General features: G+C 52.6%; 2 protein-coding genes, 2 long non-coding RNA genes and 1 other non-coding gene across 7 annotated transcripts; 3 read left to right on the top strand and 2 right to left on the bottom strand.

Annotated features, from left to right (window-relative positions):
• The first annotated feature begins 8,429 nt into the window (after positions 1-8,429).
• LOC137485118 (uncharacterized) lies at positions 8,430-13,979 on the top strand. 2 transcript variants are annotated; one of them, XR_011005189.1, is made up of 4 exons: positions 8,430-11,260; positions 12,271-12,354; positions 12,465-12,612; positions 13,250-13,979. It is a non-coding gene; the product is annotated as an uncharacterized lncRNA (long non-coding RNA). The 2 variants fall into 2 exon arrangements; XR_011005188.1 differs by lacking the exon at positions 8,430-11,260 and having other exon boundaries at positions 11,920-12,354.
• Positions 13,980-30,106: 16,127 nt separating this feature from the next.
• LOC137485142 (uncharacterized) lies at positions 30,107-33,305 on the top strand. 2 transcript variants are annotated; one of them, XR_011005196.1, is made up of 5 exons: positions 30,107-30,155; positions 30,785-30,864; positions 31,899-31,986; positions 32,933-33,059; positions 33,223-33,305. It is a non-coding gene; the product is annotated as an uncharacterized lncRNA (long non-coding RNA). The 2 variants fall into 2 exon arrangements; XR_011005197.1 differs by lacking the exon at positions 30,107-30,155 and adding an exon at positions 30,223-30,246.
• Positions 30,640-30,715, top strand: LOC137485486 (small nucleolar RNA R38). The gene has a single exon (XR_011005330.1). It is a non-coding gene; the product is annotated as a small nucleolar RNA R38 (small nucleolar RNA).
• A 1,052-nt stretch (positions 33,306-34,357) lies between the features above and the next one.
• Positions 34,358-44,623, bottom strand: ST6GALNAC2 (ST6 N-acetylgalactosaminide alpha-2,6-sialyltransferase 2). The gene is made up of 10 exons (XM_068209444.1): positions 44,149-44,623; positions 38,967-39,059; positions 38,790-38,847; positions 38,011-38,185; positions 37,114-37,279; positions 36,892-37,030; positions 36,624-36,727; positions 36,398-36,481; positions 35,734-35,833; positions 34,358-35,546 (listed from the first exon to the last, which is right to left on the bottom strand). The coding sequence occupies exons 1-10, from the start codon at positions 44,271-44,273 to the stop codon at positions 35,379-35,381; spliced, it is 1,212 nt and encodes a 403-aa protein (XP_068065545.1). The 5' UTR covers positions 44,274-44,623; the 3' UTR covers positions 34,358-35,378.
• Positions 44,624-52,843: 8,220 nt separating this feature from the next.
• Positions 52,844-62,608, bottom strand: ST6GALNAC1 (ST6 N-acetylgalactosaminide alpha-2,6-sialyltransferase 1). Its single transcript, XM_068209404.1, has 9 exons — positions 62,448-62,608; positions 58,887-59,520; positions 57,146-57,314; positions 56,781-56,952; positions 56,278-56,416; positions 55,810-55,913; positions 55,158-55,247; positions 53,908-54,007; positions 52,844-53,516 (listed from the first exon to the last, which is right to left on the bottom strand). Exons 1-9 carry the CDS (start codon positions 62,576-62,578, stop codon positions 53,346-53,348), a joined length of 1,710 nt encoding a protein of 569 aa, XP_068065505.1. The 5' UTR covers positions 62,579-62,608; the 3' UTR covers positions 52,844-53,345.
• Between the last annotated feature and the right edge of the window lie 6,074 nt (positions 62,609-68,682).

Raw genomic sequence — 68,682 nt, 5'->3', positions numbered from 1 at the left:
TCTTGCAGAGCCAACGAGAGCTGGTGGAGAACATGCTGCCCACTGATCCCCCACTGTGGGTCCCTCAGGGAACGCGTGCTGGGACAGACCGGGAGCCCACGCAGCCGCGAGCCCCTTGGCTCGAGAGCAAAACTCAGCTGTGAGCTGCTGAACCCACCAGGGTGACAACAGAAGAGCAGTGTGGCCAACTCGACCCTGCCAGAGGTCAGGAATCATTCAATAACACCGCCAGCAGCTGCTGAATCATCAGATTTTCACCAAGTTTGCATTTGCCGTCTGCCCGTTAGCCACTGGGATGAACAGCCATGAGCCCTGGCTCAAACATTAACTACAGTGTCCCCAAGGTGGTCACCAGGCAGCAGAGAGACCCCTCTGGACTGGGGAGGCACAGCCGAGCTTATCACCTTCCCTTGAGGTGCAGAGGAAGAGGTGCAGAGGGAAGAGGTGCAGAGAAGAGACTCAGCTTAAACCCAGAGCAAAATTGCAATGTAGTGCAAGTGCTTTCAAAAAGGGGAAAAATCCAATACTGACCAGTGTGAACACTGGGGGGATAATCTGGGTCGAGCGTTGGTTATCACTTGCTTGTGTGTTTAAAGAAAAGAAATCTTTGAGCTTTTGTACCTGGTGTTTTAGTCCACCCCAGGCTCACAGCCTGGCACGTGGTGCCTGGGTGCAGCAGGTGCTTTTCCTCACTCCCTGGCACCAGGAGTCAAAATGTCTGGGCTCAAAAGTCTCAATTTAGAAATATTAAAATATTAGAAAATATTAGAAAAGTAAGTGAGAAATCCCCCGGCCTTTTCCAGGTTTCTGCCTCCTTCTCACGTCTGGCCCTGGCAGGAGCCCAGCCCTGCTCCCGTGTGCCATCCTGCTCCCCAAAGGGAGGTGGGGAGTAAAGCAGGGCTGATTCTCCGCTGCCTCAAAATCCCAAACGATCCCAACAGCTCTGCATTTCTGCGTCTGGTCCCAGACGTGGGACATAAATCAAGGGCAGGAGTGCAGGCACACGCTGTCACGTGCCCACCACCCGTTTCCATGGTTTCCCATGACTGTTGCTCTCAAGGGCTTGGGGTTAGGAGGCGACTTGTTCCAGAAGGAGAAAGATGCTGCCTTGACACCACTGCTGCCTGCTGGCCCCGAGGGGAGCTCAGCACGGTGCCTGCTGCTCAGACAGGGCAGTCCAGGCCCGTGGGGCTCAGGGAGGGGGACAGAGAACTCGGCCCCCATGGCCAGTGCAGACACTGAGATGGGGTCAGCCTGCATAATCCATACTGAAGAAATCAATCCATCTTTCTCAGATCCTGATTCAACACCCTGATCCCTCTCCCCTCACCAGCTGAGCATCACAGCCCTCCTGCTTTCCAGCTCCTTCCTGTGGACCTGACTCCATGATGGGGTGGCACTGTGGTGCCTTGTCCCCGCTGAGCCTGAGCCTGCTTCTCCCAGAGCTTCTGCACAGCAAGAAGAGATCAATTGCTTGTTCAAGCCATCCTCCATCCCAGCTGCAGAGGGTGAGGATGGGTTTCCAGGCCCTCCAAACCTCTGCTTGTGGCATGCCACGTTCCTGGGGGGTCTGTACCCACCTGCCGATGGCTTCTCCCATGCCTCCCGTGCCCTCCCACGTTGCCTCTCCTCCTCTCATGTGCTGGGTGCAATGAGAAATGTACTTGGCTCCTAATCCTTGAGTGGGAGGTAAAGGCAAAAAACCCAAGACTTCAGCTCCACAGCGTGTGGGATGTGGATGATGGCAGATCCCCACCTTTGACTTCTCCACTGTCTCTGGGGTGAAGGCAGACACCAAATCCAGACCTTTGGGTCTGAGTCCACCCTTCCTGGTGCATGGGGACAGCCTTGTCATTTGGTTCCTGGAAAATAAAAGGCCACTTCTTGTGTCCCTTGCTCCCTGGGACCTTCTGACAGACATCTTACTTGGTGTGGTCCTGGGAAGACATCACATGAGATCCGTCAGGGAGTGCTTTGGGAAGGAGCTGCAGGAGCTGCCCCAAGGTCTTGATGCTGGTGGGATTCCAGGGGTGCAGTGAGGATCCCTTCTCTAGACCCTCAAGACACCAACCAGGCCAGAACAGGAGCAGTCCTGGGATTCTGAGTGGAATAAAGCTGAAGGCACCAGTTCCTCCTTCATTCTCCTCCCAGAGCCATTCTGGGTTACTGACCTGGAGATACTGGATTGTCACCCTGACCTTTGCTGAAGCAAAGCCTCTGGTTGCCAGCCCAGCTCACCCAGCAATGCCCTCAGCAGGCCAGGCCTCTCTCTCCCCTTTCCTAATCCAGCCCTGCTGCCAACTGCAGTGTCCCAGCCTGAAAAGGAATAACAAGGCTTCAGGAAACAGCTTTGCAGCACTGCTACCCAGGGAGGGAAGGATTTAGCCGAAAGCCTGTACAAATGCTCTGTGCTTATTGCAGGTTTCCTTCCCCCAGCTTCTCTGATCCCAGGAGACCCGTGTGCAATCCTGATGCTCCAGCTCTGTGCTGGCAGCACCTGTGGCCTGAGCCACCTCTGCAGGGTCAGGCTGGAGGACAAGAGGGGCTGCAGGCACAAGACCCCCCAGACCCAGCTGGGGTTGGATTGCTGCCTGAATCTTCATCCCAAGGTGGGGGTGATCCCAGTTTAATCCCGCAGTCATTGTCCACATTGCTGGAAGGCTTCGTCACCAATTTCCTCAGAAAGACCTGATGTACTGAGAAACTGGGATTTCCCCAGTTCCATGTCTTCAGCTTGGCTGGGAAGAGATGTGCCAGGAAAGTGACAATGACAGGAGCTGCTGTCCCCTCCCAGCTCTGGGATACCTGGGCTGTGGCGAGGGGCAAAGCCCGGAGCAGACATTCCTAACTGATGGAATCCAGACTGCAGGCGGTGCTGCTGGAGCTGTGGGGAATGTTCTCAAACCAAACCAGCCCAGACGCTCCTTCTTACATGGCAACAGGGTTCCTCTGCTCTGGGCTCCCAGTCCAGCAAATGTGGCTTTATGCAGACTGAGGAGCCACCAGAGCAAACCTTCCAGGGGGACCCTGCCCCAGGACCCAGCTCCCAGAGGGCACCACAGACCCTGTGGCCACTCCAGCCTCAGTTCACCACCCCCGTGTGTGGGAGCAGGAAGGAGTGGGGTGCTGGGGACTGGGACAGCAGCAGCACTGAGGTGATGCCTGGGAAGGGAGTATGGGCTGAAGACCTTGGCAGCAGCAGGCAGGGTGGAGGCTCTGGGTGTGATGAGCACAGCACAACCTCCCCGTGACCTTAAACCTTGTGACAGTTTTTCTGGTTTCCTCCCCCAAAAATCCCTACCAACCCACATAGTCTAAAACCCCCAAGGATTAGGAAATCCAGGGCCATAGGAAGAAAGGAGCCCTGGGAGAGGGGCTTGTGCTGCCCAGGGCTCTCTGTCAGGACAGGGCAGGGCAGGGCAGGGCAGGGCAGGGTGAGACACTGCCAAGACAACCTTGAAGAACACTTCCAACCCAGATTAACCTGTTCCTGGACTGGGAATGTTGCAAAAACTCCCAGTTCCACACTGGGATTTGAAGAAACTGAAACCTTGTGATGCTACCGGGAGAGATGAAGCAAGAGACACTCAGGAAGCAGATGACAGATCCAGCACCACAGGGCTTCATGAACAAGGCATTAGCCAGCTGGTAAATTTCCCCAGATCCTGAACAGACTCCAGTGTCACCATCCTCCCCTTCACCCCCAGTGCCCAGCTCTCCCCCCTGGAGCACAGCCCCTGTCACAGCCAGATGCTTCAGTGGTGAGCAAGAGTGACAGGGTTATTGGGAAACAAGTTGGCATTTCCAAACTGATTGTCTTTGCTGCTCTTTTCCTTCCTGAAGCTGGTCTGAGCATGGCAGGGGTTGCTCAGGAAAGCCAGTAAGCTAATATATTCATATCATCTCCCATTTGGTGCCAGGACATGAAGTAAACACCATCAGGGACTTCGCTCTGGTTCAAAGACAAGCCGTGATTCTTATTCCGATCACATTATCCATGCTCCTCATACAGCTTCATTGATTCATATCTTAAAAAGAAAAGCCTTCAAAACCCATTGTCTGCCCCGTCATTCCAGCCCTGCTCTCAAGGGCCAGGGCAAGAAGCATTAACTAATCTGCTCACATTACCTTACCTTTGAACCAAGCACCTCTCAGCATCAATCAAGAGTGTCTGGAGGTGATACGTTCCCGCACGGGGGGCGAGTTTTGGCTGCCAAGGTCACCCAATGACCTCAGTGCCAGAGTCAATCAATTCCAGAAGATGTGTTTTGCGTTGCAGAGGTCACCCAAGTGAATGCAGGGGCCAGCACTCAGGCAGTGCCCCCCGCACCGGGCTGCCTTTCGCACTCGGGGGGCACCCAGGGCTCGTGCCCACAGGGGGATGCTCGAGCAGCCCAGTGAGGAGGGCTGTGTGCTTTTAAACAAGTCCATGAAGGAGAAAGCTCAGGGCCTCAGGCAACATCTGGGGTGCAAGAATATGGACTTTGCTGGTGTCAGCCTGGCTGGGTCTCGGCGAGGGGAGAAGACTTTACAAGCAGCGATGTCCTCCCATGGATTACAAAAGCCAAGCTGCCGATTCCAGGGAAAAGAAGGTCCTTCCAGCCTCTTGGGCTTCGGCTCAGCCAGAAGCTGCTGTTTATTTGGCTCCAGTGACTTCCCAGCATACCGGACCGTGCTCCTGGGGGCTCAGCGTGCTCCGGGGCAGCTGGCTGGGACACGGGGCTTGGCCACCCCGCGCACTCCCCGGTGCCTTGCGTAAGGCAGCTCCGCACCCTCCGTCCGGCCTGACTTGCACTCAGGAAGGAATTAGTCACTCTTGTCTCCATCTGGCTGCAGGACACACTTGGGATGTTTCTTCCACCACCCTCATAAAGGTTTCCCATCCTCCTGGTGCCAGTAACGAGGCCAGATCCATTCCCTTTGCTCCCGGCTGACCCCAGGTTCAGGAATGGGGACTGTTTACCGGATAGCCTTAAGAGGAATTTGGTTTTACTGACATTTCAAGTGCAGCTTGAGACTGTTGATTTCAGGGCTTGGAGTACTTTGAGAGGACATGTCCACCGGGAGAGAATTCATCACAGCTGTCCCAGGCCCCTGCCATGGCTGGACTCAGGGGGCATCTCTGGCCCTGGCTGGATGGGGTGGAAAGCCAGGCTTCTTGGAAAGCTCAGTTTTGCTTTCTTTCAGACTCAAGCACTCAGTGAACCCGGACCCACCTAGGTTGCTTGGATTTGGTTCTGGTTGCAAAACCCTTTTGCAGGAGGAAGCTGTTTTCTGTCTGAGTTATGGGAATGCCCAGACTGGGGCTTTTCTCAGCTGCCCTGCTGAGGCCAATGTCCATCCCATGTCAGCCCCTGTCTCATGCCCTGGGGCCAAAATGGAACTGGGCATGGGGAGAGCCCTCAGGGTTGTGTGCACAGCCCCAAAGGGAGAAACATCCCAGCTTTGGTGAGCACCACTGTTAGACTCCATGGATCAGAGCCCATGCCACAGTGTCCATGTGGGACAGGCAGTGCTGGGGGTGGGGACAGAGAGCATTCACTGCAGGACCCTCATGGCAAAACCCACCTGGGGGCAAAACCCACCTGGGGGCAAAACCCCACTGCCAGTGTCTGCAGCTCCCTACCTGCTCCGGGGCTCTTCTCCCGGTCAGCACAATTGCCACCATCAAGTTCCATGTGAGTGTCCACAGATCTGCGTGGCACACACAGCTGTCTTCCCCCTGCCCCTCCTGCAGAGGTGCTCACCTGTTGTTCTCTTTAACCTGAACCCACAAAGTCACTCCAGAACCCGTTCTGCTTTGCAAAGGGCTGTGCTGGGACAAGATATGTGAAGGTGATTCACTACCCATGGAGCTTCGGTGGAGGGAAAGGCTTCCCTGGCAGGAGAATGGGATGGACAAGGAGATCTGGGGGAGAGCACAGGGCCAGAGCAGCTGTGTGAAGAAAGGTGTGTGTGCTGTTGAGCCATGGGAGAGCGGGGAGGAGGAGGCAAACCCAGGCCGGGTGAGGGAAGGATGCAGACAAGGTCTTGGGATCAGCTGGCTGAGACAAGTCCACAGGGAATTACAGGCAGGTCTGAGCCTGTCAGATTACTGGAGCCAGGAAGGGGGGGAGCGGGTTGAGGCAGGTCTGGCAGGAGGAGGGATGGAGGAGCTGGAGGGAAAGAGAGGAGCAGGGCAAGGTGGGCAATGAGGGGAGGGAGGCACACGGGAAAGGGGGGAGAAGAGGGGAGTACCCAGCCCTGGTGGTGTGGGGCTGGTGGGGGCAGGAAGACAGACTGGGGATGCCATGGGGTGGATGAGGTGGGAACTGGCCTGGTCCATGACACGTCACCCCCAGCACCCACCTGGCCAAGGTGCAGGGCTGGGACCAACCAGGACAGGAGCACCACACACCAAAACCAATTAAATGCTCAAAGCGTCACAGACCAGGTCCAGGGCTCCCTCCCATCCAGAGGTCAGAGGAGAGTGTCCTCATTTGCTGCCTCTTAAATACATCTGATCCTGCCTTAATTCCTCCTAAAACCTTCCCTGAGAGCTTTCAGGTGGCTTCTGGGGAGAGGTGCCCATGAGCTGGGGTGGCAAGCCAGCCAGGCACGGGTGACAGCCCTGGGCTGAGCAGTGCCTTCAGAGGGATGTGAAGGTCTGTGGGCGCTGGTGGTGATGGAGGAAGCGCCATGTGCACCACCATCCTGATCCTGGGTCCACTGGTCCTCCTGCTGCGGCGCCGCTTCTGCAACAAAGTCGAACCGTACGTCCTCTTCTGTCCCCCTCCCGTCCCCTCAGGGCTCTGGGGCTGGGGATAGAAGGGTGAGCGGGGGGCCTGGGGTAGAGGATCTCACTCCTCAACCTATAGAGATTCATGGAGATATTTGGGTTCCTTCTGGTTTTGGTTCTCTGGATGACACCAGGAGACATTTGCTTGAGCTGGGTGGAGAGGAGCCTTCTTGATGTGCTGTCACCTCCTCTCCAATGCAGAAGGAAATGCAGGACTGGTCCTCCCTTTTGTCTGGTGCAAAGGGCCATGGATAAACCACTGGGATGCTTTTACATGCACTGATCAGGGTGTTTCCCAAATGGAGCAGTCCTGCAGCCTGGCTGCCTGTCTTCATGCCTCGGCTTGGGAGGAGATTGAGCAGTGACTTCAGCTATGGGGACATCACCAGGCTGCCATTGACACTCACCAGGTGTTAAACAGTCCTGGGGAGGTCCCACTCCATCCTTGTGGGTCTGGGAGGTTGGATGAGTGTCTGGCTGTGTGGAACGCTTGAGAGCACCAGCTAAATGTCGGCTCTGAGGAAAGCCAGCAGCCACCACCCCGCACCCTGTTGCACTGTGCTCCGTGTTCACACACGCTCACACTCATCCTGGCTCCAAGGCGAAGGCAGGGAGCAGATGGGAAGGGACTTGCTGCAGTCCCACACCAAGGCAATGACAAAGCTGCGACAGGAGGGCAGGGTCACCTCCTGCTCGGTGCATCCCCGCTGCGCCACGGGCACGGTGCCGGCGGCTGCGGCTTCCACTACCTGCAGCTCCCCGTGTCTTTTGGGAGGGCGTCTTGTTCCTGTTCAGCGCTCGCTTGGCTTCAGCTCGGTGGCAGCAGGGCCGTGCTCATGGCGAGCCCGAGCATTGCCCTCTCTCCCTGTGCCTGCTCCAAAGCCAGGCTCGGCTCGGGAGGTTTCTGCTGGAGACACACAAATCTATTTACCAGGGGAGACAGGAGACATCTGAAAGAGGGGAGGTCAAATTGGCACTTAATGAGCCGATTAAGTCAGGGGAGAGAGAAACAAGCCTCAAAGCAGGGAAGGCATCTCCTGGCCTCTGTGCCCCTGGGTTTCCCTGTGCTACCTGCAGCACTGGCTGAATTAAACACTCATTAAGAATCTGAGCAAATGAGCTGCAGAGGTGGGGGCTGTCGCTGGGCAGAGGGTACAGGGATGACTGGCAAGGCTGGCAGGTTGCAGGTCCATCCCTTGGGAAGCTGCAGGAGGAATGGGCAGGTACATGGCTGGGGGACAAGTCGCCTGGAATGATGGCACCAGAGCTGGCAGTATGCAGACAGCCCAGTGCCCCAGCCCTGGACAGGCAGATCCAGCTGCAGCACAAGCCCTGCCCTGGGGAGCAGTGTGCAGGGTCAGCTTCTTAGGAGCAAGTAGTGAATAAAGCACAAATCTGTGCATGAGGAGATAGGAAAGAGCCTGGAGCTGAAAAGGCTGGGGCTGGGACAGGCATGGTCCTGCCCTGGCTACTTCCACTCAAGGCAGGATCAGCACTCCTTCCACCACATTTAAACTGTGGGCCTGTAGCCTGGTTTGTCCTTTCACCCATCTGGCTTCATCACCACCACTGCCATCAGCAGCAGCAGCAGCACAGGGAGAGAATGTGCCTGGTGCCAGCAACAGCAGCAAAAAGCTGGGATGAGCACAAGGGCTCCCATCACGGCATGGACCTGGGAGCATGAGGGAGACTCAGAGCTGGATGGCCAGGAAAAATTTCCTCCAAGCCCTGCTGCAGTCTTCAGACAGGCACCTGGTCTGGGTGCAGCCCACAGAAAAGCCGTACCCTCCTAGATTAGTTCTTTTGGTGATTAATTGCTCTCACCATTAAAGGCCAGTGGCTATTAACAGCTTTTCTACTTGATCTATTTTGGACATTCATCTACTCGCCTTGCTTGGTGTTGGCATAAATCAGAGCTGTTCCACTGACAGCTTTACACCAAGAGAGATTCTGTTTCCAGACTTTCATGTCCTGGAAAAGAAAAGCAGCAGAAGCAAGAGAAAAATGTGCTGCTGGGCAGGGCCTGGGGAGAAGTGGTGCAGGAGACCAAGGCACAGTGGACCTCATGAAGGGCAGGCAGCATCCTCAAGACCAGGAGCAGACCTGAGGGACCAGAGCCCCAGTACTGTGTTGATCCACCTGGATTTTGGCCAGCTAGATGACCGGACTTAGGCTGCACAGGCGCCAGGACCCCATACAGCAACAAAGACCAGGATTTTCCATATGTGCACTGTTCTGGATGACTGCTGCATTAAAGATATCTCTGAGAAACAGCACATGTGAAGAAGAAGTCAGGAGCCCACATGTTCCACGGGATAAACCTGGCTCGGTGAAGGATCAACCCTCTGCCTCTGACGTCCCCGTGTGCGAAGCAGGGCGTGCACCCTGAGCAAAGGACACAAATGAACAGCACAGGCAAGATCAGATTATATGAAATCCCCTGCTCACTTGACCTCCTTCACGTCCCTGTCTTCTATTTATATACCTTGGGGCAGCCAGGAATGGCACAGGTTGTCCTTGGCCCACCCTCACAGAGCTGGGGGGCTCAGCCATGGGATTAGTGCTGGCCACTGGAGCTGGCTGCCACCATCTGAAATGGAGAGGTTGGAAGGGATTCCTCCCAGCATCCCAGCTCTGGGGTCTGCTGTCCCCACCCCTTGCTGGAGTTGAAAAGCAAACTGGAACACTATCCTGGACTAACCTGCTGTCAAGAGACAGGAAGGTCAAGAGGGACTCCTTGTGCTTGGATTTCCTCACAAGCAGTGATTTATTCTTTGTTTTGTGTGATATTTAAGGAGAAGATCCTGGCTGGGGGCCAGGGCTGGCTATGGATGTCTGCTCTGTTTGCCTTTCTCATGTTCTTCCCCTCCAGTCTCTTGCTGGCAGGAGATGTTCACCGCCTGCTCCTGGGTTTGGGGAGGTAGAGATGCTGCTGGTGTGGAACATGGGGTTTGGTCTTGGTGCCGGTGCAGCGTGAGGCAATGCAGGGGACTGAGCACCCAAGGGAGAACAGGAGCACCCAAAGGGACACAGGTCACACAAAGGAGCCAGCTGGAAAGAGCCAGGTCTGTGACATATCCTCCATGGAGAGCTCTTGGAGAGGTCTCAGGCTTGGTGGGGCAGTGCTGGACTATGGCAAAGCAAAGGAGGTGCTTTGGGAAGTGAAACATGGGTTTGCCTTACTGCTGTTTTTTGAGACCCCTCCCAAAAGGCTGGACATGAATCACCTGGGCCCTAGAGGGGTTGTTTTCCTGGGACTGGGAACCAGGGCCATGGAGAGAGGGAGTGTTTAGCCCCGGTGCTGATCTGCCCCCAGAACACCTTCATCGTATCCCACACACTGTGCTGCAAGACAAGAACAGACCCTGTGTGCTTCAGGCTGGGGAAAGCAGAGCCGGTAGCCTGGCATCATCGAGATTGACCTTCCAGCTTATTTCCCTCTGGGAAGCAGGACATGACCTCCTCATTTCCACTGGCCAGGCACGGCTGGCAGCCAACAGTGGTGGCACACAGCTCTGCTTCTCCAGGCTGGAGCAATCAGAGCGCAGCAGGCAGGCACAGACAAGTGTCAGCCAAATTTCTGTACACTTTAAATACATTAGCAAGGCCACAAACACAGCCCCAAAGTGCTGCAGGCACAGGCGAGCCAATAAATAACCCCCAAACCCACCAGCAAGGGAACACCCCTCTTCTTTCCACAGGAGATAGGGCTCAGCATTGCTTTCCCCCAGATCTGCACAGCAGCTGAGCAGATCCACTCTCTCCCTGGCTGTTTTCAATCCAGTACCAGAAGGGTCGATTCTGTGCCACTTCTGCGGAGTCATTATCCTGTCGGTTATATAAATGTCTGGGCATGCACAAAAGGCAGTGCTGATACAGTGGCTCTGACACCAACTCTCTCCAACACCTGCTTTTCAGCTGGGGAGAGAGCTGAGCACAAGAACATCTCGAGAGCTGTCACACAGAAGGCTGCTGTCTTTCAAGCTGAATGGAGGTCTAAATAGCTCTCACTTCTGCTTTAGAATCTCATTTCTAAATGCAATTAATACTGGCACATGCATAATGAGAGACTGACGAGTGAATACAGACTCCAGCAATAAAGAAGCCAGCCCCAAGTGCTATGTAAATATTACAAATCCTCACAGGGAGCTGACCTGGGGAAGACAGCTCTCTGATGATTAAACCCCAGTGACAATACGACTGCATTCCTACATCTGTCACAATACTACCTGCTGATACATAATGAGCCACGCTAAAAGAACTTGCTCTTGCTGCTCTTCAGTGCAGATAAAATGTCTATTTGTAGAATGTAATTAATCTCTTCTTCAAAATCAGGAACCTTAGTGTCCTTGGTAACAACATGCCAGTGACTCAGAGAGCGTCTCTGGCTTTTCCTTCTGATTTTGGAGCGAGTTACTGAAAGTGACCCCAAATTCTAGCACTGCAAAGGAGCACAAGTGGAAAAGCCAACAGTGTCTGGAGGTAGGGATAGGTTTTACCCACCTTTCTGGTCTCTGCAGGGTTGCTTTGGGAGCTTAAGGAGGTCCCTGAACTTGTTTCAGCCATGTTGCCTATGATGAGACAAGGTCTATCCCAAGATCTGGTCCCCAACCCATTGAGAACAAATTCCCTTTTACCACGGGGTATAACAGGGCAGAGAATAAACTGTCCGAAGAGCAGGGGCACAATCACAGGATGAAGCTGCTCCCTCTTTTGCCTGGTTTCCCCAGCAGGAAATGCTGTGTGCTCTGTCTGTGTGTCCATGCCTGCTCCCCCTGATGGCTTTCGAGCGTGCTGGCTTATTTCAGCCAAGTTTGGCAGGGGATGGAAGTTCAAAAACATCCATTCCCCACCAGGTAGCAAACATGCAAAGCCATGAGCACCAGCGTGGCAGAGGGATGCAGGGGAGTGCTGCTGGCAGATTCCCTGGTCCCTCTGAGGGTTGTGCTTGGGCATGGCCTGCTCCTCCAGCCCACCCCAGGCTGGATGAGATTTGTGCTAAAAAGGCAAAGTTGCTCCAAAGCAGCCAGGGGCCATATCTGCTTTCTATGAATTTCAGTGGGAAGAACCAGTGCTGGATGTTGCTCACTGACCCAGTTCCAAAGCCCAGGGGAAGCACGGGCCGTGATACAGGGACAGCTGCGTGGAGAGTGGGTGATGGAAGACTTGCATGATTTATTTATTTCCTGGGAAATAAAAAGGAAGAAGAAAAGAATTGTTGGATAAAATCAGCATATTCCAGGCTAAACTGTGCTGCAGCAATTCCATGCGGGACTGGAGCTGAGCTGCTTGGTCCCCTGTAAGGGAGATTCATCCCTGCTGCTGCACGATGCTCTGCAGAGCCAGGGGGACGTGGGGAAAAGGAGGGTTTGCTGTTACTCAGTTACTTCAGTGCAAAAATGCCCTTTACTGGAGCAAGTTATCACTTCCCTTTAGACAGGGCCTTCAATCAGCACCACTGCCCACAGCTCACCCCATCTCTCTGTCCCCAGGCACTCCGAGGGAGAGGAGGAGATCAGGAGAGAGGCCGGCTCTGACCCTCATGGCTCATAACAGCGCTTCGGAGCAAAGGCCAGGTGGGATGCAGCAGTTATCTGGGATGATGCAGCTCTGAGGGAAGGACATGCAAGGTTTTCACCTTCAAGTATTTTAATGGTGATTTTTTGTTTTTTTTATGTTTCACCAGGATTTATTGATTTTCCTGCCTATTGGTGAGGCTGTGAAGTCTCAAGAAAAGTGTCTTGCTCTGGAGAAAGGAAATTAAACCTGGAATGGCTGGATTGGAAGGGAAAACCCCATCTTTCCATTACTTTCAATAGCATTTCAGTTCCCAGGTGAGGGCACACACAGACATTTCTCTCTGGCTGCCTGAATGCCAGGGGCATCTCGTAGGGACAGAAAAAGCAGGGGAGCCAGGGTGATGGGGAAAAAAAAGCAGGGGAGCTAGATGGGGTGCAAGGGGTGGGTGCAGGTTGCCCAGAGAGGATGTGGATGCCACAGCCCTGCAAGTGTTGATGGATTGGTTGGATGGGGCTTTGAGGAATATGGTCTAGTAGAAGAGGGTTGGAACAAGATGGTCTTTAAGGTCCCTTCCAACCTCAGCCACACAGTGATTCTGTGTGGGATTTGGGACTGATGTGGCTTTGTGTCCTGCTCAATGACCCCAGGGCTCGAGGGCTGGCTCTGGGGTGTCCATGTGAAGCTCCCAGCAAAGGCTGGATCACTCACACACCACTGCCTTGGCTGTGGGAGGGAATCTTTGCATCAAGGGTGAGGGAACACTGGACTGGGCTATGGGGAGAAACTGGGGCCACAGCTGTCTTTTTTAATCCCCCCCGGGCACTGCTGAATGCCCAGGGCAGCTCAGGGACTCACTATGCCCTGCAGGCAGCTCCCCCAAGGCTTCTAACCTGAGCTCTCAACAATTAACCACAATTCACCAATTAACCATGACTCCTTCTTGCCCTGCAGCTCCCCTGCGCTCTGCAGCCAGCACCGAGCACATCCCAGCCTCGGCACCGGCTGAAACCCTCAGAAAACAACCCGTGACAGCAACAAACCCACATCACCCAGCTGTCTTCCCACAGCTCAGGGAGGGCCAGGCTCTGGGCTAAATGCTGGGCCAGGAAGGAAATTTGCCTGTCTGAGGCTGAGCCCTGGGCCGTGGCCAGCAGCCCCAGCTGTGGGCACAGAGCGATTGGGGATCCTGCTCCCGGCCATGGGGCTCTCATGTGCTCTGCAGCTTTCCCATGGATATAAATCCATTAATAAAAGATCAGTGTGCACACAGCTCACTGTAGATGACAGCATTAGAGGCACATTGGCTTCTCCTAAGCACCAGTCTCGTGCTGGGTTTATTTGGTCCATTTGTGGCAGGGGAAGAGTTGCTTTCGGCATTCAGAGATGACTTGTGTCTGGGAGAAGTAGCAGGGTGAGTTATATTTTTGGCTCTATTTAGCCACAAAAATTTGGGTTTAGAATAAAGAGAAATATTCCTGTTTGCTGCCAAACTGAGGCAGACGATTTCTTGTGCAAGCCTTCGTTTGTTTGAGGACTTGGTGTCCTGCTGTAAAAATAAATGCTCTGATGGGAAAAGTCTATCAGGGTGTGCTGATCAGTCATTGGGAGCAGTGGGCTCGCAAACATCAGCTTCAACCTAGCTGGAAAAGCAGCTCCCAAAGCTTTTGCAAATAGATATTAGACAGAAGGAGACAGGTGTTTGGTTTTTTGGTGAGTGAAGTAGTCACAAGCCGAATCATGGGCACAGCTGTGCTGGCCTCGCCATGGCTGGCATGAATTTTCAGTGCCAAATACACCCAGTGTGCACCCAAACCAGGTTGGTTACTCCTTCTGAGAGCCAACCACCTCTGACAGCCACAGCAATGGGGGAAGGAGAGAGGCTGATGGTGGGGAAGAAACCTGGGATGTGTCTCCTGCCCAGGGTGTTCTGGTTGATGTCAGCACCCTCTCCCCATTCTGCAGCTGTGGGGTCCCCTCCCTGTCTCAGAGGTAAGGCCAGACACACGGACAAGAGCTCCCAGCAGCTTGGTTCTCCATACTGAGAATTTCACAAATGTCTACAGAGTTTTCCTAATAGATTTTTTCCCCTGTAAGATTATAAATTAAGCTTCTTCGACCTCAACTCCTGTTAAACGTTTTTCTTTCTTCTTTTTGGCAAAATAAGTATTATGATCAGGAGGAATAAAACTGGTTTTACCTGGAGCTACCTTCATTTTACAGCAGATTAAAAGCAAGATACAGAGTCAATAATGCCAGGAAGGGGGGTCAGGGAATGAATACAATGCTGTGCTGAAGGCAGCACAGAAAAGATTGGAATCTGAAAAGACAAAAGCTTACCAGGATTGAACCTCAAAAGCAGAATCAGCTCTTCTGGTGATATGAATCACCTGGATTCCCCTGACATGCTGGTATTGCTGTAGAATGGCTTTTATGTATTGATTGAAGAGAAAATAAAGGTCACGGGCTTAGCTGCAGAGTGCTGTTCAGTCTGGGCGGGCAGAAATGAGCAACAGGGAGGATCTGCAAGGTCAGAAACAGGATGGAGAGGAGCCCCAAGAAGGATGGGTACATGCTGGGGCTATGAGACCCCCAAAGACTGGAGCAGAGCCTCACTGGGGGGAGCCCACTGGAGCCCTGATCTGCAGGGTTAGCCCAGGCACAGTCATTTTGGGTTTAGTGAAAATCCAGATTTCAGTCTGGACCTTTCCATCAATAACTCTGACCTCTCTCCCCATCTGGACTAGCACTCAAAACTCCCAGAAAGGACAACATGGGCCCAGATGGAAATGGTGCCTGCAAATATCACAGTGCTGCTGGGACAGGGTCACTGCCCTGCAAACCTGGGTGTGCAAACAGCGCTTGCTAAATCAGCTGCAGGGCAGTGTTGTAGATTTGGGGGATAAAGGTTTCCTGAGCCATGGAAAGGCCAGCCCTCCTCATAGGGACCTCCGAGAGGGTGGATTTTGTGAGAAATGTTCTTTATTTACTCAGCCAGCCACAGCCAGCAGCTGAGCTCAGAGCGGGTGAGTGCCTGTAGCCAGCGGCTGCGCAAGGCTTGCTGGCCATGGCGAGCTGTTTGCTGTTTGCACCGAGATTTGGGATGGTCCCGGAAGGCCTTTGGTGGGTGGGAGTGGGAATTCGCTGAATTCGTTCATTGTGTCCTCTCTGCTGGCCAAAACCACCCTCCACTTCATGAGAAACACAGAAGGGGTGGTGGCAGCCCTCACAGGTCAGGGATGGTGTCACCAGTGTTTTTCCAAGGAATGCTGATGGACATGGTCCCCCCATCGTGGTCCCACTGTTGTGACCCCACTGAGGAGAAGCTGTTTGTTTGAGGAGGAAGGAAGGATTGTGACATCTCTGCTCTTCTTCTTTCCCTCTCTGTCCCCACTAAAATACAGTTTGGGAAAAACTAAAAGGGGAAATGAAATGTTGAGTGGACTACTCCAGCTGGGGAGTGGAGGTAGTCTGGGACCAGCAGTCCCACACTGTCTGGAGGAGGGGGTGAAGCTGTGGGGCCTTGCTGGGCCCCGCTCCCCGGGGTTTATCGGACTGTCTGTTTTCATCATTTCTCTCTGAGAAGGGAAGTGGACCACACAGCAGCAGAAACTCCTGGAAATCTGTGAGAGAGGCTGTTCCCAGCACCCTTCCCTCTGCTGTTGCCCCTCTATACAGTTGGCTATGGAGGATGTATGGCTCTGTATTGCTCCAACTCAGTGACATAATGCCTCAGAATTCAATTCCTTCCCAATTAAATTCCTAATCACAGCCAGCATGTGCACTTTCCCAGTTCTGACCTTCTTGTCTCAGTTGCATACGTGGTCTCTCTGACAAATCAAGCAGACCAGGACTAGGGTCACCTCATCTCAGCTGCCCTGTCTGCTCCATCCCCTCCACATCAGAACCTGCTGTCTCTCCTCTGCTCCCACTCCTGAGGCATCCTAAGGCTGTGTGTGGCCTGTAACTTTTCCTTTTCTCAAAAAAAAAAAAAAAAATCAACCAAAAAAACTACAGTAGAAGCAAGTAGAGGAAATTGGTTCAAGTTTCTTAACTATCTCATGGAACAAAAATGCTTCATGAGGCTGTTCAGGGAAAGAGAGGGTCAAATGTCCCTCATTAATGCTGATTTACTAAGAGGGCTGGGAAGTGGAAGGGGGAGACAGTCCAGCTGCCTGTCTCAATGCACAGGGGTCCTGCTCTGGGATCCAGGCTGGGATGGGTGGGCTGGACCCCCAGCATAAGACTGGAGTGGTGGGGTTACCAGCAGAAGGTACAGTGGGGTGCAGGCTGCTGTGCACCCACACCCAGGGAAGACCCAGCCCACACTCGCACGGCAGTGAGGCAGCACAGCTCCCTCGGCTCATATAGCAGTTTGGAAATTTCATGGCTTTCTGAGGAAAAGAGCAGAAGTTGAGTCCATTCAACCCAATTAAAACTCCAGAGGAAGTGCAGAGAGGCAGGATGTAATTACCCGTGCTGGAATCCCAGTTTGGAACAGGAGGCAGAGCTCTCCGGATCAAATTAATCCCTGGTGTAACTCTGCCGAAGTTACACCAGGGCTATAATTGGCCTGAAACATTTTAACTATCTCATTTAATGTTATTCATGCTCTGCTGGAGATGAGAATGTTTATCCTAAATGAGGGATTCTAATGCTCTAAAGCAATAATAGAGTGTGAGGCTTATGTGGTTTCTCATTTACAAGGATGCTGGGGAGGCCAGATTGCCACAGAAGATGCAGTAAATCTGGATTCCCCAAATCTTTAGCAATTTCCACAGCTCCTGTGGTGGCTGGCTGTGCCATTGTCCTTCCTGCAGTGTGTTCACCCTCCCCACACCCAGGCTACTTTTCCATCTCTTGGAGATACTGGGGGCTTGTACCCCATACCCAGCCAAGGGCAGGAGATGTAAAGTGATACGAGAGGGAATGGAAAGCACTGAGAGAGGCCTTCCAAGATTAAAGCTTCTATACATCAGCAGCAGTGAGATTTCCCAGGGACAGACTGATTCCTGTGATGCTAAAAGAGGGGATTTCCATCAATGAGGGTTGTCTCCCTGAGTCACTCCAGGGAAGCAGCCTCCAGGCTTCTGCAGAAGGAGCAGGGTCAGTGCTGCAGGTAGCTCAGCAAGCACACAGAGCTGGACCCCCCACAGACAGTGTTTCCAGCTGCCAGCCCTGGGTTATCCACCAGGATGATCCCAGGATCGTTTGAGCTCCCATGCCAGAAGAGATCTGAGCATATCCCCTGCAGTGAGAGACAGCAAGCACAGCCTCCATGAGGAACATCTCCCGGGAGCCACGACCTACGGTGGCGATGCCAGCAGTCAGCCAAGCACACATCCTGCCTCTTGCAAAGCAAAGCCTGCAGGTTACATTCCTCCTTTTGCCAGCTGTGCTCTGGCTGGTGTCCCCCTGCCAGGGATGCCATTGGGCCTCAAATCTCTGCTGTGTGCCTTGAGTCCCCCCAACCCAGCCCTGGCAAGTACCACTCGTGGTGGGATCTGCACCACCATTACCAGGCTTTTGGAGATTGCAATTATCTATCTTTAAATCACACTTCCAATCCCCAAGCTGCTTGAGTCAGACCCCTGGTCCTTCTCTCTGCTCTCATGCCAGTGGAAACCACAGGAAAGGCAGATCTGTTTGTTCTGAAGCAATTTTTTAATGCCCTGTAGCTTAGAAGCTCAAGCATTACAATTCATTCCGGCTCCTTTCTGCTCCCCAGAGGATATTAGATCCTTCTTTTGATACTTCCTCACTCTTTGTAGATGTTACCCTAGTTTTAATTTTCAGGGCTTCAAGACTGTTTTTAACAGTGCTGAGCTTTCAAGTTGCTTCCTTCAAACTTTCTCCAGCCATGCTTTCTCAGAGCCTAAATAGCTTTGATTATTCCCAGATGTTTTTGGTTTGTTAACCCCAGAATAGTATTGTGTAACAGCTTGGAAAGAAGACTGGCAGCAGGGGTCCTGAGTTCTCTTTCCTTGTTCACCAAATCACTTCCCAAGCAGGACATCTATGGGATTTCACCTACAGAAGGAATGTCATTAGCTGCAACACTGAAGGTGGCTGAAATCCTCCTGCTGCTAAGGCTAACCCTCTGAAGGCATGGCTCATTTTCTTCACCCAGTTCCTCCTTATCCTCTGTGCTGAGATTTCCAAGCAGGATGACATGTTGGGCAGCAAATCTACAGGGAAGCCTTTGAGCAGGCATTCCTGAGGCTGCCAGGCTGCACTTAATAGGAAATTGCTCATCTCCAGGCCAGGCTGGGCTCAGGCTGTGGCCACCCCTACTCACCAGCCACCCGGCTCTGCTCTGCTGGGGCCAAGTTTTCCTTGGCCTGGGAGGATGCGTGTGTATGTCCTGACAGGCCAGAGTGGGGAGTGAGGAGTTTTACACGACTGGCTGTGCTCCTAAAAAACCTCTGCAGCCCTCCTGACCCCAGCAACCCTGCCGCTCCCATGTCTGCGCCACTGCATTGCTAAACACTCATAAAAAACATCCCCATTCCCATTAGAAGAGAGCCAGGGTGTATCTGATCTGGCAGGAGATTCTTCTCAACCATCCATAAATCTTCCCAAGGTCACCCCAAATTCCCCATATTTCTCGGTGCCTCCACCCACTCTGCTGGATCCTTGCACTTGCCTTTCTCAGCCCCGTGCTCAGCTCGGTGAAGCCCAAGGTTCCTGGGAAGGATGTGAATACATCCCATGGCATCTGCATCCCATATGCGGAGGACCACACCTAGGCAGGGCAAGGAGCAACAAAAGAAAGAGGAAAACAAGAAGAGAAAAAGAATAAAAGCATTAAGAGAGAATATTTTTTTAGCTGAGGGACAAACCAACCTACCCTGGCATGTCCCCATGACAGTGGTGTGGTACCCAGCCTTGCCACCTTGTACCAGCTGCAGCTGGGAAAGCAGGTGAGAGACAAACCACCACTATTCAGCCCTTGGACAGCCAAACTGACCTGCTGTAGGGAGACCCTGCCCCAAGGAAGACACCCATGCCTCTGCCTGGGATGCTGAGTGTCTCAAAAACCCATTCCCATCCCGGCTGGACACAGCTTGTGCTGAGTAGATGTGCCTCAGGCCAGCCCTGGGTGAGCTGGTAGGACCAGGGCTGCACCCAGAGCTGCTCAGGAGAGCAGGGAGGAGGCAGAGGGAGGAGGATCAGCAAGACAAGCTGTGAGTGAAGAGTGGCAGTGCTTGGAAAGTGCAACCAATTTGCTTTTAGTACAGTTCATGCCTCTCCAACAGTGCCTAGAATAACAAATTCCTTCCACCCTCCAAGCCTGAATGCTGGAGGAAGCTGCTGAGAAACTTAATTGATTAGCTGGATGCGTGCACAGAAAAAAATTGCTCAGCATCAAGGAAATCACTGTCTTGACAGTTAATGCAGATGCTGGTGGAAGATTAGAAAGACCAGCTGCAGCTTTTTATCACAAAACCCCTTCTTTTAGTCTGGGAACAAGGCAAGATGTGTTTTGATGGGACGACCCATTTTGCAGTGGTGCTGAGGGGCTGGAGCATCAGGGCTGTGTCCCCAAACTGCACCCACCCAGGGCTCACTGGACCCATTACCAGTCCTGGCATTTTCAGCTGCTGGAGGGCAAGGAGACAAGTTTTGGGCTCCTCTCACCCCCCACTCTCCAGCCCCAGAGGTTTCTATCAACCCTGGCAGCCTCTGAGCAGCAGGAAGAGATGCCCTGAGAGCAATTTCAGCATCGAGGGTGCAGAGGACAGAGCTGAGCACACTGGAGGAGCTGAGTTTCCAGATGCCTCACAGCATCCTCTCTAGTCCTTGCAGAACATCTCCCCGTCTCAGTCCTTGCCGAGGCTTGTTGCTTTGCTCTCAGCATCTCCAGCTCTGCCCAGCCTGCCACAAGGTCACCACACAGGATTGCTTTCTCCGTTTGGCAGAAGAAAACAGGAAGCCAAAGGCCTGCAGGGGCTGTGAACTTGCCTGTCATGCTCTCTGACAGCACCAAAACCTTTTGCTGCTTGTGTTTTTCCCAAACTGTCGCTGCTTGTCACACCCCTTGTTTAAACCTCTGATCTTGAAAGCTTTCCTGAGCCCTCAGCAAAACAAATGGAGAAAGCATGGTCTGTTCTCCACAGGGATCAGACACCACCTCAAAAGCAATGAGACTGACAGTGTCAAAGCTTCCCAGAGCAGCAACAGGCAGAGCCAAGCGTGCATGCCTGTGCTCCGGGGCTGCCAGAGGTGGGAGGAAGCAGCCTGCTCACCCCAGCTTCCTCCTCTCCCTCAAGCTACTCAGCTCCTGAGGTATTTGGCTCAGGGAAGGATGAAAGGGGAATGAAAGGGCTCAGCCCTCCTGTTTGCTCTCTGCTGAGAAGAACTGCTCTCCTGTCCCTCGTTTCCCCTGTTGCTGCTATTTGACCTGAGCAGCCCAGAGGCATCTTAGTCACGGTGCATTCCTAGCACAGCATCAGTTTTCTGGAGCAAAATGGGAACAGCTGCCAATAAACAAATCTTCCTCTGACGCCTGGCAGTTTTCATGGGTGGAACAAAACTTCTTGAAACCCCAGGGGAAAAACCACCAGATCTCAGCCACAGCAAACCTCATCCCACTCCAGCCCATCCCCTCCAGGGATTTTGCAGCATGAGGGGGCTCAGACAGAGACTAATGAACATTGTGATCACATCCATACGGCACCACTTTGAGAGCTTTGAGTGAAAGAGGAGGTGAAGTGCTTTCTGCTCTTCAGCTGAAAGCAGTGCTGTGGGGAGCAGTGCACTCTGGCTGAACACCCCAGCACTCAAGTCCAGCTGTGTCTGGTGTCCTCCTACCTGCCCAGGTCTGTTGTCACTATTGGAACCGGGCAGGGTAGAGGCAGGTAGGTGGTGCTGATATGGAACACATTAAGTTCACACTTGGCTTGCTGTGAAAGAGTTTTTGAGGCTTGTCAGGGCAAAGAGAAGTTTGTCCCCAAGTGCTGTGAGGAAATCCGGTGCTATCAGAGTCAGACTGACGAGGAGGGAAGCACACAAGGGGTTGCATGGGCTGAGTGTGGATTGCATGTGGAGGTATATGTTGTCCATGGGATTTCTGTGTGCTCAAATAGCAGCGCTCCCAGATGAACATAACCCTTTCCCCATGAAGGTTAGTATCTCTCCCAGGTGTGAACCAGATGTGGGATGGAGCCTGCAATAGTCTCCCTGCCATGCTCACCAATTTCTTCACAGATTGCTGTGGTTTGGCAGGGTTGGGAGCAGGGAGATAGGCAGAGGTAGTCAGAGAATTTTAGAAAAAAATTGAGAACTGTCTCTGGAGGCCTGGAACCTGCTGAGACACACAAGCAGCCTCAAAGCACATGGCTTCTTGCCCCTTTCAGCTGAAGGAACAACACTTGGTCTGTGTTCACTCACATGTTGAATGTGATAGATGGAATAAGGACAGAAATATTGGCAAGTCAGTTTCTTGGAGGGCTTATGCCAGCTGACACCTGCTCCTTGCTGATAACAGAGTTCCACCCTCAGTCATGGTGCAGAAGGCAGCCCTCATACAATATGAAGGCAATATGTTTTTCTTGTTCACTCTGATTGAGAGTGAGGCTTATCTTGAAATCATCCACTGCAGTTAGTGCTCAGCAGTCTCAGTCTGACAGAAATGGGTCTGATGGAGGTTCAGCTTCACCTTCTCAGTGATCATTTTAGCAGAATATGCAGGAACAGGCTCAGTTAGCAGCACCTCTGGTTCACTCAGGTCAGGGCAGCTTCTCTGACCATGAGCATTTTTAGGCATGGAGCATGTAGAGTTCACAGCTAGGACAGGTACAGTGCTGATCTGCTAAAGCCTAAGGCAGCAACACCAGGTTAGCCCCCCTTGAGATGCATTGAGGTTTCCTGTGAAGGTAACATGAAGTTCACATTGCAACACACATCACCTCCCTGCTCACTGAGGTTCCCAGGAGATTGCCAGGAGTGCTTCAGAGACTGGAGCTGTTGACTGCAGGCAAGTCAAGACAGTGCTTTAGCTTGTAAGCTGGAGATGACAGAGAAACCCAATCCTTGAAAAATCAAGAATTCCTTTGTGATCCGGGCTTTCAGGCCAGGTTTACACAACAAGCCAGTTCCAACAAGCCTAGACTGCAGCTTCTCCTTCTGTTTCTTGGCTAGCCCAGGCCGTTCTGCTACAACAACACAAGCAAAGTCCACTGTCACAAACACCATCTGCTGAAGAGGAGGAAGGTTTCACACTGTGTCAGTCTCTTTTATCTCAGTGTAGGCTCTGCACAGGAGCTGGCTGAAGTTAGAAAAGCAAAGGAGACCCCAGCAACAGCTTTTCCTGGTGCTGTCTGTGGGCAGTTACTGATTTGAGTAGAAGAGGACTCCAGGGAGGCAGGACAGCACACAAGCAGCTGGTGCATCACATCACTCTTTAGGCTTTGGTTGAAAATAGCATCAGAGTTTTCCCCCCAAACTACATGAAGTCCCAGGCAACAAGAGCAGCCCTGCTCAAGAGCTAAGCCAGCGCAGCTGAGCTCAGTCTTTCTGTTTTGGATCAGGTCACTTCAGAAACAGAAGCAGCAAGAGCCAGGCTGGGACTGGCTGTATGAGGAACCATCATTTACATCCTCCTCCCATATCTATAGAGGAACAGCCACCCACATCTCAGCAGCAGCAAGGCTTCTTTAGCCACCCAACAGGTACTTGAGCTTCTCTGAAAACAGCATCTTCAGATCACAGCCCAGCAGCATTGTCAGACTGAACAGCTGAGGCAGGAATGTCATTCTAGAAGCTGTAGGGCAAATACAGGAGATCAGAGCACATTTCTGTAGCACTACAGGTTGTACACACTGGACAAAGCAACTCAGAGCAGAGAGCAGCCACCCAACCCTGGGTGCTGAAGGTAACTGTACCCCACAGCTAGGCATGGGGCTGAGCAGGATTGGGCCAGAAGGACACCAGGGCAACACAAGACTGACCAGGAGCACAAAGTCCTTCCCTGGCTGGACAGGAGCAGAGCAGGTAGGACTGGGCAGAAGCAAGCCTTAACTGAGTGCTGGGGACAAGCTGGGACCTCAGGCAAGTTTGTGGGGAGTACAGTCCTCCTCTGCTCCCCAGAGACCTGTTTCTCATATGTCTTCCTCATGGATGAACCCTCTTTTTCCCAGTCCAAAGCCTCCCTCACCCTGAGCAGGATGCCCTCCTTTCCCTGAGAGCCCACACAAATGATGGTCCTGCTTCAGGACCGATGCTCCAGGGCTTGGGATCTGAGACCCAGGGCATCAGATCTGCAGGGAGGCTGCAGAACAGACATGGATCTCCAGCGGCCCACAATGCCCAGTGCTTCAGATCAACTCCCCCTCAGGCTAGAGCCAAACCAGGATGCAGCTCCAGCTCTTCAACAGCAAGAAGATGAATTAGTTGAAGTCATGGTGCCAGCTGTGTATTTAAACAGGAATTTCATAGGGCTTCTGCTGTGGTAATGCAGCAGGTGCTGGCAGTGGTGCTAAGGCAGATGAGGAAGGAAGGGGAGTGGGCTGGACCTGGGAGAGGTGCTCAGGGAACAGGGGGGCTCCTGATTCCTGCCCTGCTCACATGTGGGAAAGGTACCCCAGCAGTCACCCAGCCCATAGCACCTTGCTACTTTGAGCTCCCTGGCCCCTGCTGAGCTTTGGCTACCATAAATCTTAGGTCTGGGAAAGCAAAACATCACTGGGAGCAAGTACTCACATCTACTGACTCCTGGCTGAGGTGCCCTGGCCATGAACTGGGATCCTATGGCATGAGGCCCTGACCAAACACAGACATCAAAGGTGGTGCCCATGCCAAATTGCAGCCTCTTGAAAGAAGATGTTTGAGAAGTGATTATGAATTTGGAGCCTCCCAAGGCAGGCTAGCAGCTGGATCTTCGGGATGAATAAAACCCTGCCAAAAAATTAAGATCTGTTTTTGCAAAGCTGAAACAGCAAACTTGTTTGTCTTTCCTCCTTCCCCTCACAACCACATTGTTTTAAACATTTACAGAGACCTTTATACTGTTTAAATAATGATTGGGGTGGAAGGGGGTTGTTTCCAGTTATTTTTTGCCAGCTGCTCCAAGTCAGCAGCACTTCACATGCAACTTCTGGAAAACCAGGTGCTGCTGTTTGTGACAGTACCACCCACGCTGTCCTGGCTCCCCCTGCCTCACCTAGCCTGCCCCACAGCTACTCCAGCAGAAGGGACCCCCGTGCCCCCCCTAAGCCTCAGTCCTGACCCCCCCAGAAGAAGGGGTTGCCCTGAAACCTGCTGCAGCAGTTCCCTCCTCTGCAGGGTGCAGTGCCTGGTTTGAGGGATAAAGGGGTGCATGTCCAGCTCCCCACACACACCCCAAGCCCCCAGCAGCACTTCCGAGGCAGCCAGGGCGGGGCTTTCTCCCGCTGACCTTGGGAGGAGAGGTGGAGGAGGATGCCGGAGCAGCTGAGCGCTCCCGTAGCCGAGCACAAGCGCCACGGAAGATTAGCCGTCTCCCGCGGAGCGTGTTCTCCCGCCCACCTCCTTCAGCAGCGAGGAGGTGACAGCTGAGGAAAGAGAGGAGAGCACTCGAGAAGTGAAGGGGGAGACGGCTAAAGACAGACCGACCTTGCAGCAACAGCACCGCAGCAGCGAGCTGGTAGCTTGATCAGAAAGAAAGGCATGTGAGCCTCTCCCTTGTAGGCAGGTCTCCAGGAATCTGGGGGTTGCGTTGGGCTGACTGAGCTTCATTTGCAACCTGTGGGGAAAGGGAGCGAGGAAGGCTGTCCAGGAGAGCTGGAGGCTTTCTGCAGGATGTTTGGATTGAGTGAGAGGACAGAGAAGTGAATATGAGACATGCTGTGGAAGCAGGATGTGGGATAGAGAAAATGTTTATACAGTCAAACTCGGGCTAATCCATGGGAGGCTTTAGAGACCATAAAAGCCATCTGCAAGTGGATAGATCACATTCTGGAGGAAAACAATGGTTTAAAACAACACTACTCTCTTTGATCTACTCTGAAGAAATCACACTTGTGAGCCTGAAGACAAGGCTAGGATAAGTAGATCCAAGAGTTCTGCCCTTACGGTGAGGGTTGACAGCAAAGGCCATTTATGGTCTCTTCCTGTACAGGAACTTGGGGCCACCAAACAAAACCACGAGGAGCCAGACACGGGGCAAACAAAAGGAAGCTGGTCCCTCTCCTCCCCACAGGAGGGAATGGTTGTTACAGATTCACTGAGCAAGTTCGTGGGAAACAAAGTTACTGAAATCTCTGTTCCAGAGAAGAGACGAGAAGTGTCATTAGCAGGGGCAGTGAACTGACCTCTAGCTCTCAGAATCTGCCCCCCTCAAGTGGCTGGTGGCTGGAAAGGTGCTGGGAGATGTACCGCAAGTAATCACTGCTCCTGCATTCCCTAAGCATTCATTTTGGACATCTCTTGGAAAATGACATGAGTCTGGGTGGCCCTTGGTCTGATGCCCTGCTTGAAGGGCTCCTTCAAGCAGATGTCACTGGGAAACCGTGCTCAAGAAACCTTTTTACAGGCAGCAGGAGGAATAACCACTGCCCTTTAACCAGCTGCCCTCTGTCATCTTGAAAAGCCTCAGCTTACCTTCAGACTTGGTCAAATTAGGCATTCGGCCTGCTTTCCCTGCACAAGGGCAAGAAAAATTAACCAAAAGGTCCTGAAATAATGTGACCTTTCATCATTTAAACACGTTTCTCCCCATTAAGCAATGAAAGCAGCAGAGAGATGCTATTCTCAAAAGAACCTCAAAACAATTATCTCCTTCCTCTGGAATAAATGGTGGGAAGCAAGAGGTGAGCTGGAGATATGGCATTTGCAATTGTCCTTTTTCCATCTGCAGCAGGAAGAAATGTTGATTTGCATTATGCTCTGACACAACTGCTTGACCTCAGTGCAGCTTATGCTAATTACTTGCAAGAAAATGCTTGTTTGCTCCGTGCATGCCCAGCGTATTTCTGGTATCTGAGCCTGATAGATGAAATATTGCTTCCAGCACAGTGCAGATGGGGATGGCTGAACCAGTGGTTGGTTGGCCAAGGTAATCCAAGCAAACAGAAACACTGTGATAAAAGAGGGCCTGAGAAGTTTCCCATTCATATTACCTGGGTATTTTTATACCAGCTCACTCCCTTCCTGCTTACCGTGCTGTAATTGCTCAGGCTGACACAGAAAATAGAGAGAGAATCCATCTCTCTGCCCAAAGCAAGGACAACTCTCCTTCCCTTGCTCATCTAACTTGGCCTAAAAGGAAATCTCTCCTCCGGTCTCAGTAGCTTTACAATGTTAAAGTTTTCCTGCTACCTTTGGGAGCATTTGTGTAGCTGTACACCTCTATCTCTGGGTATGCTCAGAGGGTGCATGTTTCAATTAAACATGCTCATCCATGAAGAAGCTGGATTCCTGCTGCTACCGTTCAACAAATGCATCAGTCTGGCCCCAGGATTTATCTGTGCATGCACTGCCATTGGAACATTTTGTGTGTGTTCTCTGCTCTGTTTGCTCCTCCAAGGAGCTGGGAACAGAATCTGGCTGGCTCTGACAAGATGGTCACTTTGCCTGGCTGGGACACAGACCTGAAGGATCAAAAGTGTTGATCAGCTTGTCTCCATCCCACTGACACAATCTCCTCAAGATCCATTCTGTGTTGCACTCAAAAAACAGTACCTTGAGACTGGCTTTACTGTACTGTGCTCAAAACTCAGTTGAGAAACAGGGGAAGAAGCAGGAGGGACAGCTGAGTGTCCGGAGCTGCAATTCCTTCTGCACCATCAGGAGAAAGAGGAACATTTTCTTTCCTCAACCTGCAGAATCTATCCCCGAGAAGCCATCCCTTGTTTGCATAGATATTCTGTAAGCATAAAGCTCTTGTTATTCAGTGCACAAGCCTCCAGTTACAGCAGAGCGTTCCTGAGCCTGCTGAAGTTCTACATAAGCACACGAGACATGCTGAGAAATGGGCTTAGATTTAAACGTGTATTTAATATTAAATGAAGGCTTAAGAGCTTTGCTGCCAGGAGCAGGGAAGGATGTTTTGTTTGCAGTGTGCCTTGTCCTGTGTGGGAAGATGTTGCTTGTCTGCTGCTGAGCTCCAAAGAGCCTTTCTGCCATTTCAGGGGGCTGATTTGAAGCAACTGACACCAGGATTTAGGACCTTATGGCAGGCTTTTTTTTTTTAATAGTACAGATCTTTTGTCTCTGAAGTCTGGCACCTGAAATACCAGCAAGCAGTCTCCAGCCTTACCCAAAGGGACTGTTTTTTGTTGGGCACCCAGCATTTCTGACAGAAACAAGCATCAGTCCCTGCACCTCAGCATCTCCTCGTGCTCTGTACACTGAAGCCTGGCAGGGGGCTGGGGTCTGCCAGGGGGGAACTGCCTTTTAATGGGTTCAAACACCCTGGCTGCTTCCCCCTGGCCATATGTCAAAGACAACCACAGCAAAGCATCTCTGAACCCCCAGACGTTTTGTTTCTCCAGGCTTTGTGGAGCCCTGTCTGTAGGGTGGGACCAGGGCAGGCAGAGGGGAAATCAGGAGGAAATCAAATTACTGTCAATAAGCATGGAGAGTTTCTCCCTGGAGGGATTTACAGGCAGCTAAGAGAAGAAATGGGTGGAAAACTGAGAGATGACCTTGTCCTTCAATCTGAGCACGGGAGCAAAGCCCAGCCGAAGATGGAGTGGTTCTGTCACTGATTTCCATTTGTTTTTCCATCCTTCCCTCCTCTGTCAGATACTGATCTCTCGTATGATTTGTGGGAGGAAGCAATCCCCTCCAAATCCTCTGCAGCAGCCCCCAAAAGTTCATGTGTAGAAGGTCTACGTGCCCTTTTCATAGCTTTTCTAACTTGTTCAACCTTTCAGAGACTGGAGCAAGAAAATACCATAAGTGATGGAGATTGGCCACAGGAAATCTATCCAAATTATCTCCAAACTGCCCTTGGGAGCAGCACTGCAGCTGCCTGAGGAAGGAGAGTGCGTTCAAGCACAACCCTCAGACCAGGCTGTAACTTCCCGCACATCTCGGAGGGTTTACAGACCCTCAGAAAAGCCACCACATCCTGGTGACCTCGGGGATGCTCTGCCTTATCCTGCAGCTCCCGGTGAAGGTTCCATGCTGGAGATCTGTGGGACATGGTCGCCCTCTAAAGGGAACAGCAGAGAAAATTCAATTAATTCCCACACAGGCAAAGTTGCAGAGAATTAGGAAAACATGGGTGAGGCAATGGCTATCCCTCTTCACCCAGCGTCTTTGTTCTGACTCCAAGACATCCTTGGAAACATTATCCGTGCAGTGCAAACATGAATTATTACATCCAATTGGCTGCACACTTAGCTCATGCTGTTCTCTTGAGTTTTAATTGTTGAGTCCATTCATTACTCGGTACCTGGCAGATCTTATCCTTTTACAGGTACACACGGGCTCTCTGGGCTGAGCGGCTTCCACCCAAAAATCCAGATAGTGGTAAGTCCCTCAGCACATCCAAGTTACATCTTCTCTCCTTCTGGGATCTGAACTCTGCTGAAAGGGGATTTTAGTTGTTTTATTTTTTAAAACTTGCCTCCCTTAGGGCCTTGAAGGGCTAATTCTAGTTGAGTTAGATGGGTTATATTTGCTTATTTAGGAAGCTGAAAGCATCCAGGCAGATCGCCAGCCAAATCTTCACAGAGCAAAGGCTGCTTCAACAAAGGCTGTGTTAATTCCTGCTCTTCTCTCCCATCATCTGCCTTCCTACCAGGCCAAACCCTCCTTCCACAGGCTCCTGTGGGCCAGGGAGGCTCTTGTGTCCTCATGGCAGAGCCCAGGACTCGGTGCAGGCGGCTCTTCCCAGCCAGGACAGCATTTGGGGTTCCTGCATCCAGGGGGGCACAGAGGGCTGGGGAACACCACAGCCAGCTGCTGGTGTTGGAACCAGCTTATTTATGACAGCACCTTGGTATCTCTGTACAGCTTTCTTGCACTTTTGTTTTTAAAGCCTCCTGCAGCCCGCTGACTTTTTAAAAGAAACTTTAAGAAATAGCACGGGCCATTCTGGAGAGCAAAGGCCATGTGGGAGTTTGGCAACTGTCCATGAGCACACCTCTGATCCAGACACCCCAGGGGACCACGAATCCTGCGCTTCCCAGACATTTCGGGGGTGACCCTGGGGCTGGCATTGGCACTCAGACTTGGCTGCTTTCCGATTCTGGTTTGTTGGCTTTCCATTCCCATTCACTCGAGCTCTTTTACCACAAGGATGGGATAAGCCTTTGGGGCAAGGAAGTAGACATCAGCAGTTCTTATGTTTCTTCTCCTTGTTTCTGTTTGCACTTTGTTAATGTTTACACAGACTTCATGTACAAGCTAAACAGAATCATCCACAGGCTCATATATAAGTTATAATTTCATTTATAGTTTCGTATGTAAGCTAAAGAGGATCCTCTGGATGTCATGTCAGGTTTTAACAGAAAAGGACAATCAGAGCACATCCTGGAAGCATCGCACATTCAAAGTGTGGCACATACATTTACTAATAACTGACTAATCCCTGATTTCCAGCTAATTAGCCCCTTCTTCCATGAGTTAATGCATGCTCAGCCTTTTGAAGCATTCGGCCTACTAAGAACAATTATATGTGTTTCCCTAATGAACAGGGTACGTGAAGAATTAATAAATAATCAGTAAATACCATTAAAGAGTGGGATGAGGGGGGCAGGAGCGCGCTTTACTCCTGAGGGACGGGACTACACTTCCCGTCAGCCCCCGCGCTCCTCAGGGGGCCGGACTACAGTTCCCATGAGCCCTCGCGGCGCAGGACTACAGTTCCCATGCGCCCCCGCGCCCGCCCCGCGGTTTCTGAGCGAGCATGGCGGCGGAGCTGCGTGTGGTGAGTGGGCCCGGCCGCCATCGGCCGCCATCCGCGGGCACGGCGGCCTCGAGGGGCGCGGGGACGGCCGGACGGTGTGCGGGGAGCTCCCGTACGCTGCCGGAACCGCCCGCAGGGCTGCGGCGAGGGCTCGAGGGCTGCATGGCGGGGGCGTGATAGTGGCCCCTCCGCCCGCCACGGTGGATGGAGGGAGCAAGGCCGGGGGCTCTGGGCCCCGCGGGCTCCGGCCTTGCCGTGAGGGGCTGCGCCAGGAACCGCGGGCTGGCCCGAGCCGTGCTCAGCGTTTTATGGGCAGCGTGTGCGGCGCTGTCTCCCAGCCCCCCGAGGCGGGCGTTCAGTGGGCCGAGACCCCGCGCACCGGTGGGGCCGGGGAGCCACGTGTAGCAGCAGGCGCGGGCTACCCGGGTGAGGAGCGCGACAGCCACGAGGGCGAGAACAGATTTGCCATTTGGGATGGGCCTCTACTCTTTAGCTGTTCTGGAAGCTGAGCTAGTGATGATAAAAGTTATCCCTGTCTGAATTTGGTCTTTCCTCTGTGGAAGCGGAACTCTGAGGCTCAGTGTTAGAGACGCGAAGGTAGAGGAATGATTTGTTACCTGAACTAACTCTGTTCTCTTTCTCGGTTTCAGAGCATGACGCCGTGTCAAGCACGGGTAAAAACACTCCCCTGGCTGGGGAGCTGATTTACCCACAGCGCACCTTCACAATGGTGAGAAACAGCAGCATCTGTCTCGGCGTAGTCTGAGGTTTTTTCCTCCTCTTGAGGGGTTGTGGAAGAAAAACTCGCTCTGCTGTCTCAAATTATACCCTCCTGCATTCCTGGGGCTCCTGGGAGGGGATAAGAAAGCCCAATGGCTTGATGAATGTAATTCAGCCAATAAAGGCGGTAGCTTTGTCACAGCTGCCACCTGAGCGTGCTGCCCTTTGCTGCCACGGGAGCACAAGCTGAAAAGCAGCATGGATTGAATGGGAATTTTCCTGGTGTTGGTGCCCAGCAGAGCACCTGCTTGTCAGCGTGGTCAGAGATGAGCCAGAGTAGAAGGATTAGAGGTAGGAGAGATTGGATGACAGCCTGTTATGGAGACACTTGACACAGCTCATCTCATAACTGTGTCTGTCACAGAAATAGACCTAGTGACAGAATAATTGCTCTGTTTGCCTGCCTGGAGGTGCTCTGGGACAGTTTCAGACTTGCATCAGGTTGCTGGGGGTGGGAGGTGCAGCTCACCTGCCCCAAAGGGTCATCCTGTGAAGGACACACCCTGAGCAGTCTTTCACCTGAGGGGATGTGGCTGTCCTAGGTCTGATAAATGCATTTCTTAAGATAAACCCAGACAAATTACACCATGGATGGATGTGCAGGGAGCGAGTTGGACTGGGAGGTTTCTGGAAGATGAGGAGAATGTCAGGTTGGAACAGCTTAAAAGGGTCCTAACCACCGATGTCTCAAAGCTGGTGGGGTTTTTCCCTAAGCAAGGATTTAAATAGCATCCACCTCCCAAAGTTTCTTGTCTGTGAATGCGACAGCCCCCTGGCAAACATGCTCCTCTGTGTCTTGAGGGACAGGTTTCTGCTCTGCTGACTTTGTGAGACAAAAGTTGCCTGTCTTTGAATGGAGAATTTCTGTCTAATTCTTGCTCTGTGATCCAGTGCTGGGGTTTTTTTCAGGTGAGGTGAGGAAAAGAGGACCAACTTTACTTAAAGTACTTTTGCTAACAGTGTTCATTGCAACTTTGTATTTAGGAGGAAATGGCCCTGCAGAATCCTGGGGCTGCTGTTGCCCAAAGACAGCTTTGGCCAGAGGGCAGCTGATATGCTTGGCTTCAGGCTGGTAAGAGAACTGAATTCTTCAGTATTGTGTGTCGTTTCTTTTTAATTCATTAATTACATGCCAGGCCTGTGGGCACATTGAGTCACCTGGTGAGCCTAATCTCTGAAGGTTTACCAGGAAAAATCCCAGGGAGAACAGCTGGGTATCTGTACAGTGTGTGGTTTTGGGGAATGTGAGGGGTGGCACAGACACTGAGCCTGTGATGTGCTGTTATCCCTGTCTGACACTCAGCTTGAGGAGGAAAATGTCCACTGAGGCTCAGGTACTTCCCTTAGTGGGTCCCCTGCCCCTTGCAAAGAGTCCACAGGTGTGAGTGGCACCAGCATGACAGAATCTGTCCCCTGTCCTGCCACCCTGTGCCGTGTGACAGCAGCCAGGTGCAGTCCCACAGCTGCAGAGCTGCTGTTGTCATAACACAGTTTAGAGCTGCAAAGAGCTTTCAAGTTCCTTGTGCAAACAGTGACAGGTTGAAGGGCAGATAAGAAATGCATTTTTTTCTCTTCCTTGATGTACAGTCACTGAACACACAGGCTGGAGCAGCACTTTGTCTTGGGCAGCTGACAGCTGCCTTCTGCTAAATGATTTTATGCTTTATTGAGCAGAATTTGGTTTTGTTTGCAGAAGGTCAATAACAGCTTCTGACAGGCCGGCAGAGCTGGTGACAGGGAGTGTCGTCAGGATTGTGAAAGGGGAGGGAATGGCACCAGAGATCGGGCACACTGGGTGCTCTGACAGCACAGCTGTCTCCCAGGCAGGATCAGGCACTGGGACAAGCACCTGGAGCTTTTGGCTTCCAAGGTATAACAGGGAAAAGAAAGTGGAGAGGCAGCCTGATGATAAATGGGAAAAAAGCTACTCATTGCTTTGAGACCAGAAGGGCAGGAATTGTTTCAGAATGGACTTTTTTAGGAAGACAGTTACAGCCTTGGTTTGTGGTTTCTCACAGATGGAGAAGGAAGATTGTTCTGGACGGGATGTCACAAATGACTGCTGATATGTCACGTGAAATGGCCACCTGTGTGTAGCCACAGGCTCCTCCTCACTGCTCAGTGCTTGCTGCAGCCACACCATGGGTAAGGGACCACTAAAACCAAAAAGGATTTGGGTACTAGTGCCATTGGCATGGGTGGGAGCAAGGTTTTGTCTCCTGAGACCTGTACTCCAGATTAAATAGTGCAAATCGGGAACTTTTCAGCTGCTCTGATACTGTTGTTTTTTGGGTTTTCTTTTCACCAGGACCTGATCTACAGTTGGCTGGCAGAAAAAGTGGTACCCTGCTTTCTTCTGTTCCAGAATAAAATAAGTTGTGGGAAATCTTACGAGTCAGAGTTGGGTTTTATTTGGTTATTTCTGTAAAGGTTGGAGTCCATGCTCTTAAAGGTGCTTCCTAACTGTAATGATGCTGATTCTTCTTGGACAGGAATGGTTTTGTGCAGGTATGAAGGATTTTGGATTAAAACCCTTCCTGAAGTGGCAGTTGTGAGCTTACCCTTCATAGCAAACCTGATAATACAAAGACTTCAGTGCCTGCAGATTCTGTCCCAGAAGTAATTCATGGGAACAGTGTGACAAAACTAACTTATGGCTAAGGTCTGGGACGAATAAGTCCTTAAAATGGAGTTAACTCCAGCTCCAGGCTCCACCCTTGGCTGGGAATGTCCCTTTTTTAGAGGGGAAAGCAAGGTGCACATTGTGGTTCCCAATGTTTAGTTCCTCATACGCCTGTGAACTGGATTATTCCAGGCAGGATTGCAGCACCATGACACCACCATTGTGATCATCTTGTCCTGAGTGTCACGGTGCTGCTGATGTCACCTGAGGCTTGGCCACAGCTGGTTTGAGGAGGTTTCAGAGTGTCTTGGCCGGGAGATGTGAGGATCAGGCTCATTCGTGTCACGGAAAGTTTTGCTGAGTGTTTGGGAACACAAAACAGGCCTGACAGGCTGCTGTGGTACCAGTGTAAGGTGGCTCTGATGGGAACAAAGGTTAACTTGAGACGTGGGAACACAAGATGGGCCCCAAGCTAGAGATTACATCTGGAACAGGCTTGGAGCCTAACCTGCATCTGTGAACCAGCTGGAAGCAGCCTGCTGAGAGCTTCAGGGGGTTTGGAGGTTCCCTGGCTCAGGGCCAGGGTATCTTTTGCCATCTCTGTACACCAACCTCCTACAGTAAATAACATTCCAAGTGGAAAAGGGCTGTGCTCAGAGCTAAGTCTACAGTCTCCATGATTTAAACTGGTTTCCATCCCTATCTGCCTCTGGAGCTGTTCCCCAGTTGAAGTCTCTATTCCCTGTTACTGCTCCTCTGCTGTAGGAGGTAAAGGAGGGGGGTCTCACCCCACCCAGTTCATCAAAACAACAGAAACGTGTTAAAGAAAACAATCATTCAACATTTATGTAATTACACAAAGTGGGAAAGTGTCTGGATTACACTGCTCTGTCTGCAGCCCCCACGAGCTGGAGAAGCGTCTCCCGGTGGGTCTCTCTGAGCAGTGCTGGTGTATGAGGGACAGCTGAAGGGTTCAGGATCCTCCCCTCCCTTGGGGTTTAGGGAAGGAAATTAAGAGTGACCATCACTTTGACCCACCTGGTGTGGGGCTGCCTCTCGAGGCACCACAGAGTCCCTGTGCAAGAAAAGGCTGACAAAGCCAGTGCCACACACACATGGCTGAGGCCAGTGGCACCTCTGGGCTGCTCAGGGCCTGGACATGTTCCTGGAGTCCTGGCTGAGCTGCCTTGACCCTCCTTGTAGCTGATGGCTTTTGAGCCCCTTCCTTGCCAGAAAACACCAGACCTCAAGAAGGAGACAGTGACAGGGCCCACTGAGTCTGTCCTTCTGTCTGTGCCACTGACCAGGGAGGCAAACAGATCCTTCTGGAATGGATCGCATCCACACGCAGCTGGCTGGAGCTGGGACTTTTCTGCAGTCTTTCTGGAGAGAGGTGTTCTCCTGACATGTCACCTCTTGTCACCTGAGCTCCAGTGCAAGGATTTATCCTGCCTGCTGTGGTCCCACCATGGTGATGAGCATTTAAGGTGAAGGACATTTTCCAGCATCCTCTTCCAGCATCACCCTGCCCCTCCTGTTCTCCACTGCTGCCCCAAAGCCACATCCATGGGGCTGGCAGGGCACAGCCACGTGCTGTGTTGCTTCTGCCTGCCTCAAAGGCCACGTTCAATCCTGCTGGTCCCTGAGGAAAGCAACATTCCTCCACCAGTTTCAGCCTCCCCGTTATCCTCACATCACCGCTGGCTGTGGTGCAGCAAGCCTGCTCCGTGGGCTGGCTGGCCAGCTGGGAAGAGCCCTCAGGAGGGAGAAGGTGACCCTCAGGAGAAAGGAGAAGAGCCACAAGAGTCCTTGGACTTGCCCCTGTGGGCAGCCTGCCGGCCTCAGCGCTGGTAGAGGGTGATGATCCCTGCGCGGTGCAGGCTCCTCCACAGCGCTGCCTCCAGCATCATGTCGTGGTTGGCATAAAACACCAGAGGTTTCTTCTCCACCTCGTAGTAGTGGTCTGAGAACTGCTCGTAGTTGGCCGTGATGAACCCGTAGGCACTGACCTGGTGGGAAGGAGGTGGGGCAGACAGAGGACAGGGTCAAGGCTTCACTCGGGTGGTCCATCACCACCAGCACTCCCTTCAGGGACAGGGGACATGTAGGACAGCCACCAGGGTACACTAGAACCCCACGGCAGCCAAAGGGGGGACTCCCTTCTCCCCAGGGAACAGTGGCCCTGTGGCCCCTTACCTGGTCACAGGTGTGGAGCGCGGTGAGGAGCATGAGGGCGCCGGTGCTGGGCATGTACAGGGAGCTGTACTGGGAGTTGAGGAGCTCTGACCGCAGGAACCTGACGGGACACGCTGGCTGTGGGGTTGGCACGGCCCTGCAGCCCCCAGACCCACACCCACCCAGCCCTCTCCAGTGGCACGGGTGCTCAGTAAGGCAGGAGCACTGAGTGAAACACAGGGCTCAGGTGGGTTCTCTGATGGCTGCTCTCATTTGCTCAGAGGTTGGTAAAAGGCACCTCTCTGCTGTTTGGAGCCACTCCAACCTGGGCACCTGCTTTCATGAAAGGTAGGAAAAGACCATCCTCTTGGGACCTACCTTTGCTCCTGTTAGACTGGGACAAAATGTAATTTGTTTTGGGGAATGGGAGCAAGGTGAACACACGGAGATGTGGGAGGGGATGTGAGCTGTGCTGCAGTGAACAGGAATGGCAGGGGAGAGATGCCTCTGCCTTGTGTGCAAACAGCAGGGCAGGGCTGGTTCCAGTGTCTGTGGGAGACTGGAACTGTACTTTGATGCTGGGCAGCTACTGGTCTGTACTGGAACGAGCAGAGAGGGGAGGGAGGCGGTCTGAGCCCAGCCCAGAGCAGAGCCAGACAGCAGCCACAGTGCTCATCACCCTCACCTTGCTGTCAGGTACTGCAAGAAATCAGGATGCAGCAGCTTGAACTTCTCTGCAGATGCCTCCAGTCCAAAATACTTCTGTGGGCTATAGCAAGGTAAGGAGAAGGGCAGAACTTTGTCATGGGAGTCCTGGAACTCCTTGGGGGTTTATCCCAGGAGGGACAGATGTAGGGTGAGGACAGGCCCGCATCACTGGGGTGCTGGGGGGATCTTGGGGAGCTACTCACTCGTCCCCCTTGTCTGAGCCCTCGGGCACTGGGCTGCCTTGGATGGCCGATTTCAGCATGACGTAGTCACGGACATCCGAAGGGATGAAGATGTACTTCACGTCCTGCAGCAGGGACACGGACAGGGCACTTGGGGGGGGGTTCAGGGACACGGCCCACGCTTGCAGGCGAGGACTGAGGGCTCCCGAGATGGGGAGAAGGTCTCAGAAGCAAGCTCAGCCTGAAGGAACAATTTGATTCAAGTCCCCAACAAGCCCTCAGGTCTCACCTTGCCCTGGGGGATCTGGGTGAAGCCATACTCCTCATAGGAGATGAGGGAGTTCTTCATGGTGTTCACCGTGAAGCCGTAGAAGGTGACCTTGGTGCCGACGTCCTCCTCGAAGCCCTTGATCACGGCACCGTTGAGCCTGCAGGAAAAGCAGGGAACACATGTCCAGGGCTGGCATCTCCCAGCAGCCATGGCCCCATCCTGCCTGGGATTCACCCTCACCTGAAGACCAGGTCGTGGCTGTCGATGGCCTTGCCCTGCCGCGAGCCATTGAGGATGCCACCGTTGCCCACCACGGCACAGCGGACACAGCCCCCGGGGAAGGCGGCCCTGTCGAAGAGGTGCCGGTTGGCCGAGGCGTTGAGGAGCTGGAGGGTGCTGCCCACCACTGGAATGGAGCAGGATGTGACCAGTCAGCAGGGAGAAGGTGTGTGCCAACCCATGTGAGCACGTGCAACAGCACGCACAGAGCTGGCACAGCACAGCCGGGAGCAGCACACAAGAAAACTCACACCACACCTGTGCAGGAGAGAGGGCTGCAGGTGGCATATGGGGGCACCAGATAAGCCCTCCTCTCCCAGCTTGGCATCACCTCCTCGTATCTGTTATCTCCCCACGCTCCTAACCCTGCTACAGTGGCCACCCAAGACAGTGCAAGGCACAGGGATGCGTCCAGATATCTCCAGCCCCAGCCCTGCAGATGCTGCTGCCCATGCTGGCCACATCCCCTCCTGACAATGTCTCTGCAACTGCCACTGGTTCTCTCCTGCTCGCCGTTCCCAGCACTTCCCAGCCCAGGGATTGAAGCTGGCAGCTGCCAGGGAAAACAGAGAGTGGGTTTGGGGTGGGAAGGGAAACAATCTCCATGCACAACAATGGAGCTGGTTGTCCGAGCTCATCCGGCCCCAGTCAATAATCACGGACACACTGGAGCTTTTATTCAGGGAAAATGTCACAAGATGCAGCAAGAGCCGCACCCTGTGCCCTGGGAGGTGGAGTGGGAAGAGATCAACGTTCCTGGCTCCTCTGCTGGGCTCCTTGCCTGTCCCACATCTCCAGTCCCTTCTTCTGGGTTCCCCAGTCCCCTCAAGCTGCCCCACATCCCAGCTGGGTCTGTACCTGCGAGGGACAAGCCTTGCCAGCCATAGGGGACATGTCGTGTCTTCAGCCTGTTCCAGGTCTCCAGGGTGAAGTGCTGGTCCCACATCAGCACGGGGGTGTTGAAGCGGAAGATCTCCCGAAACTTGGGGTCTGCCTTTGCTCTGGCCATTACAGAGTGGAGGCAGGGGCTGGGCTGGGAGGGAGGAAGGAGGATCCCTGCTCAATCTGGGTCTGCCTTCCCTGTGACACCTCCACCCCTCAGTAGGCACCGAGGTGAGAGCAAACCCAGGGACAGAAATGCTCCTTGTGCATCACATGTTCTGCTGCATCACCCAGGCAGGGCATTGCCTTGTGCCTGGGTTTTGTGCTGCAAAACAGCCTTTGGCACCCAGCTCAGTGGGGCTGGCAGAACCAGGGCTTACAGAGGCACCCGAGGGCATGAAAGATTCAGCACCTTCAGGTGTGGGCAACCCGTTAAAGGGCTCTGCTCTGTGAGAACAGAACAGGAACGGCTCCCCTCAGGGCCTGGGTCCATCCCCATGAGTCTCCAGCATGGACTGCTGGCCCAGGAGTCACGGGGTTGGGTGGGGATGGTGATGCTGGCTCCAGCCTCCACACAGGGGAATGGCAGCACGGAGGCCTGGGGAGAATCACTTGTGTGGATGGACAAGGTTGCTCCTCTGTAAACCCCTTCCAGAGGATGCTGCTCCTCCTCAGCCTCCCCACACAGCCCTTCAACCAACAAAACCCAGCACGGAGGGGCACCATGGACATTACTGTGCTGTGCTAATGATTACCTGCTTTCTGCTGGGCTCCAGCTCCTCCAGCTCGGCAGAGGGCTTGAAGGAATTCCCACTGGGATGGGGGAAACATATGGCAGAGTTAAAAATCCACTGCTTGGGAACTGGGGAAGCCCACAGTGGGCAGAGGCCTCCCATTTCCTGCCAGGATGGCTGAGCATCTTCCCTCCTTACCTCTCCAAGCTGCCTCCAAGAGCCCACCTGCGGCTGCTGGCTCCATGTGGTGTCCCTGAGGGAGCCAGGACCAGCGGCCCTGGCTGCAGCAAGCTGGGAGAAGACAAGTGAGGGTTCAGCTGAGGAGGTGACACTGAGCACCCTGACATCCTCCCACCTGTGAGAGCTACAGGACAGCACCACGACCCCTCCATTTATCTCCTCTTCACCGCTGCCTGTGCCCACCCACGCCCACCTGCAAGTGGAGAGACGCGGATTTACAAAATACAGGGTTTGTGCAGCCACCATACCCTGGCGGGTCCCACCTCCAGGACCCCCATATACCAAAAACAACACCCAGCCCAGCCTGCAGCCTTGGGGGAATCCTGCTGAGACCTCCCTGGCTCTTCCCACCATCCCACCACTCCTGAGTCTGAAGAGGACCGGGCTGGAATCAACTGGACAGGCCAGCAGGACACATTTAGCTGTTCTACTGGAGAAGCAATCAGCAACTGGGGTCTGGAGGTTCTTGGGGTGCATGGGACACCCTCTACCACGGGGGTGGCTGAGGCATGCCCTGATCCTTCATTAGTAGCAGGGGCTGCCCACCCTGAGCAACTTGGGGTGCCCTGAGCCCCATGGGGCCAGGCTGAGCTGACCCAGCCCCTGGGGGGGCACTGGGGCTGGGGGTGGGCAGGCAAGCAGGAGGTGGGAGCCCACCGGAGGGGAACAGGGGAACCATTCATCCCCACACAGAAAGGCCCTTCAGAGCCCCCGGCCCCGCCGCCAGCCCGGCGGCAGGTGCTGCGGCCAGAAGGGGGGTATTGTGGAGGAGACAAGGGCTCCTTGTTACAGGATCTCTGCCTGGGAGCCTGGGGACAGGTAAAGGCAGGTGGGGAGCAGAGCCTCACCCCCCCCGGCCCTGCTGGCACGACATGTCCTGGCACAAGAGCACAGCAGGCATTGGGTTTCTGTCCCTGCCACAGCCCCTGCCAACACCAGCAGCACCCACAGCCCTGCCCAGGAGCAGATCCAAACCCATCTGCCACCCAAACCCTGCTCTGTGCCACTCTGGAGGCATGGCATGACATGGGGGTCAGCCCAGAACCCTGCCTGGGGTCTGGAACTGGGGGCTGGAGCATCGCCCCAGGTGTGGATGGAAAGGCAGCACCAAGCAGGTTTTATTCCCAGCACCTTCCTTGCACCATCCCAGCACTGGGCAGGGGATGCTGAGGGTGCAGCAGGCCGAGCTCCAACAGGGGAGCAGGGCAGCTTTTAAATCAAGCCTGTGTGTCTTGCCTTGGTGTCTCATGGGAAGTCAGAGCCCTGCAAAGCCCCCACCACTCCCAACAGCCCAGGCGTCAGCACAGCAGGGCCCCCACCAGCTCACCCCTGAGACCACCTGAGCAGGCAGAGAGGAGGGAGGGAAAATGCTCAAGAGGGTCCACCAAGATGGGACTGAGCCATCCCAGAGAGACGCAGAGCTGCAGCTTTCTGCAGGGCCTTTCTGGTGTTATCCTGCATCATCCAAATAATCCCAGCCTGAGCAAACTTGTCTATTCCCTTGGTTTGCAGGGGGCAGTGCAGGGTCTGCTCACAGCAAGGGCAAGGCCATCAGAGGCTGTACCAGACCTGGTGGTTACCCTGGAAGTTGCCCTTTCAACCCTGGTACCGACAGCACATCCTCCAGAGCAAAGCTGTCCCACACAAGTGTCCCACAGCCCTGGATCCCGAGTGGGCTCAGCCCCAGGGAACTGTCCTGGCGTGCAGGGAGCTGCCCAGCCCCTCTTACTGCCTTTTATCTCACAGTGCAGGAGATCCTCAGTCCCCGTGCATGAGCAGCAGAGCTTATTGACACCTCCGCCACCCAATGAGTAGACCAGGGACTGGGGAAACCTCCCTGCCCCAACCCCGGAGCTGGCTCCTGCAAAGCACTGAAGTCCCTGCAAAGCCACTGGGTTGGTCACTCACCCATTTTCTGGCCACAGAGGTGCAGCCCTCACCAAACCCCGAGGCTGTTACCCTCACCCACCATTTCCAGGCTTGAGCTGCATCCAAGCAGCCTCTCCCAGCCCCACCACCTCCCCAGCCCTTCCAACCAGGTTCACAAGCCCATCTCTGCACATCTCTGCCCACCCAGTCCCTCCCCAGCTCTTCAAGCTCTCCTGCTCCTGTTTCTTCCCCTTCCCTTCCTCGGCTCACCCAGTGCCTGCAGCACAAGGCAGAGCCCCGGGCAGGGGCAGGGGGCAGTGGCAGGGTGCTGCACTACTTTCTGAGCTGCCAGGGATCTGTGGGAGCCCCAGGCGGCTCAGCCTGGCTGTGCCCAGGATGGAGGGAGGTGGGCACAGGCAGCTTGGCTCCTGCTGACCTTCCATGGGAGCTGGGCCCCAACCCCACCCATGGCCGGACACAGTGGGTGGCACCTGCTCATCGTTTCTTCCTGGCTTTGTGCTGAGCTGATAAATCAGTGCCAGCACCTCCCTGCACTTGCTTGCCAGCTGTGGGTGCTGGAGCCAGCTCTCCAGCATTGCTGCTGCCCAAACCCTGCTGGGAAGGGCGTGGGGCAGCTGGCCCCCCACCAGACAGCATCTCGGCGGCGTGACGGGGAGCCAAGCGCTTTGACGTCACCTGCCAGGATGTGGTGAAGCACCTCGTGCTGCTTGGTTGACTCAGAAGATGACAATCCTGCCCAGGACCACAGATGCACAATGGGGCTGCGGGAAGGAGTGGCTGTGGCTGCCCGGGCACCGGCAGTGGCAGCAGAGCTAGCCAAGCCTGGGCGCGCTCCCTCACCATCGTGACATTCACAAATATGACGTTTCTGGTCCAAGGCCATCCCTCATTTCCGGAAGATAACGCTGTGTGTGTGTTGTCAGCACACACTACAGCCTTATCTTCAGCAAATACTCCTAGGGCCCCACAGAAACATTTGAGGGAGCCAAAACAGCAACAAGGACCCACTCTTGCTCTATCTCACCCTGAAGGGCTGAGCTCCAGAAGCATCTTTCCCTGGTGCAGAGCAGGAGTCGCACAGCGAGGCCGGGCAGAGCTCTGTGCTCATCCCATCTGCCCTAAGAATAAAGCCACGAGTGCAGCCAGCAGCTCACCAGTGGGGTTTGGGAGAGAGGGATGGGCAGGGAGTGGGACAGGGCTGTGCCCAGCTGAACCCCAGGGGATTTCACTCCCTCCATCCCAGTTCTGCAGGGATCAGGGCATTTGCCCACTTCCATAGGGCCACTAGCTTTGTGTGGAACGGCAGGGGGACTTGGCATTGCTGTGGGAATCAGGTCCTGGGGTGACCTGGTGCTGGCAGCAGTCACCATCCATCAGAGATCAGCTTCCTCCTGATCCCCTTCGTCCCCCTGCACCTGTGCATGGAGACACTGCTCACACAAACCTCCTGCTGAAATCAAGTCACCTGCACCCACAGGTGAGGAGGACTCTGACCCTCCTGTCCCCGCTGGCAGAGCAGGAAATGAGTGCTCTGCGATGGCACCTCAGCCTTGTGAAGTGGCCAGCCCAGTTGCAGCTCTGGACTCAGCTGGCAGGGCAGCACCAATTCCTCCAGGGACACAGCTCTGTTGGGATGGACAGCACTCATGCAGTGCCATGTTTGTAAAGACAAGGAATCGAAGAAAACAGACAACACTCTGCTTTGGGTTTAGCTCTAGGGGTTGAATTAAAGCCAAGAGGAGAGTCCAGGAGGACTTTGGAGCACAGGTCAGAGAGTCCAGGAGGGCTTTGGAGCACAGGTCAGCTCTGTGTTACCTCACCCTGGGCCCCTCTCTGGGGCTGGACAAGCTGACCCTTGGTCCCATCAGTCAGGAGCTGGAGCCTGGGCTGGCTTTACAAGGAAGGTGACCTGGAGCTGCAGCAGGTCCAGGCAGGATTAGCCTGACATGTGGTGGGGGGAGCCTGCTCCCTGCTTCCATGCCATGGGTTTTCTCCACACCCTGCTCTCGCTGGGCCATAGACCCTGTGTCAGGGCACGGCTGCTTTCCCTTCCCAGCTCCAGCGTGGGCCATGGGCACGTTCTGCTGCCCTCATGGGCCTCAGTTTCCCCTTTCGGGGACACCAAGCTCTTTGTGGGGAGCTGCTCACACCCCAGCTGTGACTGCCCCAAGCAGTTTTTGGTAACGCTGCCGCTGGCATCACTGCACACCCGGCACAGCAAGGGTGGAAAGAGCCAACAGCCAGCCCGGGCTGCTGCAGATACTCCTGACCCACCAGCCCGGCAGGAGAGGGGACCTCTGCCTTTGGCACGGTGGGATCGGGCAAGGAGAGCTCCCAGCTGAGGAAGAGAGAAGGTCTGAAGCCCAGGGCAGCTGAGCTGGCTGCATCCTCAGCAAATCCCGCTGCAAATCTCACCCTGCGCAGGACCGGCTCCGGTCCCCACAGCATCCCCCGTTCCAGCTGGACTCTGTCACACCGACGGCACCCAAAAGCACCCAGGAGGAGGTGGAGGACACCCACAGCGCTCTCCTGGCCCAGCACCTGATGCTAGCAGGGGACAGGGCAGCTGGTCCCGCAGCCCAGGCGCTGTGCGGGCTCCTTCCCCCGCCCGCTCATCCGCACTCGGCGGGGCTCCCCGGGGCACCCCAGCATCCCCTCCCGCTGGGCACGGGGGAGGCTCAGGAAGGGGCTTCGGGAGGTTTGGAGGATGCAGGGAAGGCAGACAAAGGGGGAGTTGCAAATTGCTGGAGTTCGGAAAACGCTGCAGCCCTGAGTTCGCGAGCGCTGTGGGCAGTCCGGGGATCCGAGACCGGGGCAGCCGTGCCCTGCCTCTGCAAGGGCGCAGCTCCATGGGGGCCAAACCTCCCCCAGGACAATCAGCGGGCTCCGATCCCGCACCAGCCCGGCGGGAACACGCGGCGGCTCTGGCGGGCAGCTGGAGCGGGTTTGATCCCCACCCTCAGCCCTCCCTGCACTCAGCAATGATTTCTTTGCACTGCGATGCGCTGAACCCTTGGAGGGGTTCAACCCAATGCGGGGACCCTTGGAGACCCTCCATAGCCTTGGGGTCCCGCTCTGGGCAGCGCTGGGCTCGGCTGGTGGCCGTGGGCAGGAGCCGGTGCCCAGGACTCCTCAGAGCGGCGGCAGAGCTGGGATCACCAGCCCTAAGGGGCCCACACCGGCACCCCGATTCCCCCTCCCCATCCCAGCGCAGTGCCTCCCACCCCTCTCCCATCCCCGTCCCCCTTACCTGGCTATGATCCTCTGGCTGGTGGGCGCCTCCACCGTAGCGCGGTAGTGACTGTAGAGGAGCAGGGAGGATGTTAAACCTGCCAGGAGCAGAAGGCAAAGCCTTTTCCAGTGCGGGGACCCCATCCTGGGCAACCCAGCCACTGGAGCCGTGCAGGCGAGCGGGAGCGTGGCAGCCAGCCCCGGGCACACAAACTTGCCGGCCCCTCTGCTCTCCCAGCCCGGTGGGCGCGGACACGGCTGTGGGCTGGCTCCGTCCTGCCCCGGGTGCCCAGCTGCACTTTAGAGCAGGCTGGGATATTCCTTCGGAGCGGTGGGAGGGAGGGTGTAAGCCGGAGGGAGGAGGCACCAGGCTGACTGGTTCAGACTTGCTGAGAAAAAAAGCACTTTTGAGCTGCTTTTTCTCCGAGCTGGGGATTAAACATTTACCCAGACCAGAAAGGAACTGAGATTTTCTTTTTCTTTCTTTTTTTTTTTTTTTTTTTTTTTTACCTCCTTTTCATGCCACCCTCCCACGGCTCATAAGCAGGGTTCCCCTTTTTGTAACTTTCTTGTCCGACTCAAACACGTGCGTGTTTGGGCTGCACCCACACGGACGCCCGGCGGCCTCACGGTGCCACCCCCGAGCATGTCCGCGGGCGCCTGCCGCGGACATTCTTCTTATTCTTCTTATTTTGTGCTCCTCAGAAACTGCGGGCTCTGAAGCTGGGACCTTGGGGTGCCCGACAGCAGCACCCGGTCGCAGCCACCCGGTGAACCCACCAGGAGGGTGCAAATGTCGGGGAAAATGGGGGACAGTGATGGGGTGCTGCCACTAAAGAGATGGGGGGACACGGTTGGGGTGCTGCCCCCGGGTCCCCGGCCGCGTTCTGGCTAAATGGATCGCCTGCATTTGCAGCAAACAAAATCTTTCGGGGCTTTGTGGCAAGCTCGACAGAGTTTGGGTTGGAGGAAAGGAGAAATGGGTTTGGGGGAAAATGTGCATGAATTATTTTGGTATTTTCGGAGAGGATGTGCTCCAGTTTCTTTTTTGAAAGAATATCTTGGTGTTATTTTAGTTCAACTCCGAAAGAACCAGCCTGTGAACTGAAGGATATGCATACCAAGATGTTTGTTGCAGTGGGGGAAGGGACTCAGCAGGCAAACAAGCCTTTTCAGTTGAACTGTAGGGATTTTGGGGGGTTGGATTTTTAGGAAGTCACCAGACTCGGGGAGCAGCACTTGGCGAGCCCTGCTCCATCCAAACCCTTTGCCTGTGGCTCCCTGAGCACTCATGTGTTGTTCCAGGCTGTCACACACCTCCAGCCCCTCCATAAATACCCTCTTTCATTATTCAGCCCCAAAACGTGGGCCCAAACCCTATCCCTGTCCCTGAGTCCCACTATGCCTGCATTTTCCCCAACACTCCTTTATCCCCTCAGATCCAACCGCTCCCCACTTCCTTTCCAACCTGCCCAGACAGGTTCAAAGGAAGATAAAAGCAAAACACAGTTTAACAGGAGTTTGCTTCAATCTCCACTTGCTTCCATTACTGCACATCCCTCCACTGCCAGCCCTGGTCCTCTGGGAATTTTGGCTGTGTGGGGATGGCACTGTGGTGGCATCCACGAAGTGACCAGGCTGTGGTGTGAACACGGGAGCAGCTCTGAGGCTGAGGCTGGCCTGAGGCTGGCAGTGGTGTCACTGCTGGCCTTGTCCCCCTGGGAGAGTGGACACTGGATCTGCGACACCACAAAGGAATAGGGGCCAGGCTGGTTTCAAAGCAAACTTGCAGGGAACTCTCCCTGCTGTTGTGCAGGCGAGCTGTGGCAGGAAGTTTGGCTGGGCACGGGTTGTCTCGGGGAAGGAGAGAACAGCTGGAAGGACAGGACAGACCATGACCACTTGGACACACAGGGATGAAATCAAGCTCAAAACCCGGCTGGAGCTAAAGCTGTGGAAGGATGGGCAGGAAGAAAGGGTCACACATATCTCAGTAGCAAAAGGCAGCTCAGGGAAATGGGGATGAATGGATGGAGGGATTTGATGCTTTTTGCCTCTAGCAGGAAAAGCTGCTCCCAGCCCTCAGGGCTTTTTCTGGAAGACTCAGAGCCAGCAGAGCATGGTTGAGTCTGGGGTCCTGCTCAGAGGTCCCCCAGCCTGGAGCTGTCCCCACCCTGTGCGACTCAGGGTCTGCCTTGCTCGCTCTGACCCGCTGGATGCGCTCCCTGTGATCCGGTGCCTTGGCTCACGTGCTCTTGACTCTGGCCCTTCGTTAACCACAGCTAATTATTACCAACTGCTCGAGTAAGTCACAAGGGACATAGCAAGGCTTGGCTCCAGATGGATGACCAATGGTCCAGGGGAAGTGACCTGGGGAAAGTCAGGAATTTGCCATTTGGAAACATTTATGGCCCAATCATGCAAATGCTGGTGGAGTGGCAGCTTCAAGGGCTGGAGGAGCTGGTTGCTTCACATCTCACTGTTTCCATGATATATGGTTTTCTACTGTTGGTTTTATTTTCAGCGGGGTGAAAATGAGATGCACAGTTCTTCATCTGCTCTACTTGTTTTGTGCTACAATGCATTTTGGACTGTGCCCCAAAATTAAGTGGTGCTTAATTTAGAAGTTAAATAAGTGTGAAAAACCTTTTATGATCGTAGTCGCCAAATAAAGATTAGGAAAAGAACATAAAAGAAATTACAATGGAAACCAGCAAGTATCATTTTTAGCCTGGGCTTTTTATCCCAGTGATTACTTCTTGGAAACAGAACCCAATCCCTCCCCGTGGCTAGAGAGCACAAGAGGAGAATAAACATATTTTGCACCAGCTGGCTGCCAGCCACAGGTTGGTGGAGGAAAATGTCGTGGTCTTTGCCATGATGAACTGTGCAGGTGGGAGAATGAGATCTCCAAAAATCTCCTGGAGGATTTATACATCCAAATTCATTCAGCACGGGTCAGAGGTACATTTAAGAAAGTGCCAAAAACCTGCTCGTAGAGCAGGTCCCTGAAACGCAGAGCCTGGCCGCCGGAGCGGGTGGCTGTGTCACCCCCCGAGAACGCGGGGCCATATGGCTGCCTGCAGAGGCACGGCCACGGCAGCATGAAAAATTCATCAGCAGATGTCCCGGGAGGCTGACACACGGCCCCTGCCTGCTGGGGCGGGGAGGGCAGCGAGAGCAGCTCGGCCACAGCTCCCCTTGCCAGGCTCCCTGCCCGGGGCAAACGGGGTCAGGCACAGCACCCGCTGAGGGTGCTCCCTGACACTCTCTGCTCGGCTTTGTGGTGGATTTGTAGGTGTTACTACAACCAAAGGAGAAGTGGCCACACGGAGGATGCCTGGAGATGGGGGTGACAGCAGGGTGACAGCAGGGTGACAGCAGGGCGCTGGCTGCGCTTGGCTGTGGGACCAGAGAGGCTCAGGGCTGTGCTCTGCCCTGCTGCCCACACCCCCAGGCCGCAGGGGGGAAAGGGGACTGGGGGTGCAGCAAAACTGCTCAGAGAAGGGCAACGAAGCTGGTGAAGGGTATGGAACACAAATGAGGAGAAGCTGAGGGAGCTGGAGTTGTTTAGCCTGGAGAAGAGGAGGTTTTATCACTCCTCTACAAGTCCCTAACAGGAGGGTGTAGCCAGCTGGGGATCGGTCTCTTCTCCTTATCAACCAGTGACAGGATGAGAGGACATAGTCCTCTGCCAGGGGAGGTCTAGGTTGGAGGAATTTCTTCTCAGAAAGGGTTGTCAGGCATTGGAATGGGCTGCCCAGGGAGGCAGTGGAGTCACTGTCCCTGAAGGTGTTTAAGGAAAGGCTGGATGTGGCACTCAGTGCCATGGTGTCATTGACAAGGGGGTGTTCAGTCAAAGGTTGAAATCAATGATGTCAGAGGCCTTTTCCAACCAAAGGGATTCTGTGACTCCGTGATCTTTGTGCCAGTGTGGTAGGATGTGGCACCCCACGGTCCCCTCCTGCTCTTGCCCAAAGCAGGAAGGTTCCTGGGGTAAGCCATAGGCTGAGGTGGCAGGTTGGGACCTCAGGAGCAGTGGCAGGATGTGGCTTAGGCTGGCTCATGTTGGCTCACTCCCCTTGGCCCTGCTGGCCCAGCCTGGCTCTTATCTCAGGTGCCTGTGCATGGCAGAGCCCTTGGTCAGCCCTGGACCGCTGACCAGGGCCCAGATAAGCCAAACACACAGTTCAACGGCCATCCCCTCTCCAATGGCATGAGGCAACCTGGGAGGCTCTGAGCTATGCCTTGGAGGGGTGCAGAGCTGGGAAACACCTCTGAGAAATTAGGGTGATGATGCAAACCACTGCCTTCCACCTTCTTCCAAGATACCTTGGACCAAGATGTCGTCTCTGGACAAAGCAGAGCAGATGTTGGCTGATCCTGCCCTGTTTTTAGCAGAGCAGCCAGTGCCTGGGGCCTGGCCAGGCTCTGTCCCCAAAGCTGGGGAGAGGGGACACCATGTTTGAGTGCGGGTGGGCGACCCAGCCCCTTGTCCACCCACATGTGTGGTCCCATCTGACACTGCATGGCTCCCACGGGATGGATGGAGGGAGCCTTGGGACGTCCCCAGGACTCAGGAAGTGTCTTTCCAATATTTACCACCCCAAGGGCTGGCCAGGCCAAGCTCGGAAAGCCCTGCAGCACCCAAGGTCCTGTTGCTCAGCCGGGCAGAGGAGCCCTGCTGCACCCCCTGGGGCTGTTTACCTGCAGGGCCCTGCTCCAGCACCTGGAGGTGAGGGCTCCTGGCAGGTCAGCTGGTGCTTTTTGCACAACAAAGCCATGGGCTGCTCCTTTATCTTGTTCTCCCTCCCCTATTATCAATAGTTTTTCTGGTCCAACTGGATTTACCTGCTAACACATCCCCAAGAAAGGGAGAAGGTCCACACAGAGGAGAGAGGAGGGAAAACTTCCCACCCTCTACCCCCAGGGCCTGCCCCAAACCTCTCAGCAACTGAGGAACATTTAGAGCACCTACTAAGTCCCCAGCACAGAGCTTTTTGTGCTGACCTCGAGCAGGCACACAGCTCTGCCACACTCCCATAGCATCACATCAGCCACAGAAGCTCAAGAGTAACACATCCAGAGGGAGCAACTCCATGCTGGGAAGCTGGGTGCTGTTACCCAGCTCTGGCTGCTCTGTGCCTCTGTTCCCTGCCTGAGAAGGAAAGAGACAGGAGTGACAATATGGATGTGCCACCATGGCACGAGGCTGCCTTGGAGCCGTGTGTGGCACACACAGTGGCTCCCTCCAGCACCCAGCTGGGTTTGGGCCTGGCTGCCACCTTTAGAAGGTACCTCAAACCCCAGGACATGGTGCAGAGCCCACCTTGTCCCTGCTTCTGGTAAGGCCAAACGCAGAGAGGATCCAGAGAGCAGGGCTGCACTGACGAGGAGCAGGGACGAGATGGGCTCTGCACCACTCACTTGTCCCCAAAATGCACCCCTGTCCCCCAGCAAGTCCATGTCTGCTTCCTCCTGCTTCGTCCACAGTCAAGGAGCTGTGAACACACAGCAGGACAGGGTGGTCTCTGCTTCTGCTATACAGGTGAGCAGTCACACTGAAAGAGGGAAGAAGTGCAAATGAAGCAATAAATTTGAAGCTCTGCCAGGAAGGTGACACCAGGAGAACTTCTGGATGACAAGTGGTTTTGGTTTCTACAATCTGGTGGAGAATATTTAAAGGCTGTTAACTCTTGAGGCACCCCAGGAGGAGTCTGGCACAGCTGCACTTAACAGTTCATGCTAGTCACCAAGAGCTTTTGGAAAAAGCAGGGCTGACAAAACAGCAACTTCTGGACATGCTGAGGCACATGGTTTATTTATCCCCCAAATCAAATGTCCCTGTTTAAATCCTGCAGCCCCCAGAGCTCCTGGCTGGCAGTGGGCAATCCACTGGTCGCTGGCACTGGGCATTGTGTCCATGCAGGAGGAGGAGTTGCTGTATCTGAGCATCCCTCAGGATACCAGACCTGATCCCACCATCAGCCCCTCTGCTTGTGCTGCCTTCAGCTCCATGCCATGCTGCAGGAGCAGAGGCAACACCTTTGCACACGCCCTGTGACTGCAAGGTACCAAACCTCTGCTCCGTGCGTCCCCTCACACCCCCGGGAGCCCCCGGGCAGTAAACGGCAGGGAGCTGCAGGGCTGCGCCCAGCACCGGGACACGGTGGCACACCAGGATGTGCCAGACCCGGCACGAAGACAGATCCCTGAACAGGAGCTGCCACCTGGTGGCACAGGGACAATCTTGATGTCGTGCCAACCACGGAGACCTGGATTTTGGGGTGGCACTGGCTCTGCCCAGCAGCACTGAGCAGGCTGGGGCTGCTACAGCACAGCCCGGCAGTGCTGCTTTCACCCTGGGACACTCACCCTGCTGGGAACTTGCCCAGTCCTGAATCCTGGCTCTCGCCAAGGGTGCTCCAGCTGTAGCTGCTCCCTGCAGGCTTTGTTCCATTTGTTTGTGCCAGGCTGGAAGTTGGCTGGGAAATGCCAGCTCCAACCCCGCTCAACTTCGTGTGGCCACTCTGGACCCGATGCCACAAGATCAGGTGGCTCCGGTGAGGCACAGCTGGGTTTGTGCCCCAGGGGATGTGTCCCAGTGTGTGCCACACCTCAGCCAGCCCACAGTGGGACGGGATGCCTTGGTGCAGAGGGACAGGAGCAAAGTGAGGAAGTGAGGGGGACCATCAGGTCAGAGGTGCTTTCCTGGGATCAGGAAGGATGTGGCTTTGAGCTAGCTGGGAAACTTCAGGCCACAGCAAAGGCCCTTCTCCAACCAAAATTATCCCTGATAACATCAAACTCAGCTGTGCTGAGAGAAAAGCCTGGAGGGAACAGGCTCTGGGGAAAGCCTCCTGGGAAGTTTCCTTCCCTTGCCTCTGGGAAGCCTCGACACTAGGGAAAAGCGTGGGCTGGGGGCTGCCAGCCCATCCCAAAGCCCCCTCACCCACTGGGGAATCCTTGACTCAGGAAGCCCCTTCCTGCTTCCCAAAGGACAGAGGAACAAAAGAGGAGGAGGGGGAAGGGAAAGGTCTAAGAGAAACTTCTTCCAACTTCTGAGGAAGAGAAAAGCCCTATTCAGGCAGGAAGAATACCCGGTGGAGCCGGTCACTAAGCAACCCACAGCAATGTGGTATGGCCTGAGGGACAGGCAAGGAACAAAACTGCCTCATTGCCCACCCACAGCCCATCAGGGAGAGCCTGCAGGGCCTGGGGACAGGGGACACCACCAGGGCCACCTGGGGACAGAGTGCAGGAGCGGCTGAGGCATCCAGCAGGTCCAGAGCTCCCGGGTGCAGGAGTTTCTCCTCAGGCAGCTCTAGATGGTGACCAGCCTCACTCAGCCTCACTCAGGCTTCCCTGTTTGCTGCTCGGGAAGGATCTCTGGTCTGCTCCAAAGCCCGTGGCTCCCTCTGGGCCTGGCATTCCCACAGGGCTGCATCATTCCCAACAGAGGCACCGTGCATTTCAGACACCTCCCTTCTCCCACAAACACTGCAGGCTCGTATGGGCAGAGCAGCCAGGCACAGGCTACACCCTCTCAGAGAAGCTGAATTCTGCATTTAGATTCTCAATGTGGGTGGTTGTCCTTCACAAACAAGCTCAGTGAGACATGAGAAACTGCCTGGCCTCTCTGCAGCACAAGGAAAAAGGGAAAAAGGAAATCAAGCCTGACAAACCCTGCTGACAATCCCAGCTGAAATGCCTTCCTTGGAGCCCAGGAAGACCCTGGAGACACTGCTGCCCCCAACAAAAATGCTGCAGAAATGGAAAAACACTCACAACCAAAGCAGGTCCAGTGAGTGTGCAGCTGGTTAACCCCAGGGACATGCTCTGGACCTGCTGGGACACTGGAGGTGGCTTTTTGCCTGCACAGTGTCACGGGGGAAACATCCAGCCCTTCATGCATTTTTCTTGAACATCTGATACACTTGGGAAGCAGTTGCTGGGACAAGGGCAAACTTGCCAGGTGTTCACCCACTTCCTCAGGGAGGTGTTTGGCTGGTGCTGATCCCTGTCCTGCAAGGTGAACAGGTCAGGGATGCTCAGGGGTGTCCACACAAGCTGCAGAGCTTCTCCAGGTGGAGGTAATCTCATTATCCCTCAGTCCTGTACTTTCCTGGCTTTGCCATCTGCTGTATCTCAGCCTTTAAAACATCAGTTCTGGGTACACTAAATAACCACAACCCACAGGGCTGCACAAAAGATCAGCTTGGCCAAAGTAGTGCCATTTATTTTGCTTACAAAGACCGTTTCCAGGAGGTCAACACACTCCAGGTTTGCTGGCTGCAGCTGGGCCCCTCTCAGCACCATGGGGGACAGGCACTTCAGTCAGCAGCAAGGACACATAGCATCCATCCCTGGACTTGGAGGGCTTCCACCTCTCCTCCCAAGAGGTCAAACACAGTGCCCTGGGCAGAGCTGGGAGCCATGCATGATGAAATCCAGCTACACAAGGACTTGGCACATCAGGTCCACGCCACAAAATTTCACATTTTGTCAGCCAGGGAAGCCCTGGGGCAAGAGGCACCAGGTGCAGAAGGTCTGCCACACCATGGAGAGCAGCTGCCTGCCCTTGAGTTGATGGCAGTGCTCCTCTGGAAGTGTCATAGCAAGGTCACACTGGGTAGCAGAAGTGAAACTCATTCTCTCTCAAATTAGTCACCTGGATGTGTCCAATCCATCCCAGCGCAGCACCCCCCCAACTCCCCCAAACAAGAAATTAAGTCAACCTGAAACAGAATCTGTGTTTCCACCTCCATCCATTCCAGCTCCCCAGGGAGTTTGTTTAGACAATACCCAGTTCCAAAATGGGCATTGCTAATGGAGAGGATCCACCCAGAAGAGAAGTGGCCCCAGCCTGAGGAGCATCTCCTTGCAAAGAGAGAAAACCTGAATTACAAAGCAAAGGACCATATCCATCCTGGATTCTGCTCTCTTAATACCCATGCCTACAACAACCAGCAAGAGTCCTGCAGCACAGCCAGATGGGACTTTGTTGGCAGACTGCATTTTCTTGTTGGTCTTTGGGTCTGCAGCATTCACACATTTGTTGGAGTGTTGTGAAATAACAGAGGTGCTGAAGGAGGGAAATGTATTTGTGGGGATGAAATGTGCCTGGCAGTCCAGAGCTAACCTTGGCTCTGGTGCTCCTCTTCTGTTCCCAGGGAGGTGTTGTTGAGATTTCCCAGGCAATGGCCCTTGCTGCAGTCAGGTTCTCAGGTAAAGTTTCATGATATTCTCATCATGAAGCCTTTTCCACACCTGCTTCTCCAGGTTGAAGTCATGGTTAATGTAGAAAATCAGCTTTTTCCAGTTCTTGTCATAGTAGTGATCTGAGAACTTCTCGTGCCCCTCTGTGATGTAGCCATAGGCACTGACCTAGGAAAGATGCAGGGCTCACTGGGCAGGGCTACCAGGTGAAACACAGGACACAGCTCCCAAACAGGGAGTGAGCACAGGACAGAGGTGCCAGCTGAGGCTTCTCTGGTGACCCTTTGTGGGGGTCCAAAAGGACCAGAGTGTGAGCACTGGCTCCAGAGATCCTGCTGTCCCCTCACTGCCTCCCTGGGAGATCATGTGCTCTAGGTCACAGCAGGCTTCACCACCTCTATGGGAGCTATTTTGGGGCTGTTTCTCATCTTCAGTCTGCTCCTCCAGAGCTGACATGAGCCCATATACTCTCGAGGCAGACAGCAGCCACCCCTGCTCTCCTCTGTCCCCTGCTCCCACTTCCAGACAGGTCTGGGTGCAAGAATCACTGTACCCTTACCCGGTCACAGAGATGGAGGGCAGTCAGCAGCAGGAAGGCCCCCGTTGTGGGTCTGTACAGCCTCCAGTAGTGCTTTTCCAAATTTTTAGACTTTAAAAACCTGCAGCAGGAGAGAGGAAAGCACTGAGGAGTTGCTGGCTGTGATGTTTCAAGCAGGCCACACCTCGTTCCCCTGTGGCTCATGTGGCATCTTCCCTCCTTGCAGCAGCTTGGGGCAATATGAGGCATTTCAGAAAAGCCACGAGCATGCCCAGAACTTTCCACCACCTGCACTGCAACCTGAGCCCAGCTCTGCCCCAGCTTTGTGGAAGTGGTAGGTCTTGAGGCAGTGGGGGTAAAGAGGGGATGGATTAAAGGATCTCGTAGGTTAAAGCCCACTACTCTTAAATCTGCCCTTTGCTCTGCAGTGCAGAGGTGGCTTTGAGGCTCCCCAGTATATCCTGCTCCCCATCCACATCTAGGAGTGAAATGAGACATAGGGAAGGTGCAGAGGAGTGTCACAAAACCTGCCAGGAGCTGCCCTGTGGTATGCCAGGAGTTGTTAGGAAAGTAAGAGTAAACACTGGGAAAAATAGCATGGAGTCCTCTTGGCCTTGGAAAGGCCCCAAGTCAGAGCGGGGATGGCAGAGCGGGCAGGGAGCGCTGGCCATCTGGCTCCAGGGAAGGCAGCAGCTCTCAAGGAGACTGAAGGGTAAAGGCAGCCAAAGCAGGGCACTACAGGAGCTCCTGTTCCTCCATCTCTTGGTCATGTATGGCCAAGCAGCCAGGCCAGGCAAAGGGGATGCTGAAGAAGAGCCTGTCGTGCTTGAGGGCACAACCAACCTCCCGAGTCTAGAAGGAATCTCTGGAGAGAAGGTCTGTTACAGAGCCTTCCTCCAAGGTGCCAAGCAATGGGGAACATGAAAGGCTGGTCCTGAACTAGAGATCAACTATTCTGGCACTTCAGCAAAATTCTTCCTACACCTAAAGTTGCAATTGGCCCTGGGCCTCTTTTGGATGCAGAAAACCAAACTGTCTGATGGCTGTTGCTTCTCCAGCTCACAGGTTCTGGATGTTTACCCACCACTAGCATCCCACTGCAGCACCAGAGTGTTTCAGCTGAGCTCACACTGTTGATGCTTATCCCCAGGCTGCTGGTGAGGCTGAGCTGTGGTTACAGGGGAGGGAGCTGGGAGGAGAGGCCAAAGACAGAGAGAGATGGTGCTGGCCAGGAAAAACAAGTCTGTTAGAGCACACAACCCGCAGCTCACCTGTTTTTCATGTATCTGAGGAAATCAGGGTGAACCACCAGGTATTTGTCCATTGTGAAATCTTTATCGAATTTCTGCCGGGGCTTCTGCCTAAGGACAGGAATGGGGAGACGCAAGATAAGTTCCTACACCTCATCACAGCTGGAAAGGATCAACCCTGATGCACTTGATGGTAAGAGAAGAACCACAAACACTGTGAAGATATTCTGTAACATTTCCCACATTGTGACAAAGCCTCCATAACCTGTGTGCATTGCAGAGGAAGAGATCAGGGAGGAGAGGCAACAAAAGGAGACAGGAATATCAAAAGCATGTGTTTGTATAGGCAAAAATTAGTGAAAACAGGCCTTCATCCATGAGCAGGCCACACCAGACCAGCCAGCAGCATGTGTTCATCCCCAAAAGCCACAAAGCTTTCTCTAAGCTCTGGCCACACATCACTGAATTCAGCTACCTCTGTGAAGGAGATGTATTGACTATAGCAGTGCTCAGAGCTGTGGAGGAAATGAGAGATTTCTGCCTGCAAGTCTGCCAGGGGAGGGAGGCTTTACCCTGGCCTGGTCCTCCATAGGGCTGAGCACTGGGAGAGGAGAAGAGCACAACAGAGAGCTCGTCACTGGAGGGGTAGAGGGGGCTATTTTGTTTGTTTTACCCGCTGAGGTTCAAGAATCCTTTCCTGATGTCCTTGTTGAACAGAAGAGCCTCCAGCCACACATAGTCTCTTGCTCCCTCCAGGAAGTGAATGTATCTGACATGCTAAGAAAACAAGTGAGCATTAGTGAACAGCACTTCAAAAAAAATGCAAGCAGACATCTTGGCTCACTGAGTTTTTTGGACACACATCTTCAGTCTGCAGCTCTCAACCAGCCCACAGCAGCAGAATGGAGATAACATCTGATGTGCAGCTCCTTCTACCTGCCACAAGGCTGGGGTGGCATTGGCACAACTTGCCACTGCAAACACTCACAATGAGCCAAGGCCGTGCAGGTTCCCTCACTGAGGGCAATGCTAAAGGGCTGCCTCAGCCCCTTTGCTCCTCGTGGCAAGAGCAGAACTGAAGCACACAGACAAACAGCATCATGTTAAAGCTGTGCATGCACACAGCAGGGACCTCACTCACTTTATCCCATGGGATGTTGCTGAACCCTCTGTGTCCCAAGATCTGAAGAGAGGAAACCAGGGAGTAGGCTGTGAATCCATAAAAGGAGGTTTTTGTTCCCACATCTTTTTCATAACCCTTGATTACAGCCCCGCTCATCCTGGCAAAGGAAATAAAACAGAGGAGCAGAGTTAGGTGACCACTGAAAGCCCTCCCATGCACATTCCTAATAGAAAAGACAGTGTTAGCCTGGAGGAAGGGTAGACTAGGCCCATTCTGATCGGCACCCTGATCTGCAGGAAAGCCCCTGCTGTGGAGATGGCTCTTTATGGCTCATTTGTGACCACAGGCTTTGGATATTTAGTAACGTTCCAATTATTTTTGGACTTTTTATCTCCTGCCATCCATCATTTTGGCACTTGGGAATGAGTGGAATACTAGAAGAGATTAAGTGATCCAACCACAGTCAGGGGCTAGCCACAGTAAGCTAGCTGTGCATCTTCTGAGAAGGAAGGCAGCCTTACCTGAAGACATAGTCATGGGAGTCAATGTCCTGGCCCATCCCAGAGTTATTCAGTATTCCTCCATTCCCCACAACAGCACAGCTGATGCATGTGGGCACGCTGCTGTCATGGCTGGCCAGGAGCAGCTGCTGGTGGGGCTTTGGGGGCAGCAGGGATATGACCTCCTTTACCACTGTGAAGCAAACACAGTGGTGAGTTGTCAAGAGCCTTTGGGATGGACACAGTGAAAGCACCAGAGTTTCCACCATGAGATCCTCCTAGACTGATGCCTTTGATGGGGAGATGCTGCAAACCTCCAGCTACTCAGCATAAGGTTCCTGTTAGGAGGCTGAAAGTCCCATCCTGACAAGCCCTGAGGGACTCACGTGAATAATTCAGGTCCATGAAGCCATAGGGGGGTATAAAATGCTCCAGGCGGTTCCATTCGCTGTCATTGAAGTATCTCTTGTCTATGAAGAGTGTGATGTTGGGCAGGAAAAGATCCCGCAGCCAGTCAGACTTGGCAGCCCTGGCCCTCACTGAATCAGAGCAGGTCTCGAAAAACAAAAAGGAAACAGTAATGACTGATGAGCAGAGCTGATAAACCTGACTGAGTGGCAGTGCTTGTGTGCCTGTCTGTGGCAGCACCAAAGGGAAACACAGAAACTCCAGTGGTACCATTTCTCTCATGATCCCCATCACCGGAACATGAAGCACAATTTTAGCACTACATCCATAACCAGCTGGTGAAATGTCACCCACAAGGGAGCCAGGATGACTCCAAGTCTCTGAGACTTTCCTCTTCAGAACAACAGGCCTGTCATGCTTAAATGTTTCACTGGCTTTGGGCCTCATTAGCTGATGCAAATTAACATTTGTAATAGGTCTAACCTAAATGCATCAAATAAGGCTGTAAGCACTAGGAATATGCTGCAATAATATATACATGCTATAATGAGCAGTCCCTGTTGGCAACACACCTCACAAGGTCCTAAGAGTCCACCCGAGGAAACACTGACGAACAAATGAAATCATATCAGCATTGCCACTCCCTTTAAGGGTAAGAAAAAATGTGTAACATCTTGTTCAATGTCATAAATAAATCAGTGAAATGTGCAGCTGAGAAGGGAATCCAAGCCAGCTTATCCTACAAGGGAGGTCTCACTGCAGCTGGCAAGAGTGAGGCTGTGTGTGCAGGTGGAAAGGAAACAGCTCCACTACACTGAATTTTCTGCTGAGTCAATGTGGGCTATACTTTCTTAGACACCTTCCTCAAACACCTACTGAAAGACAAAACAGAGATCAAATGGACCCTCGTGCCCAGCTCAAATCCCCTGCATTGCCAAAGCCTTGCTGAGTGCTCTGTGGCTGAGCTGGGATCTCTGCAGTGGATGAGGATGACAGCCCTGTCACAGCCTGAGGAGACAGCCCTCATTCTGCCGGTCACCACAGGAGCACACTGAGGACAACAGTGCCAAGGGTTTCATGGTGGCATCATTTCACTCACAGCATATTTCATGTCCAGAAACAGGGACATTCCCGTCCTGCTCAAGCAGGTACTGTCCAAGGCTTGGTACTTCTTGTACCTCAGAACTAGACTGGATCAGTACCAGAGGAACAAGGGAAAACTCTGATCATGTAGGAAATTAAGGAGGGCAGAGTGCTCCTACTGACTCCCTCTCTCTGCAGAATTACAGATCAGGTTTGAGAGTGAGACATAACATGTGAGAAGGTGACCCACCTGTTCCAAGCCTTCCAGAAACAGGACTGCCAGGGAAAACTGCTCTGGGTAAGCTTTACAAAGACTTACCAGCATAGGACGGGGGACAGAGACAGTATGAGACACCACAACCTGTCCCAGCTGCTTGTTGAGAACCTTGCTGGCCCTGTTCCTGGACATTAGTAATTAAGAGATGCTCAAATTTAATTAACCTGAGTCTTCATGTGAATGCAGATGTTGTATATAGAGGTCTTCCTGTCTGGGTCCCACCAGCATACAACAGTGAGTGACCTACCAGCTCTGAAATCCTCCCCATCTGCAAAGGGCACTCATGCCCAGGGGCCAGCAGACAAGGAGGTCAATGGGAAGGCACCATTCTTGGTGACCACCTGCACCATCCCACCTACCGAGGGTGGGGATGAGTTATCCAGCAGGTACTCGTCCTCGAAATCCCACTGTGGCTCAGAGGTGAAGTTAGCAGAGCTCAGTTTCCTTTTCTGTGTCACAGCAGCAGCCTGAGGAGCAGGTCTTACAGTTTTCATTGATGCAGGAGGTGCTTTGGGTTTTGCTTGGTCTTCAGATGCGTTGTTCTCATGTGCTCCCTTCACTACAGAGGGTGGTTTCACTGTTGCCTTCTCCTTGCCTCCCTTCTCCCTGGGAAGTGGTTTCACTGTTGTCTTTTCCTTGGCTTCTTCCACCCATGGAACTGTCCTCACTGTTGTTTTCTCCTTGGTTTCCTGCACCATAGAGGTTGTTTTCACTGTTATATTCTTGATTCCCTCCAACTGGGGTGGTGGTTTCACAGCCATATTCTCCCTGGCTTCCTTAACACTCATAACTGGTTCCATTGTTTCCCTCTGCTCCTCCTTTCCTTTCCATCTTGGTGTATTCTCCACCACATCATTGAGTCTTGTCATGCGTCCTCCCAAAGTCGCCTTTGAAATGCTCCTGGAGTTCCCATTATCAGAATAGTTTAAACCCTGTTGCTTTTGGGAGTCCACTTGTTGTGTCTCTGGGGCATGTTGGAAAACGTTCAATCTCCTGAATGCAATCAAAGGAAAAGCAGATACATCACACACACTTAACACTGAACACCCTTCAGCTCACTCCTAGTGCTCTTGACTCTGAGCATCTCTCTGTGCTTTAGAGCAATTTCATTTTAAACTTTGCCAAAATGTTATTCAACTTCCTACACTTTTCTAGCCTGAATACAGCTTATCTCCACACTAGGCAAATCCCGGAGTCTCTCCTCAGCACTTGGCACATGAAACATTCACACTGGCAGTAACAGCCAACCAGTACAGCCCAGCTTTGCCACGCACTGGGCAGGCCCCCTGGCAATGTCCCCGGAGCACTGCGGGGTTGGTTTGGAGATCCTGGGCTCAGGACATGGCCCCCACCATGGAGGCAGCCATCTGCCTCTCTCCTCTGCCAGCAGAGCCCTGTGCTTCAGCAACAGAGCATGAAGATCTTCCAGAATTCAGGAAGGGAAGTCTAAGAAGAAGTGAAACTCATTCTTTACCGTACATCACCTCTTGAGCTTTTGGGGCCACAGGGCACTTCTTTCTCTCCTTCTCTGCCTTGATCAGGTAGTGCAAGGGCATCACACAGCACTCACCAGGCACATGTGTCTGAAGGCAGACACTGTGAAGCTATTGAAATGCAAAATCTCTACATTTTTAGCACTTGCCTCTAATATTGCAGCTGCCCTGTTGCCTGATTCAGAGGCACAGGCAGGTACAAGGTTATCACAGGAGGACACATCTGCCAACAGCAGAAGAGCCACCTGCAACAAGACTGTGCTGAAACCCAGGAAGAAAATCAAGGCAGAAGTGGGGGAGTTTTGTCCTAAACATTCCCTCTTGTCTGCGCATGGCTGGAGGGTAGAACAGGAAAAAGTAAGGTGAAAAATATCTGCAGCTGAGCTTTTCTGTACAGCAAAGCTTTTCAGGATAAACCATAGCTGTGGCAGTCTGATCCCACACTCATGTTTGGCCTGTGCATGACGCACTTGTTTCGGAACGCTGTGGATTGCTTCCGAAGTGATAAATGGGACAAAAAGCACTTCTGCAGATAACAGGCTGCAGATAGCAGCTCAGTTGCTGCTGCAATTTGATGAATGTCATACCACTCTGAAAGTGTTCAGGAAATGATCAGCTAAGGAGGCTTTTAAAAATTGTTTCATATCAGATAAATATGTGAACCTTTGCAAGGCTAAAAAAGAGAGCTTGTAGCAAATGGCCTATCAGCTCTGCCTCTCTCATAATCATTAGCCAGTTTCAACCAAGCTTGCAGCATGTGCTTTCCATCATAGTGCTTCATGTATAAACTTAATGTCACTGTTTACTGCCCAATAAGAGGAAAGATTTTATATGGACCCTCTAAATAAAGAGAAATTTGGTAAGGTAGCTCAGGCAGATCTTAAATCCCTTGGAATAAAGTGCAGAGAACAAATGAAACAGAGTTTCAATATGAGAAACCATCCCCCACTCCAGGCTTTCCCTATGTGCTGTCTTGCAGGGCAGATTCCACCTCAGTCTGTTACACTTCAAATGCTGTGCCAGAGACCAAAATGTAAAACCAAGGACTCTTCACATTCCAAACCTTGCTCCCTGCAGTCAAGCCCACATGGCCAGGCACTTGTGCTTACACAGGACCCTGCTCTCCTGACCAGCATTTTAAATCCAGACAAATTGTCAAAGCAGCTCAGTGAATTTCAGGCTCTAGAGTCCAGCTGGCAAACAACTGCAAAAACTCAATGACATTTACTGTCATTTTCCTCCCCTTTTACAAAGCCCAAGGACAAATAGAGGATAAAGCCATGAAAATGCTGCTTTGTGTATTCTACGTGACATACAAGGTACAGAAATAGAACTGCCGCACAGACAACCACACAGAGCTCATACCTTGTTGTGTTTTACTTAAATTGTATAAATACAGGCATTTCCATTCTCTGAAACTACAACAGAAGGAAATTGCTTCAAGCAGCTAAATATGGAGAGCCACTTCTTCTTCCAGCTCTGGCACTGATGGGCTCTGGGATCAAGGAGAACTCCACTTCTCTACACCTCTTCCTTCTCTCCTTTCCCTCCCACCTCCTTTGTGCAGGTTCCAACCTCTCCAAATTGACAGCTGTCCTCAAAGCGTGGTCTCAAGCTGCTAGAGCTGAGCTGAACTCAAGTCACCTCCAGAAGAGCTGCAGATGTTCCCAGCCTCAGTCCTCCTGCCTGCCCCCATAGCACCAGCCCAGACATTCAGCTGAGAACCAACCCAACCCAGCCAAGCCATATGAGCTTACTGGGAGAGCTGGGACCAGGTGAGGGTGGTGGGGAGGCTGGGGAGTGGTGCTTCCTATACACAGCACCAACACATCCATGAGCCATACCTGAACTGGGAAAGGCTCAGGTGTCTACAAGGGCTCATGTCATGTCTCCTGCCAGTGATGCTGGAGATATTTCACTGCAATTGCCTCCACACCCATTCCTGTAGGATTTACTTGACTATTTATATAAAATAGATATCAAGATATCATGTCTACATGACATTGGTGTCCCAATATGCAGCATATTTTGTGTTAGGAATCAGCTGCTGAACTTGCCATAAATTCAAAGCTGTCCCACCAAATTCACTGTCCACCAATGCAATCTGGATTAGGGCTGAATAAGGTCCTTCTGGGAGCCAACAGGAAAAGCAAGTACTGTGTAGAGACAACGTATGAAAACACGTAGGATTAGTGAACCAAAAGCTGCTTTAGACAGCTACAAAAAGAAGCCCTGGAAAATAGTGAGCTAAGAGAAGCAGGTTTTTGACTGTGGATCTTCTAACACCATGCTCTGCTAAAGTGAAGTGCTCGCCTAACTCAGATCAGAAGTGCAAGTTTCAGGGTAAAAAAAAAACAGAGAGTTAGAGAAAGTGAGCACAAGCACCCACACCAGACAGTGCATGCCACAAAGGAACAGGTCCCTTACCTGAAAATCTTTGTCTTGGCCAAGTCAAACAAAGAGCTGGAATTGCCTATGAAGAGGTAGAACTGTGTTACAACAATGAGGCAAATCAGGGCTTTGGCAATTTTCGGGAGCCTTATTCTGGAACAGCACATGGTGAGGTGGCAGAGGCGCTCGCCAGGCAGTGCCTCACCAAGGTGTGTGGAAGGACTGGGCTGGTCTTCCCTCTGGATTTCCCTACAACAATGTGCACACCCTGTCTCCCAGCATTCCCAGACACTGCACACAGATCCAATTTCTCAGGCAAGGCATCAGTTTTGTACTGTTTCCGTTTTTCATCAGAAGCCTATTTAACAAAGACCAGGGAAAGGAAAGCTTTTCATTGCAAACAATGGAAGTTTCCTGTATTTTTCTTAATGACATTGGTCTGCCCTAAAATGGAAACTCTTTATCTCTAACCTGGAAGAAGAGTCACTGGGAATGCATGTGAACTTTTGAAGTCGCCATAGTTACAATCCAGGAAACTTTCCGACCACGACCTGCCCAAGGTTTTAGATATAACCATAAACATGCATTCTTCATGCAGTAATTGCTTGCAGCTCTGATCCAGAAGCAATCCCTGCCCCCTAAATGCTGATGGCTAGATACAGATCCATTTTACTTTGTGGCTGGGAGGCAACCCAACAAATCAAAGTAAGACTTGGTGCAAATCCACCACAGAAAAGAGGAGTTTGTGTTATGAAAATCCCCAGTCGGTGTGCAATCACTCTTTGGCAGTCCAGAGTATATCACCCCACCAGCAGAGGGAGAGATTTGCAAAGACTGACACCACAGCCAGAGAAATGTTCACTTCTACCAGGGATGTAGTTTTACAGCAAAGGGCTATTTTAACTTTCTAAGTTGTTAAATATTAACCATCAAAGTTCAAGGGGGGATGGCCATACTGCTTCTTATGCATAGGCTGCTTTTGCACAGCTCTCATAAAACATGAAGCTCAGATATAAAAAAAGCTTTTGCTGACAATATCTCAAATCTCAAAAGCACTCACACTTACTGAATACCCAGAGAACTGAAGGTGCCTGTTTTATGTCACAGCAAAGCCAGTCAACAGGTTTCACAACTACAAGACTTTTTTTGTTAACAGGGGTCCCAAAGGGAAATTCTGGAGGCAGGAAACATTTTCCTTCAAACTTCTCCATGTAACATTACTGCAAAACCAAGAGCCACAAGGGATAGAAAAATTTCTACAAGCAGAAAAATACAGATTTCTTTGCTTTTCAGGATGTGTGCTGGTGATTGTGGAGAACTTGTCTGTAGCACTGTCTGTTCAGGAGGGATTGTGCTTGGGGGAATATCCAAATCTCTGGCAAGCACATTAGCCAAAAGCAGGTTTGGTATATGCAAAACAGGGGTTTTCACCTTCTTGGTGTAAGAAAAGAAAACCTAACCTCCCCCCATCAGAGTATGGACTTTCCTTGGAGCATCATTTCCTCACCATCCACCCCCACTGCTGAGATCAGTCTGTCAGAACTGAGGCACCAGGCTGGTTTGCTCAAACATGAGGTCAAACTGGGACACGGGGATGTATTGGAACTCTCCAGGGATGACCTGGTAAAAACTGAGGTCAAGAGCAGAGCTGGTCTCTTAAACAGCTCTATAAGAAGTAAGATTATTGGGATCCACAGGGCTCCCAGCCCATGGGCAGGAAGGTACAAAGCAAAGACTGCACAATGCACAGGGCCTGGCCTCTCAAGGGCAACAGCATCCTTTTCCAAATGCATGTTTCTCTGCAGCCCTACCTGCAATCCCACCTGCAATCCCAGGAGATGCTGCTTCATTTATGGTGTAGAGACTCCAAGCCCAGTGCTGCTGATGTGTCCAGTCTCAGCATCAATGCCCACAGCAGAAGTTCTTCCATTCTTCAGTACTGTAAAAACAAGATGACTTTTTTATTTGAGCAAGCCACTCCTGGGATCACTGTCAGCCATTTTTGATCTCCAATATCCATTTAATTCCACGTCCACGTCACTAATCCTTAGTTACATCCTGGACATATAAAAGGCACATTTGCTTGGAGTGGTGTTAGGGTGTTTTTTGTTTTTTTTTTTAACTCATAAACAAACTTGATTGTCATTAAATCCTACACTGTGTGTGTTGAGGATGTCAGCTGGCAAGGTGGCATTTGAACTGTGCCATAAACTTATCTGTGTGCACGTTCTTCACCAGGCTGTGCACCAAATCTTGTTTACTTGCCTGCACCTTGTGTGTTTTCCACTCTCCCATGTCTCTGGTCTACAGAACAGAACATCACAAGATGTGCTCAAGAACAGAACTGTTCTACAGATCAATCCGTCTTAGCAGCAGGATAAATTTGCCTTTCAGTGAGGTCTACAACCTACCAAAACCAGTGTTTGACTGGAAGCCAGTGGAATAAAGCTGCTAAAGAAGCTGGGGGTGTTTGGACATGTTCACAGTATTACTTGATGATGTAAGAACTGAGTTATAAGTGGGGGAGAAAAAGAATGACATTGTCTACAGCATGCAGCTACTCAGTGGTCATGCCTCGGGGCTAGCAAAGGCTTGGCTTGGCAACCTTAGGTTCTTGTTTTTCCCTCCCTTTCAGCAGTCATTTTCAGAAGCAAATGCTTTCATGCTGGGAATCTGGAGTGGAAGAAATTACAAGAGCAAACTCTGCACAGCTGTTTGTCCTGCTTTTACCAAATGAAACTGATAGCCCAGAAACTCCCAAGCTTGCCATAATTCCACACTCACTGGCCATTTCCCAGCTAGCTCCTTCCCTTCTGCACCAAACTTTCTCTCAAAAACTAAACAAGCACCCAGAGACAACAGCATTTGTTGAAGCAAAGCCCCCACATCTTATACAGTGGCACTTTCAAGAATGCCAAGAGTCCTGTCACAGAGCAAAGCCCCAGTAAACTGTGCCAGGAGTGAGGGAAAGCTTTGTGAGCCAACTGGTCTCTGTTCTCCATGGGCTGAAATGTTCCAGGAGGGAAAGACACAGTGGTTTTGATGGTGGAATGAGCAAGTGGCTGCTCAGTGTCCACAGAGCAGAGCTACAGAGATTACAAGCTGTCAGGTTTTCATTAGTGCTGATTTGTGTCCTTGGTGTCCAGCCCCAGACAGCTCATGCCCCTATAAAGAAACTGCCTTGCATCTGTGTAGGGCCAGCAGATGACATGGGTCCAACCTAGATGATTTCCCCCTCTCCCACTTGGTAATGGGATTATGGGCAGGTTCCTCCAGCCAGTGCCCACAGACCATGGAATGTCCTGGCCTGGAGCAATCTCTGGGAGATGGGGGGTTAAGTGCTCTGAATCTGGCCTTATTACAGGCTCTGGTTGCTGGAACTTGTTTCAGTTCTTTCTGTAAGCATAGTGAGGACTTGGCTTTTGAGCTGTTCCCTATGGCCACAGCTCTGGGTGATAATTAACCTCCCTGAACAGAGCGGAGCAGACCAAGTCTGCCATCACACAACTTTTCTGCTCCTTGAGATCTTCACATTCACCCCATCCCACTGAAATGCTCTGCTCCCAGCATTCCTTCCTCGGACACACAATGCTGAGAAGACTGGTGAGCCTCTTCATTTGTGAGAATTTAAAAAACCACAGAAAAATACACTCCCAGCAACAATGGCTGGAAAGATCTTCTGGAGTTACACAGGCTGGAAAGAACCAGGGATCCTTTATCCAAATGCCTCCCTCAGCAGCCTTTTGTCTGTGCCATCCCAGCAGGAAGCCTAGCACATTGCCCCAGAGCTGACAGACAGAGAGACAAACTGACACCACTTCTGGGCTAAGATGGGTTGTGGAGTTTTATTCCCCCCTTTTAAAACTGGTTTGATGGAAAGGAAGAAAAAAATTCTGTTCCTTGACTGGGAATATCTCACAGAGCTGGTCCTCCAAGGAGCAGGGCAGCACTGCAGACAGGCAATTTATTAAACTCATGGCTAGTTGGCCTCCCATCAGAAAAGCAGCTTCTCCAGCTCCTATCCCTGACAGCTGCCAGGAATAAGAGCATTCAAAGACTCTCCACTGCTCCAGAGAAAGAAACACAAGAATCACAAAGCCCAAATTCCTCTCCATACCCCTGGCAAAAAAAAATTGTAGGCATTATCTCAGCACGTCACATCTGGCAGCAAAACGCAGGCCCTGCAGAGATACGAATTACAGAATCACATCTCCATGGGGATCCACTAATTTTAGAGCCAGAAGTGAAATATTTCTTGGTAACAGTCTTTCCCATACTCTTCCCACTGCCTTAACATCAGAAACCATTGCTCTTGACATCTCTGGCAGGACAAATATGCCATTTGGCATCCTTTGGGGTGAAAAGTGCTGCAGGGAATGCAAGATGTAAGCCTGCTTCTTGAGTGGTGTAAATCATCCTGTTCCTGTCTTACACTTGGGAAAATGTGGCCTCATAGTGCTTTCCTCTCTGTTCCTGACTGACAGGAGCATCAGAGAAGTGCAGTCACATTTTTAGCTGCAAGAGTGGGACAGCCACAGTGTCCAGTGAGGAGCTGCTGAAAATCAGATGCTTCTCTTCCCTTCTCTCCCTTTTGTGTATTGTCTTCTTTGTAACAGTTTTTCTCCTGCTTTATTTAGATACATACCTGGTGCTACGTATCTCCATCCTTCTCCTGTTAACTTGACAGAGCCTCTTGTTAGCCATGGAGAAAAGGGAAACCTTTGCCATAGCAGATACACACCACCTATCAACCTCCTACTTGGAAATGCCCAGGCAAAGTAATTGCTGGGCAGGAGAGCAGCACTATGCTGTTGTAGTGGAAATGTGAGATCCCGGTGCTCAGGAAGGGCCACACATTCTCTCCTGATTCCCTGGGAGCGCTTTAGTATCTGTTCAATCCAGGTTTGTCTCAAAGATTCCAGGAAAGACATTTCTGTTGCAGTCTCAGCTAGAGCCAAGAGGATGAGCCAGCCTGTTTCTACTAATGATGTGCAATGACATTCATCATCTCCTCCACAAGCTGTACTTCCAAAACATGTGCCATGGAGAAGTCAGGCAGGACATACACTGAGTGGGGTTTTTGCCAGCTCTGCAGCTTGCACCTCAAGCTTTGGGTCTCCATTTGCAGTTATCAACTGAGAATGATCAGGCCTACAACAGAAACATTGTTTACACACCCTGTCAAATGTGGGTGCTGTCTGGCACTTGTGTTGTTCTCTGTTAACCTGCCATTAGCAACCCCATGATTCCAAGCAGATGTCAGCTAGGTCCTGTCTATCCTTCAATGCCTGAGCTTTCCCTCCCTCTCCCTAAGCAATCTCACATTCTGCTGATCCCCTTTGCTCCACCCCACATGGAAGCTTGCTTAGTATCTAAGTTCATATTTACCCCCTGATATTGTAACCATAAGTAAAAACAAGCTCAGTTAACTAAAATAACATCTTAAATGCATAAAACAATCAAGAGCAAGAAGACACATTGCTCTGTATTAAAATGAGAGCTATGAAAAGTTACTCTGCTGGTTGTTCAACTGTGTGTGCTATCTGTGAAACCATATGGTAAAGTGCTCTGAGAATCACTGAGAAATAACAAGCCCTTGGTTTGACAAACTTTGTGTAATTTATCCTAAAGCACTTGCAAATTACCTTACTGTGGGTCCTTCAGTTGATGTTGAAAGGCAGTCCTGGCTGCCAGGACGATGAGGAGCCATCCTACAGCACCACACACTTTTCCAGACAGAAGATCTCTGAAAAAAATAGAAAGGAGACAGAGCAGTAAAGGCAGTTAATCACATCAGAATTTAACCAGGGTGGTGCCAACAGTTCTGCTTTTGCCCAAAACTACATGGGTATCTTTTTGCTTTCAGCTTTATCAGTCAGCTTTTATCTTTTGTTGGCTCCACCACAACATCCTCGGAGCCCTGATGGCTGAAGCCACCAGGCTCCAGCAGCCCACAAGTCAAATGTGGGTTATTTATTTTGCCACAGACAAAACATTTCACCATTGTTCAGGAGACCAATCTATTAAAAACACATTGAAGTGTCAAGTACCCTACAAACACATTAAAATAACTGCACTGTTTGATGGTTGGAAGTTCATATACAATTTGATTTGAGAATTAGCTTTACCTGACATCTACAAAATGCACATTTGTCTCTTCCTCTTTGAGGATAAATAGGTGGCATCTTTCTTGTGGAATTTCACATGGTTTGCTATCTCATCTAACTAGGAATAAAAACTTCCTGTCTTGTCACGTGGTTAGTCTTTGGGT

The sequence above is a fragment of the Anomalospiza imberbis genome, chromosome 19, assembly GCF_031753505.1.
Source record: "Anomalospiza imberbis isolate Cuckoo-Finch-1a 21T00152 chromosome 19, ASM3175350v1, whole genome shotgun sequence".
Classification (NCBI taxonomy): domain Eukaryota; kingdom Metazoa; phylum Chordata; class Aves; order Passeriformes; family Viduidae; genus Anomalospiza; species Anomalospiza imberbis.
This window is presented reverse-complemented; position numbering and strand designations above follow the sequence as displayed.

What these genes read in the sequence shown, in the direction of transcription:
- ST6GALNAC2 (XM_068209444.1), bottom strand. Translation starts at nt 44,273, where the DNA reads ATGGGGTCCCCGCACTGGAAAAGGCTTTGCCTTCTGCTCCTGGCAGGT. An exon ending in AGCCAGAGGATCATAGCCAG is followed by an intron (nt 39,060 to 44,148) that starts GTAAGGGGGACG and finishes GTCTTCTCCCAG; the next exon opens with CTTGCTGCAGCCAGGGCCGC. An exon ending in CCCAGATCCCCCAGGGCAAG is followed by an intron (nt 36,728 to 36,891) that starts GTGAGACCTGAG and finishes TCCCTGCTGCAG; the next exon opens with GACGTGAAGTACATCTTCAT.
- ST6GALNAC1 (XM_068209404.1), bottom strand. Translation starts at nt 62,578, where the DNA reads ATGTGCTGTTCCAGAATAAGGCTCCCGAAAATTGCCAAAGCCCTGATT. An exon ending in GGATTCTTGAACCTCAGCGG is followed by an intron (nt 55,248 to 55,809) that starts GTAAAACAAACA and finishes TCCTGTCCTTAG; the next exon opens with GCAGAAGCCCCGGCAGAAAT. An exon ending in CCCTCCATCTCTGTGACCGG is followed by an intron (nt 53,517 to 53,907) that starts GTAAGGGTACAG and finishes CATCTTTCCTAG; the next exon opens with GTCAGTGCCTATGGCTACAT.